Genomic DNA, 69,086 nt, shown 5'->3' with positions numbered 1-69,086 from the left:
TGAGTTTGAGTACAAGGATCCTGTTGATAGCTCTGCCTCATATTACCAGGGCATACGATATCTCTTTGAAGATGGGTAGCGATTGGTAAACGGCCTGCCGATCTACTTGTTGAACCTGTTGCGTTAAGTTTGCCAAATGCTGGTGAAGCTTTTCTTGCTGAAAATTGGCCCTGTGGACTAGAACGCCAAGTGCTTCATGGAATTTATTAGTTAAGTTGCTTCTCTGAACATGCAGGTGTTCCGTCTCTCTGGAACTGGTTCAGTTGGTGCAACCATCAGTCTGTACATAGAGCAATATGAAAAAGATTCTTCAAAGAGAGGACGGGATTCTCAAGCAGCACTGGCTCATCTAGTACAAGAAGTTCACCAGTCACTCTTCTCCTACAGTTATAACTTGAGTGACATATAGCCACTTATGCAGGCAGGGATTTTTGAACAAAGGGCAGATGAGTCTATGAGTCAATTTTGCTTGAGAATAACGTCAAGAACCATGATTCAAAGACAGGACGTGATTCTCAAGAAGCACTGGCTCATCTGGCACAAGAAGTTCACTAGTCACTCTGCTCCTACAATTATAACTTGAGTGACATATCGCCACTTATGTAGGCAGGGATTTTTGAACAAAGGGCAGATGATGGTTCTTCTGTTGTTCTTTGAAAAGCAGTGATGGTTCTTCTGTTGGCAGTTCTGGGCTTGGGTTCACCAGTTCTATGGCTTATGCAGTTGTGCATTAACATGTAGCTGTCATGATATATCTCAGGTAACTACATTCTTCCTTAGCTTGTCTATTATTATCACAAACAATATCAACAAGGTTCTCAAAGCGTGATTGATCATGACCCCACAGCACTATAGAGCAGTAATAACTGGCAGTGGCTGTTACAGCTTGGAAGCATATGACAAAGTCAAGCTGTGGCTCCACAGCTTCTACCGTTTGTCCTCATTGTGATTTTGATGCAAACAAAGATTTGCAGCAAATGACGGAGGAAATGCTTGAAGATTACTCTTCTACTTGTTTGCTGGCACCTGTGGTGGTACCAGAACAAGCTAGTGCATGAGGAAATCTCCTTGCAAGTTAGCAAGCTGAAGGAAGACATTTGGAGGAGTTGTATAGACTCTTTTGTGAGTATTAAATGTTCGAATGAGGGTGAAGGCAAGTTGCGCTTATGGATTAAAACTGGGCTGGTTTGTGTAGACAATTGTAGAGGTTCAGCAGATATGTTGATCATCGAAATCATTCTTATAAAGGTGGCAGGCTGTAACAGAGCTGCGGGACAATCTTATTTTGGGGATGGTTTTAAAGGTGTGAAAATTCTGCCAACTCCAAGAGGAGGAGTGTTGGAGGGAGAGGTAGAGGTTCTTGAGAAAATCCTTAATTATCACAAGGATTATGGTGGTAGATAACTATCTTTTCTTCTGTGGATGTCTTAATCCGGAGGCTCCGTCAGCATCTTGAAGGTAGGAAAGTGTGGGGTAATTGCAGCAGTCTGTTAGAAGGCACTGACCCAGAGTTAAGGTGGCAAAAGAGCACGCTACGGTTGATTTTGGTCTGTTCATCCCTGCCCATTACAAGCAGAGTGGTGATTTCTTTTGTGCAGATTTTCGTTTATATTTTCTTCTTGTTCTCTTGGAGGGCCGAGCCAGCCCTTTGTTGTTAACGACTGAAGATTGGCATTTGTATGGTGCTAACATTCCCTGGATAGGTAATTTTGTTTGATAAAGGTAGGGGGACAAACCCCGATGCATCATAAAACTCTGGAAGCAATGAAAATGAAGGGCTTTTGGACCTCATCCAAGTGATGGATAACCTCTTGTTAACGTATAAAGCTTTTGTAAACGACCCAGACATGTTTTGAGGGAGGTTATGACCATGCATCCATTGGCCAAAATGTAAAGGGATATTGTGCTAACCCATCCAAACTTTTGGTTCATGGAATTAAAGATCTGCTGCGAAACATAACGTTCTCACTTGATTTTGACGTTATTTTTTTTTTTTTAAATAGAAGTTTTGAAAATTGTATGTTGGCTTCTAAGATGGAGGGGAAGCATGAATGGAGAAATTCAACTTTTTATAAAAAGCTCCTTTGATTCAAAACGGAAAATTCATTCTCATTAAGTTTGTCATCACTCAAATACTTTGTAGCTGCTCCATGGTCACTCAAATACTTTGTAGTTGCTCCATAATCACTCAAATACCTGAGAGAGGCAAAGAACCTGAGGCAAAAGTAGGTCTGCATCTGCATGGAGGGCTCCATTAATCTCTCCATCTGAATATCCGTGTAAGTAGTGGCCCCTTGTTTTGCAGTTACCACTGTTCTAATTTTCTTTTTCCTTGTTGCTATCGGAGCACCCCTTTTTTTGTTCTAATTTTCTTTCCAACAGGTAACCCAAACCAAAGGGCCACTACACATATCTGAAAAAAAATTCTTCTTTTTAGTGCATTTGACTTCTTCATACATAAAGAAATGAGTTTGAAAAATCTGAAAATGGAGGGCCGACTTGGCAGTTCTCAACCCAAATCTAAATCATAGCTTAGAAATCCTAATTTTCCCAACCCTAACTTAATTTTATAATTCCTTTTTTACTATGTTTAGAAATAGGGGTTCAAGAATATCATTTGGATGTAACAATCAAAGGCATGTAAGGGGCTGTTTGGATGAACGCTGAAAACAGCATTTTGGAAGCAAAATATTTTGCCTCCAAAATTTTGTTTTCAGCATTTTTTTTTTAATGTCATCTTTCCCGGAACCACCCCGCCACATCTCACCCTTAAAAAATGACGTTTTTTTGTAGTAGTAATTAAATTGCCTAGTCTTGTACATGTACTTCACAACAGAAGGTGAGTTGTGTAGAAAGTCTATGATATCAGAATCGGTGTTTTCTTCGATTTGCATTAATGCATGAAAATTTTACTCTTTCTTCTCTGTCTTGACGAGCCTTTCTATAAGTATTATTGACATGTTAATTAGTACTTTAGTCCTCATAAAAATGTAACACAAATATGCATAGCATATCATGAAATTATTTTCTTTTTCAACAATTGTAAATTAACTACTATTCAACTGAAATCAGTTTTCACAAGCATATTCCAAAGCTTATTTTTTTGTCATCCAAACAAAAACGAAAACCTAGTTTTTTCTAGTAGTATCTAAACACACAAACCAAGTTTTCAAAAATCATTAAAAATTTGATTCTCACAAAGCCATGTTTCCATAAAACTCATGTTTGCAAGATGTCATCCAAATGCTACCTAAAACTTTCACCCCAAACCTGGCGAATTTACGTGGAAGTTGCATAGGTAAAAAGATTTTTAAAAAAAGTGGTTTTTCTATACACTGATTTTAGTCTTTGTTCCATATCTATTGGCTGCTTGAAAAGGCCAGAATCAGCCTCCAAAATCGGATGCTTTGCATGCCTACTGGAGAAGAAATTAAATTAAGCTTTTATATCAATCATGAATTTGCAATTGCTTAAGGGGAAAAGTAAATGATATAACAGTTGTAGGGAGGTAAATTCAGAAAAAACAAGGCTCATTATCATGGGCAGCCTGGACCAAGACCTGGGCCTCCATAAGCGAAAGCTAGGTTCAAGTTTCCACCGACATCACCAAGTTTTTCGATGCCATAGCAGTGTCGTTCGCTGGCAAAGGTGCCGAGGACTTGAGGAGTTCCAAGAAGGCGGTTGTGGTCTACAATTTTGATGTTGGAAAAATAACTTGACCTGGTGAGCCCTTCTCCAGGAAAGTGGCCACTACCCATCTGGGTCTTAGTATGAGGGCCTCTCCATCTTTTTCCATCGAAGACTTCTCCTCCCCATGAAACCGAGGATGCACCTTCTGAGAGTCCAGGGAAAAGGGTGCTTGGCCAATAACCTACTAGTTCATCATCTAACCGCAGCCACCAATGTCCATTAGCGCCATCCTGCGAAATATTTATATTTTTGTGACAATAGAAACAAAATAATTCTATGATAAGAATTCTTGCATCCTCCCAACGAGATTCAACTTTTAAGCATAAGAATATGAGATTCCTTTTACTCAAACATTTACAACTGGCAGGGAAAAAAAAAACATCAAGACAAAATCACAAATGATTTCGCTTTTACACAAACAATTGAGTTTAAATTGGACGAAACATGAAATTTGTGGCATCAAATTCCAATATAAATCCATATAATTTTGTGCTCCTTTATTTATTTGGAAAACAACTTCCAGTACACACGGATTTGAAAGAACAGATGTAGAAGTTGAGTGTGTGTGTGGAGGCACGTGAGTCATTCAAACCCAATAAGGTTTTCGGTCAAACGGGAGGAATACTCAAACTGAGTGTACCCAATATTTCTCCTCTAAAAACAAAGTGCAGCCGGCAGGCCCTACAGTACCCGTAGATTAATAAACACTACAAACTACTGGGATTAATAATATAACATCTTGGATTAAAAAAAAAAAGAAACATTTGTATTGAATTGCTGTATAAGAGCATGAGTGCTTGACAGAAATAATTAACATGACATTTAGAAGCATGATTACTATGTCATGCAGATGATGGACAACAAAAAAGGGAGACAAGTCATCCTCTTCTTACTGCAGCCTATGTTCCATATTTGCAATAAATAAAAAATGTCAATCAATCCTCGATCACTAACTCACAAAGTCAAAGTGAAGTATTGAAGTGGATTTATGTTCATATTTAAACTAGGGAGCCATACCATCCAAAACTTTGAACTGAAAAACAACATTAAAAGGAAAAGGGAAAGATCAATTGAATCCCTGAATATGTAAAATGATGCATTGTAAACTGGACCGCCATAAATTGAAGAAGGGAGAGCTTGTCCAATTTGTACTCTTTAGCTCATTTGCAGAAATCCTGGACATCGGAGATTAATGCAACCAGTCTTGTTATAGCCATCGGCCTAAGATTAGTTGGACAAAAAATAAGAGTTAGAAGCAGCAATAGACATTTTTGTAGGAGAAGAATACAGAAATGGGCCTTTTTCAAGGAAAAAAATAAGGTGGTGAGGAGCTAACTGTCCAATAGACAACTAGATGAGGCGCAGTGTCATTGAACAAGCGTGAGGACACCTGCGATGCATAGAAAAGCATATATACATAAGTAGATGAGAAGGGGATACATCTTCACAGATTATAACACAAGATTGATAGAGCCTTCAAGATATTAGAAAATGTATTTGTCCTAGAAAGCTACTACTTGCAGTTAATTGGTGAATGATTGGTAAGGGTAAGAGAATTTAGTCATCTACTAATCCAGAGCAAGGGGGGAACGGGTAAGGTGGTATGATAAAGCCTTGAAGTTGGACTTTGGTAATATATTTTTGTGAATGCTATGGAGGAGGAGGAGGAATTTTTTTTTTTTGAAGCAAGTATGGGGGAATAAATGGCTCAATGGGCATCATCAGAACTCTCGTTACTAAGAGGCTAATAGAAAAGCAGGAGGATGTTAATTTCTTTCTCCCTATTTATATTATGTTAATTTCTTTCTCCCTATTTCTATGTTTATGCACCATTGCACAACCTTTTGCCTAGTTTTTAATATAGATGGATGTGAAATGATTTAGTTTATCATAAAAATGATGTTGTTGAAAACATATGATCCAAAGGAAGCAATGAAGGAGGCAAGTTTCCTTTCTTGGGGAGGCCAAGAAATTTTTTCAACAATACTCTAGTCTGTTTTAAAATTTCTACGTGCAGAGGCTAAATGAAAATTTAGCAATTAGGGTGTGCCCACACATCAAATGTTGTTGATATTTTTCACATTTACAGAAAAATGAACTAAATTTGTGTACTTAAAGATATAACTACAAGAAGTTAAAGGGCCCATTATATATATATAAAGTAGTACCGCTCACTAAAACTCCATTCTAGAGCAAAATCATCTTAACATATGCATGTACCGCTCACAGAGACTCCAATGAAAAGCAAAAAGGTCTTAACATCTTAAAATAAAATGTCATATAAATACCTTTTTTGTATAATATAATCTTATAAATATGAAAACTTGAAAATGATTTCATAGAAGAGGCGCATATTATTTTAGTCACTTTTCACAACTGTCCTCCCGATTTTATGCTTAGTACAAGTTATGGGAGTTAACAGAGACTTCAAAAATGGATCATAGTTTTGAAGTGATTTTAAACGTGTATTGGGGTGGGGGTGTTGTTGCATGGTATCAGCCATTGGAAGTATGCACATTAATGTTTAGGAATAAAATCAGAAAAATACTACCTTTTTTTGTCAAGTAATTGTTAATGTGAATATTTTTATTGCTGAGAAGGGAGAAACTTGCCCTCAAAAGCATACTGCCCAATATGGAAATCTAACATATGACAGGTCATCTACCTGCCCCTCAACCTCATCGGTTATGATAAGCCCCTTAAAGGATGAAGAGAGAGATTCGGAAATAGTAGTTACCATAGTCTCACATGTCAAACTTAATAGGAATAGTTTGAACCTTTGGTTCTAAGAAAATCAGCTAATAGAGATTTAAGCAAAAAACAATAAAAGTCAATTAAACCGTATTTTCAAGAGATCAAGGTACCCCTTAAAGGAAGCAAACCACCGAGGGGTTTGGTCTTTTGAAAGTGAAACTTGGCATTTGGTTTGTTTCAATTAATTTTATATATACATATACATATGAAGTGAGAGAGAGGAGGAAAGGAAAAAAGAAAAACTGGTAGCTACCAAACCCTCATATGTGATCATTTAAACTGCTTACTTAATTGAAATCAAATGATGTAGATTAAGTTGAAAAAGAAAAACACATTGTTTTGTTTTTGTAAAAGTCCAAAATACCCCTTAAAGAAGGAAATAAATCAGTTGTTTTCTTCGAAACAGTTTGCCGACTTTTCTTAACCATACAACTTGATTTTCTTCCACTTATATGGATAATGTGGATTCCTCCGCCACGTTGGAGGAATCTTGCTTCTTAAACTTGCATCACACATGCATGCATATGTGTGTGTGGTGTGCGTGTGAAGGCTAGAAGATACCATCGATCCGGCGTCGACTGTGTTCAAATCTTCTAGATTTCCATTTGACACCCAAATTTGTGCAACGCTGAACTCCATCAATGTTTCAACATAAGGTTGCCAGATCTCTATGGTTACGTTGGTTCCATAGAGTAACATATCTGGACTCACGCCCGCAACAGCGTACTGACCAAAGCAGCACTGTTAGTATCAGAAGAACAAGAAAACGGTGTCTATATAGAAACAAATAGACATTCAAGAAATTTGTGCAAAAGCTTTTTCACAGAAAAAAAGAAAAAGTTGACCACAGTCTCATTTTAAGTATGCTGTGTGAAAGCTTTAAAGAAAAAATTGTTTATTTGCATCAAGCATGTGAAATGCTATTTCAGAAGTTACTCGAACTGCTACTAATCAACATAATAGAGGCTTTGATTTTCATTCATAAAGAAGTAAACAAGAGGAACAGTTTGATCAATTGGCAACCCTCACACACATGCATACCTACATACATACATATATAATAAATGTACAAAACAAAATATGAGTTGATATGTACCGTGTATATCCAAGAATTAAAATAAATGCCTTAATTCAAATGTGACTCAAGTTTTTTAATCAGGCATGATTCTGTTGAGGGTTGTCCTACTTATATCTTCCATCATCCAAAGGTGGCAATTAATTGCTCACCCAAAAGAGGAGGCAATGGCTCTTGTTGCATTTCACATTCTTAGGGGAAGCAGCGGGTGATAGGGCACAAAACGAGTTATGAGCACACCACAAGCACGCAGGGACAATTGTGTATAAGAATGTGCAATGACCAAAACACTTTTTCTTTTAAGTAAAAAAAAAAAAAGAATTATTTTAGAGGATAGAAAGGGGTTGTCAAAAAGTTAAAAGTCTAAAATAGACATTTTTTATAAGAAATTTTGAAAATACCCCAACCTTTTTTCGTGGTGTATACTTGTGTGTACGCACACAACTCTAACTCAAGAGGATGTACAACATTCCATATATCAAAGCATTGCATACATATTACCTTGTGGCCAAAGTCTTTATATGCCTGGCGAGGTGTCATGGTGGGAGGAGGGACCTTTGGGACGTTGCTGTGTCCTGTGTCTCTCAAAATGGGTATAGTCTCATCTAGGCAGCTTATGATACTTTGCCGAGGCGGACTGTGTTCATCCACATTACTGAACCAGCTCTCTTCTCCTCTTTCATGGCAGTGGAAAAGGATCTGGGTTTCATCTACAGTTAGCAAAATAACTTGTTACTTCTCTGTACGCATACTAGTAACCTCCTCCTGTCTCTCCACCAACCACAGACACAGCTTTTTATAAAACATTAAAAGAAAATGTAAAGCAGAATAGTTAGACTTCCCCCTTTCAAAGTCACCCCATGATAATGGTCCAAATTAAGGTAACTCATAACATTTGTTGACAGTCGACATTTGTTGGCAAGCTGCTAGGTTGAAAGAAATAACTCATAACAGTGACATTCTAGCTAGAATTCAAGGCATTAAGCTGTGGATCAATAGAGTCCAATGTGTTGGGCATTTTCAGTAGAAGTGCAACCTTAGAACGGAGTTGGAGAAAATGTTGAACCAAAACAGAAAACTTTTGGAAAACGAACCGCAAGTGCAAAATGGTTTGCTTATATTAAGATGCTACTCCAAAGTATCTTTAAGATTTGCTGGCCGAAAATGGGCCAATGTACCAATTATTAGACATCTAATTCATGTATGTTGAACTTTTGCCTAATTGAATTACATTATGTTGATTCCTGTCTAATATACTATGTTAAACATGGCATTTTTGTATTATGTAGCTAGTTACTGGATGTTAGCTGATGTGGTTGAATATTAGATCTTTTATATTACTGCTTACTTGTATACTTGTCACTTAGTTATTGTTCATATCTCTATGGGCCTAATATCCTATACAGACCATTCAGAGACTTTGATATTTAGTCCCTTGCATGAAGGGTAGCAAGTAAGACGAAAAATTGCTTGTCAAATGTCCATACTGACAGATTAATATTGCATTCTCTAATTAACTTACAGATTAATATTGCATTCTCTAATTAACTTATATACGCGCTTCTCTGTTACGTACCTGAATGGTGTGGTTTATGAGAGAAGGGTGACCAAAAGCGGGTTGGCTGTAGATATCTACACAATCTATCATTGCTCCATCTTCGCTCTAAAAGAAAATTAAATATGCTAAGAGATTAATTACATGCAACCAAGGAAAGAAATATGTCAATTAAAAGTTTCCCTAGACTACTACCCATGCATTTTACTAAAACACGCCGGCTGATCTTTTGACGGAGCCAGAAAACACAGGCAAAATTCACTTCTTTAACAAACTAAAGCACGTTTTTTATTATACCAAGAAAATATGAGCTGTTTTCCTTCTTTCCAGTTTCCAAAAACTTAAATTTGTTCCTTCTTTTCAAAAGATATATATCCTTTTTAGCTTCATGGGCCTAACCAATCTTTGACATAGCAATTAAACATGTATTTTCAAACTAAGTATTAAATCAAGATAGAATCTTGCCTTCCATATTATTATAATTAGTATTACGTAGTGTTATTTATCAATATTGGTTTGCATCGGCTAATTTATCGGATATCTTGAAAATGGATATTATAAGGGGCAAAATTTTCCCAAATATTATTAAAAGAAATAAAAATATTATTTTCACGCAAAATGATTTTGGCATACACGGCCCGGTACATGTCAATGTGTAGTTCGATGCACCACACTGTTACATGTTTTTGGTACAAGATGGGAACCAATTTTCATGACATTGATTTCAACTTGTTTTGGCCGACATTACTTTGGTTTCTGTTACAAGATGGAAATCAATATTGTCGTGAAAAAAAAAAAGTTTTCTTTTTCAGTGTGAACTAAGGGTAATTTAGTTATTAACATACTAACGCACAAACATTAGTACACCAATATTACACATATAACCAGGTTGCTATACTACTATCTACAGCTAAGAGTTCGATGAGTGTTTTTTCCTGAGGATGAAATGGGATTATGACAAAATTAAATTCATCTTAATTTTGTTAATGAAGAAACAAGTAAGCAACTAAGTCACAAAATTCTGCATAAACGGCCATAATTGCTTAAACAGCTTGATCAGTATATCCATATTATATCCCAACACCTGTTTTCCCTAACTCCTTGGGCCATTTTTCGTAAATTAAAATGTGCTTGTAATGGAATTCTCGGCCAAACTAGCCGACATTCAGCTGATCAGAATATTGCCCAAAAAGAATATTTTAAATAAATACTGATATACAAATTAATTAAAAAAGAATGATCTTAAAGACATTTCTAAAAATAGTTAAATAATTGACAAGTGTGCATCATCACCATCACCGCCTGCGCAAACCATCAATATGCATGCTTTTTTCATCATTCAGATTCCCATTATTATTGACACAGTTAGGTTATATATATATATATATATATCATTCATTCGGCCCTTTACTTTAATTTAATTAATGAAACCATTTGCGCGTCCAGCTCTTAAGAGCTTTCCTCCATTTGTTTACTAATGAAATGACTGAAATGGTCAATTGAACCTTCACCATCTTCGTTATTACCATCATTAAAGAGTAAAAACAAGAGAACGGAGGAAGAAGAAAAGAAAAATGAGATGTATTAAATTAAGTAAGACCTGCTCCTAGTTGACGAAGGCACAGTAATGTGATATCGTAAATTAAAATGCGCATGTAATGAAACGGACATTTGGAGTTCAAGTTAATTAACCACATGGTCCTATGGATATAAATAATTATTTAACAATGAAATTCTATAGAAAAATAGAACGGATACTCCCGTTGCCCATAAAATAGAGAGAGAGAGAGAGGGATTTTACTTTGATGGATGTAAGTGGAGGGTTGCTGGGGTATGTCGTCGGCCTCGTCGGTACTGCATCACGATGTTTTATCCTTCCTTCACATCTTGAGTGCTCGTGGCCGCCCGATACCAAAATAGTTAGCAGGACGAAGGAACTCAAACTTCTGCTATAACTCACCATTCTCTTGAACGTCTATAGTAAGCCTGTTACGCCTGAGACGAGATTAATTTAATATATATGAACGACGATTCATTCTTGCGCCCTTGATGCATTTGGCATATATACATATATATAAGTTAACTGCATGCGAAAGGAAGACGATAAACTAATAGACGGAAACAAAATCTTAAGGAACTAATTAATGAATTGAGAAGAGGTCCACGTACCAATCTAAACATGGAAATCCATACTTCCGGATCTGTCAAATTCTTATATAAAAAGATCCAAAAAAAATCTTATTATTTAAGGAATAAAGGTGAGGCAGATGTGCGCCTCTAATATAATAATGAACTTTCCTTAGTGTATATCATATCTGTTTATATTATATGTAAAGATTGAGGCTTCTCCCTCCTCGGTGAGGCGAGGGTTTCCCCTCCCTTCTCTCTCTTTATAAGAGTTTAATTAAATACTTATAATAGACCATTTTCTAATTTTTTTACTTATTTTCTATTTACCTGTTAAATAGTTGGTTATTTTATTAAATTAATTAAAAAAATGTTGCGTTGATTTATTAATCAATAAAATAAAAAAACTCATTGAATAAAGCTTGGTTTAAATATTGATTTGGAAGTTTTTTATTATTTTCACATACTTTTTTTATCAATACCTTTTTTTAAATACTTATCTAAAAGCTACCTTTCTTTTCATAATATGGTTGTCTTGGAGGATAACCATAATCTTTTTCTTCTATTCTTTAGCCAAAGTTGGGTTACTACTTTCTGCATGTGATTTCATATATTTTGGTACTGAAATTCTTATTAAGGAATTGACTTGTCATCTTGTGTCATCGTAATCTATTTCATCTTCTATGAGAATTTTAACTCTAACATTATTTTTTATGTCCAAATAAATTTTTTGGTTCGTATTTATTTGTTTTGATCTTTTTAAGTGATCTTCTAATTTTACAAATTGTAAATATTGTAAAGTTTTATTCTTAACTCCTTTGGATAAATAATTTTATTTTGATCTTCTAAATTTTCATATTTTCTTTTTATGAATAAATATTTATTACTTAATTTTGACCTAGTTGGTTAAGATGTTTTAACTATTAGCTTATCAATTTTCTCAATAAGTTTTTCATGCTCATAATTTGTCATATTTGATTTTCATGCCTTCAAGTCATTTATAAACTGTTATATTATTTTCACATACATTCTTTAATCCGTTCTCTTTTTTTAGATACTTATTTAAAACAACTAGTTTGTCAACTAAATAAAGTTTTTAATGAGGTTGCATGTTTTTGCAAATGATATGTTTGAGTAATTAGACAAATAGTTTTCTCAATACACAAGTTGATCATATGGTTTTCACACTTTTCCCATAAGTTTTTCATATGGTTTGTATACATTTTCCACAAGTTATTCATATGACTTTTATGCAATTTTTGTATTAACTATGCATATTGAACATTAATTTATCTATTTTAATTAACAATAAATTTTAATTGAGTAAACCATTATTTCTTGATGATCACCTATTGAGAATTTTTAAATCAAGGACCCATATTATTTCTTATTTTAAAAAAGACATTATTTAATGATTTTTTCTCATTTGATTGAGTTAATTGAAATAATTTTCTTTACAACCGTAAAAAAAGTGTTCAATAATGTCAAATCTTCATTCGCTTCACAGTGTTAGTTGTGTCACTAACTCTTTGGGTTACCCCTCTTAGCTTCATTGCAATAGGTATTTTTTTTTACATAAAATTGTATCATTTAATCAAATGAAATATCAGATAATTTATTTAATCAGACAATTTATTTTTTTCCTACTAGTTAGAGGTTTTTGTTTATAAATTTGTGAATTATGTGTTATATATTAAACACCTAAGATTTTTGGTCAAATTGTATGAATATACAAAATAATTTACTTGATTGATAATTTGATAAATAAAACTTTTTTATGAGTTTAGCAGTTTTTTCATGCTAAATATATTTATTTGAGATTAATTTCATATTTTAAAAAATGTCGATTTTGTTGAAATTTATTAATTGAAGTTTTCTTTATTGTTTCCAATTAATAAGTAAATTATTTAAGATATCTTGCTTAGTTGATGCCTTAACTATCATAGTTTACTTAATTATACAAAAAAAATTTATTAAACACAATACTAATTAAGATATCTTGCTTAGTTGATGTCTTAACTATAATAGTTTACTTAATTACACACAAAAAATTATTAAACACAATATTTATTAATTAATTAACTAATTAATTTTGTATGATATAGTTTTAAATATTTTAAGTTAAATAGTATATATGGTTAATTATAGAGTTATTATTATATAACTCCGGAGAAGTCATTATCTCTTAGTCTTTTGGCCCAAACATCCTATAATTGTCATATGCTGCAACTTCAAAACCTAGGGCCACCAACTCAAACTCTCATGGTTCAGAATTAGATATTAAGTTACAACATTTGGATATCAGCTCGCGTAGTTTAGATTTGGATATCAACTCATGGTTTAGATTCAGATATTAGGTTACAGTTCGGATTCAAATATACTTGTCATGATATTTAGTATTCGATCGGAATATTTATTGAAAACTGAATTTGAATCTGTATCTGATTGGATGTTACTTCTTAAATATGAATTTGATCCAATTTTCTTAATCGGTTGTTAAATTGCTTATCATATCCAATTTTATAAAAGAAATTTGGATAGATGTCTGATCTGGATCCAATCCATTGACATCCTTAGTTTGCATCATGGGTCCAATCTAGTGAAGCGAGTTGTGTATGCTTTATGGGCACAAAAGAATTTTGTGCACCAATATGGTTAATGATAAAAATATTCCTGATTAATTAAAAAAAAACTTTTTGTAACGACAAAAAAGGAAATAAAAAAAGTGAAAAAAACAAAAAAAAATATTTTTAAAAATAATTTTCAAAATATCCCAACTCCCTACTTTTTTTCTTTTCGAGTATATGTGTTGCAAGCATCCAGGGGTGAGCATGCAACTTACTTTGCCAATCTGACCTCTTAATTGGCTTCCGTTGACGCCTTAAAAATGACAAAGACCATGCAGAACACAGGTCAACTTATGGTATTGCTGACATGCATATAAAAACGAAGTATTACAAAATCTACGCTGGTCAAGTCCTTCCGAATATTTGTGGTGTTGAAAAGGAAGAAGATGAGAACTGGCCAATGCATGTTATAAACTTATAAATTAAAATTTTATATCATGTGTATCATTGAATTAGGGACATAAAATAATTGGATCATATTTGCGGCTTTTGCAGCTCGAACTCCAACAAAAAAAGATGATAGTACCTGTAGTGCAGCTAATTAAGGCAAAGGATGAACGTATTCGAACTTTACCTTGTTAGCAGGAGTGGAGTCAAAAATTTTTCATGAGGGAAGCTGCATTAAAAGTTTCTAAATTTTGACACTGGTCAAAATATTATTTTTCAAAAATTTTATATACAACAGTATATTTTTCTAAAATTTACATGTAAGTTTTTTTTAAAAAAAATTGAGATGCTGTCAGGGCCATGCGATCCCCCTTGGCTCTGCCCATGCTTGCTGGACTACATGACAGAAATAAATAAAATCTAAAGAAAAGACGATTATGTTCTAATGTCTACATTTTTGCACAGTTTACTGTAATTTGTTTCTGTCATAAAGCAAATCACGTTTATACGCCTGAATTATACTTGCTAATTGAATAAGCATGGGATATCACTGTACTCTCTTAACTAAGATGCACATTATGCATGACATGCTATATATACGAGATGTGCACGATGGACTAACTATATGCTGCGCTGTAATTAAATATTATGATACTACTTAGGATATTTTGTTTATTTTATAGAGGACGTCCAGCTGGGTGGCTGAGTGGACGGGGAGAGGGAAAAAGAAGGAGAGAAAATTAGAAATTTTTTTTAAAAAAAATAAGATTAAGGTTTGTGTGGGTGAAAGGAAAAAAAAAGGAGGGAAAATTAAAAATGCAAAAAAAAAAGATTAAAGTCGAACCGAGTCAAGTTTAATCGAGTCGAATTCGACATTAACATACTTGAGTTTATATTTAAGCTCCATTTTGACTCATATAAAAAACGAGTCTAGTTTACTCGAACGAGTTTGAGAGCTAGATTTGACTCAACTCGTTGTGGAGCACTAACGTTTTGCCCCCAAACTTAGGGGTAGGCGATTTTTCACGGACGTAGTTATCTTTCATCGACGTCTATGTTTTCACACTTGAGTGAATCCGTCTTTTTTTAGTAACGACAAGTGTCTTAATCTAGAAATGCTCTAGACCACGATCTACAATTGAATTTTATTTTACAAGACAAATGTAATTATGTCAATCCATCCTCACATGAAATACTTATATTATATATAAGATGAACAAAACAGCTTATAAGATGAACAAAACAGCTATAAAGTAAAACACGACCCATTAGAAAACGACACACATGAGAGGGTTTTATCACATTTGTTGACAAAAAAATTACTAAAATGTTGGAAAATTCATAAATGCTAGCTAATAAATAAGAAAATTAAATGTTGCTAAATACAATAATTATTTTTCATAATATGAGTTGTGTCTATCTACCACGACCAGTAATGGAGGAAAATTCTCCTACTGAGCGGATCTACTATTAACTCTATCCTTAACATCAATAATTATATCTCTCTGAACTATGTGCTCTCCTCTACTTACAACTCTATCATGAGCTTCAAGCTTATTGTATTCCTTCTCTTTCTCCTAATCTCCCTTTTCTTGCACCAATTATGATTTTACCTAATTTCTTTGGCAACTTTCCCCCATATGTTATAATCAATAGACAACTAGAATCTTATTTATAAGGAAATATGGCCATTGTACATGAAAAATAATTGCCAATCACACATCAGTATATGCACGACAAAAGCAGCCTGACAAACCTAAATCATGCAACAGATCAATCACCTTTACCTCATTCTTTATCCCCAACTTTAATTTTACTATTTTCCTGGACTTAAATCTCCTGAACTGTATCTGCTCTCTATCCTGAGTGTCAATCTTCTCATATTCCTGATCTTTCTCCTGAAAACTCCCCTTTTGCTACACCATTTGTGATTCTACCTACTTTTTTAGTCAACTTACTCCCATAAGTCATAATCAACAGAAGATTAGAATCCTATTTATAAGGAAAAATAAACCACTTAACATGGCAGTCATTGAGAATGCCCAAGCACAATAAACCACTTATTGGGCGGTGTCTATAACTTACTTCTAAGTTTGGCATCCCTCTTGCATCTGACCGAGCTTAAGTTCAACTGGGCTCCTGTACAGCCCTTAGCAGAACACATGATACTACAACAAAAATCAATATTAGCGATGGTAACAACCATTGCTAGTACCCAGTTTTCCGTCGCTCCTGAGAAATTGTGATGGCCAAAATTCCCATGCTAAAGATTCCAGAGCTGAAACTAGCAGCGATGAAGTTGGCCGTCACCATTTTCTGGTACTTGTTGCGATGGCACTTTCAGTCACTTTAGGTTTCGTTTTAGCGATTGAATTAATTAGTCATCTCTATTAAGTGCATAATTTCTAACAAATTGGGGCTTGTTGCTGACAAAACGCAGAAGCTAGAATAATAATCAAAATTACAAATTAGTGATGACTTATAAATTAGATTAATAATATGCATTTTTATTATTATAAATTTCTTGAATACCATGGCCGCATGCTGACCACCCATCGACAAAAATTATAAAATACAAGCTAGACCAGAACCATCACAGAATGTAGAAGTTTAAATTACCTTCATCAGACAAAAGATAATTGAAAATGCCCTGAGATCATCCTCATCAGAAATTACTTTTCATCATAAACAAACTTAAAATAACTATAAGCAAAAAGCTAGATAAAGCTGAGGCGAATTTTTTCAGAAAACAATGACTGTCTTTACTCTTTAATTTATCTACGCCCTGCCATTACTCAGTTTGGTTGGCATCTGATGTAGCATCTATGAAAAACTTTTTACCATTTAAATTGTCCAGAAATTATAATTTGTCTCTCATAAAAGTAATTTTAAAAATAAGGTGGCTTCAACGAAAAAAAATCAGATTTTTTTATATATGCCTATATCTTTTTCGACCGTAAACAACACAATACCTGGTAACTGCCATAACCAATGTTGGAAGAATTCTAATTGAGACACCACAATCAATGTTGGAAGAGCCATCTAATGGATCAAAAACAACACAATTCCTGCACTAGTTGCAACAGTTTGAGAATTAACTAGATTAGTATATTAATTAGATAGCTTCAATCCAAGCAGAAGTTTGCAATAGACAGAAACTTACTTTCCCTTTTTCGAGAGGGTCCCAATAAGGACTTTACAAGGGTGTGAAAATGGAAACAAGCTGGTATTAAACAACCAAAGACTCCAGCCTTGAAGACACTTGAAGTCGAAGAAACTATAGAAGGTCGCAAACAGCGCAAAACATTGGAGGAGGCATTATTCAATATCAACATTCTGATACATGAAAGTCAAAGAAACTATAGAAGCTCGCGAACAGCGCCAGAAATTGGAGGAGGCATTATTTAATATCAACATTCTGATACTTGAAAATCAAAGAAACTATAGAAGCTCGCGAACAGCGCAAGAAATTGGAGTGGGCATTATTCAATATCAACATTCTGATACCAATCTACGTGGCCAACCCATGCCTTTAGCAGAATTGACAACTGCTATTCAGAGGGAGAGACAGACATCTACCATATAAGAGGCTGAAGCGAATGGTCCACATGAACGTGCCATGCCAAACAGCTTCCCCATGCACACACACACACATGGAGAGAGAAAGAGAGAGAGAGAGAGAGAGAGAGAGCTAAGCCTCATAAGAGGCTCATTGAAGCATAAAGTAACATAGTGGCAAAGTTCATTTTATATATTTAACATAGCATAGCTGTAGAGTTGCTTGCCCAGCAGAAAAACTGTGCAAACACTCCATGTGACTGGGAGCTTCATGGTTCTTGATGTTATTCTCAAGCAAAGTTGACTCATAGACTCATCAGCCCTTTGTTCAAAAATCCCTGCCTGCATAAGTGGCTATATGTCACTCAAGTTATAACTGTAGGAGCAGAGTGACCGGTAAACTCCTGCCGGTAAACTCCTGCATCTTGGAAAGCTTCAACGTGACTTCCACCTAAAATTTCATCACACTAGTTAGCATACCAGTGATTTTCAAACATGTAAAACATGTTTGTAAGATGTTTGTTAACTTCTTGTACCAGATGTGCCAGTGCTTTTTGAGATTCCTGTTCTGTCTTTGAAGGATCTTTTTCATATAGATTTTTGTACAGACAGATGGTTGCACCAACTGAACCAGCTCCAGAGAGACGGAACACCTGCATGTTCAGAGAAGCAACTTAACTAATAAATTCCATGAAGCACTTGGCGTTCTAGTCCACAGGACCAATTTTCAGCAAGAAAAGCTTCACCAGAATTTTGGCAAACTTAACACAACAGGTTCAACAAGTAGATCGGCAGGCAGTTTACCAATCGCTACCCATCTTCAAAGAGATCGTATGCCCTGATAATTTGAAGGAGAGCTATCAACAGGATCCTTGTCCTCAAACTCATCCGCTTGAACAAAATTTGATACATCTAATTTTATATCCTTTATCATCCTTCAATAAAAAACCACCAAAATTCTAATTAACTCCCATACAAATATCTAGAAAAACGGATTTTGGTATTCCATATACTCTTTTTACTGATACTTTTTTTTTTACATTGCTTTTATAGAACTTATTCTCATGAATCCACATTTATCACAAAGAGCAATAGTGTCACCTTTATTTCATGGGCACTCTACTTTAAGATTTTCTTTCCAACCCTAGCAGCATCCATGTGAATAGTGAATGGAACCAAACTAGGTAAAAGAAACACATATGAACACGAGAAACATGCTTCATCATAGTTGAAGAAACCAAACAATGCTGACAAGTTAACCAAACAATGTGTTTCTAATCCAACAAACACGGGGTACTACTTATCAGTCATCGACAACATTGCATACAGAATGCAATCAGGAAATATGAAGCAGAAATGCAAATCTCAGCCAGCTCAAAGTATCCATCCACATCATCTCAGGGCTCATTCACCGACAGATAAAACTATTTCAGAAAAGATAAGTTGGTAAGCAGATCTTTACGAGGACAAAATTCCACGATCCTTTTCAGAGTCTCATCTCTTCCTATAGAAAAAAAATTTGAAGGAAACTGTTTGCTTTAATTGCCTTAATCTTGATTGGTGATAACACGCCCATATGAACAACATGTTCATGAAAGACCTTATGTGTTAAACCCTTGGTAAGTGGATCCGAAATCATAGAGTTTGTCCCAATATGCTCTAAAGACACCTGACCATTCTGTATCTCCTCTTTAACAGCCTAAAAACTTAATGTCGATGTGCTTCGACTTTGACAAACTGTGGCTGTTATAAGAGTACATGACTGCTGAATTATTGTCACACAACAACCTTAGTGGTCTTTCTATACCATACATAATGCGCAGTCTCGTGACAAAATTCTGTAATCACAAAACCTGATTGAATGCCATTATCTTGGCACCCAGCAAAGTCAGAATCTGAATACCCAATGATCTCCCACTGGTCTGACTTCCTGTATGTGAGCATAAAATCTTATGTTCTTTTTAAGTACCTCAAAACTCTTTTGATTGCTTTCCAATGACCCATACCAGGATCACTTAAGTATCTGCCTAACATTCCAATGATAAATGCAATATCCAAACGAGTACAAACCTGAACATACATAAGGCTTCCCACAACAGACAAATAGGGAATCATTTTCATTTCTTTAGATTCGATTTTACTTTTAGGGTACTGTTTGAGACTAAACTTGTCTCCTTTAGCAACTGGAGTCTTTCATGGTTTACAATCCTTCATGTCATATCGCTGAAGCACCTTATCAATGTAGGCCTTTTGTGATGATCCAAGAATACCCCGAGAACGATCTCGAAATATTTGGATCCCCAATACAAAGGATGCACAACCAAGATCCTTCATGTCAAACTTTGTTGACTAAAAATCTTAGTTTCATACAATATGCCAACATCATTACTTGCCAACAATATATCATCGACATATAAAACCAGAAAGATAAATTTGCCCCCACTGAACTTTTGGTATACACATTCATCAACCATATTAATTTCGAAACCAAATGAAACTATAACTTGATGAAGTTTATAATACCATTGACTGAAAAACTTGCTTTAGTCCATATATGGATTTCCTTAGTGACACCTCTACTTAATTTTCTTGAGGTTGTTGAGTTTGTTCTTCAGTATGGAGATCGACATCATTACCTTCTTCTGAATAGAGTGGACTCAGGTCCCTCTTCAAAAGCAATGTTCATAACCTGATTACCTCCCAAACTCAATATCCTCAAAGAAATGGGCGTTTCCCTTTCAAAGAAAGACTTACTGAATGGATTAAAAAAAACTTATAACCCCTTAATGTTTGTTCATTTTTCCTTTATACATTCAGTGCAGATATTAAAGTTTGCAAAATCAAGGGACTCAAGAATTCCTTTTGACATAAGCCTTTATATTCTCTTTTCAGAGATATGTCCTAAGCGCCAATGTCATAACATAACATAATTCTCTTTGGATAATTTTCTTTTAGTACCACTAAATGTAACATGCAATGTTTCATTATATGAAGCAACCATATCAAGCAAATAAAGCTTATCGCTACTAGACAAAGAACCAGTGGAATTCAAATTTGAATGCAGAAACTACTTAAATTTATTTCCTCCAAATGAACAATAATAACCAAATTTGTTCAGTAAGAAAATAACAACCAAATTCCGTCTAAAAGGCGGTATTACATAAGTTTCTATCAAATTCAAATAACAACCAGTCTTTAACAATAACTCAAAAAATCTGCTATGGCTTCAATCTTCGCCTTCATGTCATCGCCCTCATAGATGAATCTTTCAGCATCAATTGGCGTCCGACAATTTAGGCAGCCCTGCACAGAAACACTTATATGAGTAGTAGCAACCGAATCTACTCACAAGTGCTTTGGTACTGAAATTAAATTAACCTCAGAACAAACCAAAGTAAGAATCGTACCTTTCTTTTCACGCCATGCGTGATACTTAGTACAATCTTTCTTCATATGACCTTCATCCTTGCAAAAGAAGCAGCTTGATTTGCCTTCCTTATGCTTCTTCTGTTTCTTAATGGATGCGTGATCAACTGCAATTTCCTTAATAGCCTTCCTTTTCTTACTTTTAGGCGTAGTAGCCAAGTGAGCACTTTCTATTCTATCATGCTTCAATCTCTCCTCTTCTTCCACACAGTACGAAATGAGCTCATTAAGAGTCTATTTCTCCTTCTGACAGTTATAACTAACTTTAAACTGTCCAAACTGTGGTGGAAGAGAAAGAAGAACCATATGCACTATAAAGTCTTCGGGTAACCTCAGACCTAGCGCCTGTAATTTTAAAGCAAGATGAGACATTTCCATAATTGTGCTTGAGACATTTATACTTAAGCGTCACAAGTTTACTCAAAAGAGTGCTTGAGTACCGCTTATCCTCATTGGAACTTTGATCTGTTGGATGAGGTGGGCACGACTCTCTAAATGCAAGGTCAAGATCCATACAACTCAGAACAATCATGACAGTTTCTTTCCAGTCCTTAAAATTCGAACCATTTAACTCAGGAACAGTACTCAAATTTGCAGATATCATAGAAACAGAACTCACTGTAGAAAGAACAAACCAAAAATACCAAACATGCTCACAATCAATACATGTACAAAGATGAAATAATAAATATAAATGAATTTATATACAATGGCCTAAATCCCATCACAAGGTACCGGTGCAACATTAATATCCAATCTTTGGATTGAAATATTAACTGCAAGTGGCATTCTTGGTCAACAATGAATATAGATAATTAACTCTGTCAAACAACGAACCTATCTTTGGATTGACTCGCTATTCACATGGAAACCTGAAAAATTATCACATATTCATTGCCCTGTATACTTAAACCTGACCAAACAACAATCCTCCTTTGGGCTGAACATTGTTCGCATGAATCAAGTATACTATCATCTAATGTTTAAAACAAGCAAATTCGTACAACAGAGGTCACTTTGGCGACATAAAATACAAACTTACTCATTTCAAACAACAGATATGGCCAAAGATCAAATTCATAATCCAAATATTCATCTAAAGCACATACATAATTTTAATAACATGCAAAACATGAATTAAAATTTACATACAAATTTGCCCTATATTGATTCCAAACCAAAATGATTCAATAAAAGAGGCCCAAAAGTGTCCAAAATTTTATAAACCGATACCATAATTGTGCTTAAGTGTGTCAAGAACCACTGAATCGGCCTTAAAGTGGCCCGTATTGTTCTTAAACTACAACAAAAAACACCCACATGCCCCTAAATAGGACTGAACCGGTCTAAAATTGGACGAACCGGTTAATAAATAGACCATATCGGTTTTGAAAAACCCACTGAACCGGTCAAAATTGACTAAAATCAGTTCAAAAACTGTACGAACCGATCTGAAAAGTGTCCGAATCGGTTTCAAAATGAATGAAAAACAACTGAACCGGTCTGCAAATGGACCGAATCGGTTCCAAAACTGAATGAACCGGTCTCCAAAAGGTCTGAAACGGTCTGAATCGGATTTAAACTTAATGAGCCGGTCCCAAAATGATCCGAATCGGCCCCCAAAAGGTTCGAACCGGTTTGAATCGGACCAAATCGGTTCTGAATCGTATTGAACCGGTCTAAAACCGAACGAACCGGTTCGACTCTTTTTAAAACCGGTTTGACAATAATGAACTGTTTCCAAAAAAAAACTTAACGCGGGCTCGCGGGCGGGCGGGTCTGTCAAGACCCGACCCGGGACGACCCGCCCGCTCGACCGCGCGAGCGGTCGCGGGCGTCGTCTCCACCGCTCGCCTGCCGAACGGCAGGCGTGCGGTGGTGATCCTCCGGCAGGCCGCCCAACTGCGTGGGTGGCCGTCGGTGGGTGCCGCCTAGACGGCCGGCCGTCGCCGCTGCGATGGCCGGCCATCGTCCGCCCAAAACCGGCCGGTTTTCTACCTTATGCACATCTGCCCCTTTTGCTGGTCTTGGGCGGCTGAAACGGCAGCCAGAAAGCCGCCGGCAGCCACCCAACATCGTGGGTGGCTGCCGGCAGATGGCGCCAGGACGTGGACGTCCGGCCATCGCTTAAGGGCCGGTCGACGCCTACCTGATGGCCGGAAATCGTTGCTCTAGCCTGAATCCTTTTCTGCCCGTTCCCGTTCCTTCCCCTTTCGTGGCTGCGATGGACGCAAGGGAGCCACCGGCGGGCTGCCGACGGGACGAGCGAGGACGGCCGGCAGCCGGCCGTCGCCTTCTAGCGACGGACGCCCGCAGACCGATCGTCCTTTGCCATACCCCCTGCGTCTCAGGCGACTGCAGCGGAAGCCCAACGGCTTCCGTTGCTTGCCCACTCGAAGGTTTTTTCTTTTTTTTTTTTTTTTTTTTGAAAACCAAAAATTGCAGCCGAAGAAAAGGAACATCCAAATGGGAAGAACGCCAAAAGATCAACGATTCAACAACAAGCATAGGCTTTGATACCAAATGTTGGGATTTCTCCCCATAACGCATATACAAAACCAAACGTATATACCCTAAAACAGGATCATGCTCATGATAAATCATTGAAATAAGCGAAACCTTAAACTGAAGCGGAAGCGTACCTGAATCCATCTGATTTGGTGCACGGGAAGATCGCAGCAGGGTCTTATAGGGTACGTGCGGCGCGCTTGAGGTCTCTCTTAGATGGGGAAGAGGAAAACCCTAGAAACCAATGTTTCAGGCAACCATTGCACGACCCCAGGGACCACTACCATTTTATAATAAGAACAATTACGGATTCCACCCATCAAAGACTCCGTAATTCCGTATCGGTATCTATACATTTCAAATTTACCCCATACCATCTAAAATGATGTAATATCCCAAAATGCAATCACTTAAGCGGATATTTACGTTAAGACAGTCATAATGTTTGAAATTCCTAATTGACATATGTCGGCCCACCAAATGATCTTATAGGAAAATTCGAGCATGGAGGCATCAACATTTGCGTCTGACACAAAAAACCAAAAATAGCATGGTAACCGCACTTCTTATCCAAAAGGTCTCATTTATACTGAAGGCTTCATACTTTCTGCTAACATGGTACCCACACACACGCAGAGAGAGAGAGCTGCTTGTGCGTAAGCAGTATCTTGTCAATAAACAGGAGAGAGAAAAAATGAAGATGAGATCAAACTTGGTGAATCTCGTCATAAGGGAGAGAGAGAGAGAGCTGCTTGGGCGTAAGCACTATCTCGTCAATAAACAGGAGAGAGAAAAAATGAAGATGAGATCAAACTTGGTGAATCTCGTCAGAACAATCCAACATTGCAATCAATCCTTCAAACTTGCCTAACAAAGGAGACAACCCAAAGGATATCATGCCCCTATCTCTAGCATCCGTGCTACTGATCATCCTTCCTCTTCAAGGAGACTTTGCATGATGAAACACTAATGAAAACCTCTGTGTCATCAAATTCAGACGCCCTAATTTCTTCTCAATATTTAAATTCAAGGGACTTTGCACGATAACAGTTTTTTATTGATCAATTAATGCATAAAGGGTGGACTTACCATGGAGATGCAAGTAAATAAGTAGCAAATTGTCAATCACAGTATGTGTCGGTAGATCGATCCATCATCCAGCAAAAAAATGGTGAAAGCATCCTTGCATGGCTTGTAGGTAAGGAGATATGTTCGATCATTGAGAAAAAAAAATGGCAACAATATCGTCGCTAGCATAGAGAAATGGAGAGGATGAGGCTAACTTTCGAGCGTTACTGAGCATCTAAAAGGGGTCTGTGGATGAGCACGGTGATGAAAAAAAGTGATGCATAGAGTGAAAAGTAAGCCTGCAGAGGAAAAGGGGCATCAACTTAAATTGTGGGAAAGGAAAAGCCCGCCGATATTGGAGGGCCATTTGGTTTTGGAGGTCATTGTAGACCTGTGGCTTTGAAAGTGTCTCGACTAAAGTGACTTAGAACTTATTTGGGGTGTTGTGGTTGGTAAACTTGCTTGTATATTGCTTTTCTAAGTATAATGATTTTAAAATAGTTTGATTTGTGTGATACTCTTATAACTATTGATGTTTTCTGTAAGATTTTTTTGATAAAATTGTACAACAAGTTAGGCTAAAGAATGTTATGCACTTTATTTTTATTATAGACAATGCAGCGAAGTATAAAGGGGCAGATGAAATATTTGCAGCATTATTTGCAGCATGATAAAGGACATTCTATTGGAACCCATGTGCTTACTCTATGGTCTGATTTACAAGTCATTTAATTAATGGTTCTCTTATGAGAGATAATGGAAAATATTTTTCAGTTTGAAGTCGGTCACTGTCCTTATTGATAGCAATAGTGGCTGAACATCAGCAAGGACCAACATACTTTTTTCTAGTATTTGTGTGGATGCATCAGCATGACCCAAACCTCTATTAATTTGACCATCTAATGTCTTTATGGCATAGAAAAATGAATTGGTAGTCTTTTCAAATTTAAAGGCAAAACCAGGTGGATTTAGCCGACACCGACATGCAAGGGCGAAGCCAGTATTTTTTCAATGACGGACCAAACGGTTCGACAAACTTTTCAGGTAGGAAAAAGCTAAATTTGAATATAAAAAATACATTACACAACAAAAATTTTTCAATTTTTGTAATGTAATTTTTTTTAATTAATTGGGAGTGGGGCCAGGGCTTAGTTGGCCCCCCTCCCTCCACCCCTGCCGAGATCAGACAACTCAACTCAAATCATAGCAACACAAAATATTAGCAATTCTTTTTTACCTTTAAAGTAAATAAAGATATATTTTATGTCGAGATATATTTAATGTCGAATCATATTTATAAGATGTGATTTAAGTGGTCTGTTTTCCCCTCTTGCATATACTAAGGGATATATAGAATTGGTATATCTCATACTATCTTAAGTCAGGAGACCACTTAAATCTTGTCAACATTTTTATCAAATACTAATTCGACATAAAATATATCTTGGTTTTTTTGAAGGTTTTATCCATGTTGACTGCCCATGTTTTATATTAAAAAATTAAAAGTAAAAAAAGACACCAGGCAGTGAAATGTACATATACTCGGGCTGTTCGTGTGGACGATTCACTGCTCCGAGCACGTTTGACATAACTGAACCGGATTGGATCTTGAACTGAATCCAATCATGGGGCTTAGTCCAGTTAAAAATGAGATTGGTGCGCAGCAGCAGACGGTTTCGGTCTCGCGGAAGCAGTCTCTGTCCGACGCGTGGAATATAGCCAGGACGAGCGAGCGAGGGAAGAGTGCAGGCCTGGTCCGGACGTTAGTCTTTCCTTGTTCAACTTCTTTCTCTCCATGGAGATCGTTTGTCATCCATCCCCCAATCTCTCTACCGGGAGTTCGCCGAGATCAGGTGGAGGTTGGTCGGAGAGCGATCTTCTTGGGGCAGAGACTCTGCCCTAAAGGCTTGAGGCATTGGATGCTCTAAATCACTGTCTATGCGTGGTCGACCACGAAGGAGAAGGATGTCACCCTCGAACGGCAGGGCAATGCTTCCGCTTCAAGCGACGAGAAGAAGGAGTGGATGCATTTAGTCGGTATCGGCGGCAACGGGCCGTCCGCCATTGGATCCTTGCTTTGCGGTAGGCAAGAGACGATCTCTCTTTCTCTCTCTCTCGCTCTCTCTCTTTATTAACTGCTTCTATGTTGTTTGAACGCGAACTGAGAGTTTTATAGGGACTATGGCTCTTGGGTTCTTGATGTCTTCATCTCCTGCTCTCGTTTTTGTTTGATGAAATCAATAGAAGCGTGAGTGAGTTTCACTTTTTTTAGGGTTTCTAAACGTGTTTCCCTTTTCTGTCATGATCGTTGATTTTGGTGGCTATGGTGATACCTGAAAACTTGTTAAAGGGGAATGTTGGTTGGTAATTCCACAGTTTCAACGTCAGAGGCTTGGATTTGATATGGAGTAGCAACATGTCTACATTGAAGAAAGCAGGGGCGAGGTTTTGAATGATGACAATGAGGAGATTTTGCAGGCAGAGGCCTCTGGCACGTATACCTGTTGTTAGTGTTACCCGCCCTTTCCTCTTTTTCTGCTCGAGCTTCTTCTCTTGCTGACTTTTGCCGTGAATAAAAGTTTTTCCTCATACTAATGGTTGTTAGCAAATTCGTGTGTTGTTGCTATAATGGCCTACATTTGGATTTTGGAGGATTATTTTGAATCCATCTTTTGTTAGAGTGAGAACTGAGACGATGCACTTCATGGTGCTGGAATATGGAGATGTGCACAAGTACCTCTGATTCTCTTTTTCAACAAGGGAAGGATTGGTTTAACGAAGAACCTGTAGGCAATGTTATAAAAGGCGTAGCTTATCGTGTAATGGTCGGGCCGACCTATATGCCATAGCGTAACGTATCGCAAACGTAGCGTAGCGTATCGTAAAATTAATTTTTTAATTTTAAAAAATATTTAAAAATAGAAAAAATAGAGAAAAATCATTAAAAGTCTGAAAAAATGAACAAAAAAATAGAAATCAAGAAAAAGGTATTCAAATATTAAAAAAATCATCATACATAAGAAACATTCATGTATATCAACAACACATTCAAAAATAAGAAATTAGATATACAAAATAACATAATGAGCATCCATCACAATTTTGAACTTGAAAATTTTATAGAATCTTAGGACTTAGAGCCTTAAGACTTGGGGTTTTAGGACTTAGATTACATCACAGTTTAAAACATATAGTTATCATCTTTCATGATTCAATGATAATATCTCTCAAATCAATGAATCCTCCGTTATTTTTTATGAAAATGAGCAAAATCTCTCTTGGAGTCTTTAAATATAAGAAGAGAGAGAGAGAGAGGAGTGTTTAAACTTTCAAAAAAAAAAAAATGTGTTTTAACCCGTATCGTACGATACAGGGGTGTATCGCACGTATCGTGTGATACGGCCCCCGTACGCTTATCAAACATGTATCGTATAGGTTTCTTCGACCTATACGATACGTATCTTACGATACGCGTCCGTATCGTACGATACGGATAGCATTGCCTGTAGGCATGCTAATAGTTGCAAATTTTATTTACTATATTTTTAAGCACAGGTTACTCCATATTTGAGTTATTGGCACCAAACACTTGTCTACCTTTTCCCAGATTCTGCGTTATCTCGTTTTGTTATGTTTGACATTGGGTCTTGTCTTGTTTAACAAGAAGACACCAAACAAGTTCAAATGATTCAAGTACCACACTACCTCATAGAGTTATCGCATCTGGCAAAATCTTAATTTTGTACTTTTGTTTATCAATCACTACTTCTGCCTAGGAACATTATTCATGGCCTTTCCATGTGCGCGATGAAACTGAGCAACTTGGCAACCCAAGCAAGCACTAGCGGAGCCAGAAGTTTCTTTGGTGCGGGCATTCATTCAATATTTTTAATTTGTTTGGAGAACTTGTATGTATAACAATCAAATATATCAAATGACACAATAATAAACTAAATTTGTGCGGCTGTTGTGGGAACTGCCCACACAGCAACCATGTGGCTCTGCCAGTGCAAGGAAGCATTCAAAGACTAAGAAAATAACCTACAAGGAACATTTAATTTAATATTTCTATGATAATGTACCAAAAAAAAAATTATGTTCCTTGGAAGCCATATGTTTCTACTTTCATGTACTACATTAACATTGGAATTTATTAGTGGATGGATATTTATTGGCTCCATTGCGTTACCCTTTACTCACCAACCAAAAATCATGATTCTGATCAATGGCTTTTGAGAAATGGACTTTATCTGCTTGCCTCAATGTTTTTTTATTAGCCTGTTGGTTGGGTTCCTACTTTTGAACAGCCTCATTAGAGTATTATTGGTATGCAGATGTGCTAGTGAGGCTGAATTTATGATTCTTCTAGACTTGTTTGCTCTTTTTGATGCTTCCCTTGAATCGTCTATTTTGTCTATGTTTTTGTTGCAACATAACTCTGCAGTGTATGCAAATGGTTATGACATTCTTTCATGTAGAGTGTAAAGCTTTTGTACATTTTATTCACTGGCTATATTTTCCATTTGCATGTTCCAGTCATAGCAGGTGTGCTTGGTATGGGAACATAACATACCAAGAAAACCTTATTGCTGTCAACGGCACTCAGGGTAATTATGTACTACGGCAGTGGTGTCGCCACAGGTAGTGTTTGGACCCTACTTTTTCTTAATGTAACTGCAAGTTGTTTACTATGCCCAAGTACCTTTGTACTTTCTTGTCTCTGTCTATGTGCCTGTGCCTGCATGCACATTTGTGTCTACATGTGCCCACGTGTGTTTTTTCCCACCCTTGTATGTATACACGCTGTTAGAGAGAGAAAGAGAGAGAATTAGTTAGTTGGAAGGTTGATAGTTGATGCCCGTTACATATTACTGTGACATGATTCAGCTTCATACATGCAAAGGGTGCAACCAAATAGATGAATCTCGATGAAACATGGTATATTAACGGTTGGGAATATGGGACATATCTAATCACTGATCTGATTTTGGAGCCATTTATTTGGATTCAAAGAATTCTAGATCAATCTCCTAAGCAGATTTGGATTTATTAGAATTTCAGTGATATCCAATTGGGTTCAAATAAAGATCCGACCTGGTTACATATAAATGTTAGATCTTATGTCACATAGGTACGGGTATGTGTTCGGGTCTAGGTATGGGGAAGCAAGTATGGCAATTTTAGAAATCTTAGTACAAAAGTACAACCAAAAAAAGAGTGTGTGTACATATACATCACATCAATAAGATAATTTTTATTAGTTCCTTTTATAATTTCTACATATAATCTCATAAAACATAAATAAACTAACAAAAATATGGTTACAATGTAAGGAAAATTAAAAAAATATGGTTTGGCTCAGTTCTGACCCAGAACTGATCTAAACTTACCATTGCTTGCCATACCACTGCACCAGTATTGGCGTACCGCTGTACTGGTCTTGGTAAGTGGGCATAACCCATGTACCACTGTGGCATGGTTGATATCGTTTGCTAGTTACATCCAAATTTGTATTTTTAAGAATTTGAATCCAAATTTAATTACATAGAAGCTGATTGAGACTTTAAGTTGCCCTCAGCTAGTGCTAGATCCAACCTAAATCTAAACCGTCTACATCCCTAGAAAGTTTACTAATTAGTAATATACTACATATTTTATTTTTATTTTTTGTCTTGCAGTGTTCTAATTAACTTTGTTAATCTTTCTCTGGATCACCATGAAACACACCTATTGTGGGCCTATGAAGAGTATCTATGTCACATGGATGTGCCTACGGTACCTAATGTTGTAAAAAGCGTATCGTAAGCCGTATCGGTCGGGCTTTAAGATACGCCGTATCGTTAAAGATCGTATCGTATCGTAATTGTATCGTATTTTAAAAAAAAAATATAATAAATCAGGAAAAATTGAAAAAAAGTCGAAAAAATTCATAAAAAAATCAGTAAAAATAAAAAACAATAAGTTCTTCATAGGAAACATGTTTTAGATAATGATAGACTTATTATTGCTATAAAATTAAGAGTTCATCATTCATAGACATCAAAATTCATAACATTATAACAATATAATTCTACAAAGCATAAGCCAGAAAGTGAAAACATTCAACAACCATAGATTCACATTCAAAAGTCGTTCGATACATATAAAATGAAAGCACTCTTGACTTGACTCTCATTTTGTCATTTTTGATTCATAATCTTCATCTCCATCTTCTTTTTTATCTTCATTGTTAAGAATTTGAAGATCCTCACCAACATATTCACCACCAGCAGAATTTCCTTCATAAACAAATCGGTTCTATTACTTCAGCTTCAAGGTTGAAGCATTGAAGATCTTTATCATCAAATACTGTAGCTGGTTCTTCCTCAATCCATGACTCTAGATCATCAAAGTTTTTCAAACTGATAGGATCGAACTGAAATGTGTGCTTCCCTGTTGATATTTTTTGTAATTCTCTACGTTAAATAAGAGAAAACTTGTTAATATATAATTACATATAAATATATTGTACAAAAAATGTAAATATAAAGCTATATTATTATTACCTTTGTCTCAACCTCATATTATATCAAACAAAGACAAGGTCATTCAACCTTTTATGTTCGAACCTATTCCTTTTTTTGCTATGGATATGTTGGAATACACTCCAGTTCCTTTCGCATCCACTAGTACTGCATGTCTGGCTGAGGACTTTGATTGCAAAATGTGCTAGGTTTGGACAACCAATCCCAAACCTATTCCACCACAAATCTAAACGAACATATAACAAATCAATGTGAAAGTTCTAAAAGAATCAAATGTAACAAATGCAAACTAAATTAAAAATTTTTATGTATTTACCTGGACGAATGGTTGTCCTGGCTCGAACAGCGCCATCTTCTCCCATGTCCCGAAAACAAGGATCATATAGATCCAACTCATTGTGCACAGCATCTTGTTCTCTAGAATCTATCACTAACATTTTCATACAATTCAACAAACAATGCATGACTTCTCTGTCATTCTTAAATGTAGGAGAAAATCTAATTGCAGGATTTAGATAGTAAGCTGTTGCATGAAGAGGTTCATGAAGCTGTCCAGTCCACTTTTTATCTATAATCTTCCATATGGGCATATATAACTTTTTTTTTCCTTTCAAGTTGTCTCGAATTGCCTCTTTTGCTTTATCCATAGCCTCGTATAAGTACCCTATGGAAGGTTTATCCTTGTTGTCAGCTAACCTGAGAACTTTAACTAATGGAACACAGACCTTCAATAGCTTCAAACATGATTCCCAAAATTCGTTATTAAATATAATATCCACAACTAAAGAAGCATTTCTTTTATGAGCATGTGGATATGCAGCTCATTCTTCACTAGCGAACATCTGACTCAAAGGAGTTCTTTGTTTCACCACACTCTGCACAGTCAATACATTTGTGACAAATGTAGTTTGTACAGGTCGTATTAATTCATCTCTTTTTGTAAATTTGCTCATCAAACTCAATACATATGCATGATTATAGATAAATTTTGTTACCTTTTGGCATTGGTCAACAACTGATTTCATATCATGCATCTCATTAAGATCTTCAAACATTAGATTAACACAATGAGTGGCACATGGACTCCAATAAAATGTTCTATACTTTTGAAATAACATATCCCTTGCAGCTCTATAATTTGCAGCATTGTCTGTAATAAACTGTACAATGTTTTTAGGTCCAACTTCTTGTACGACATTATAAAAAACATTAAACAAAATCTCAGCAGTTTTAGGAACATCAGACAAATCAACAGATTTCAAGAACATTGTAACTTTAGGGCAATAAACAAGAAAATTTACAAGTGTTCTTGACCTTGTATCAGTCCATCCATCTGACATAATGGAGCAACATGTTTCCTTCCAACATAATTTCAACTTATCGCAATGTTCAAACACTTCTTTCACTGTATCCTGCAGAATTTTGCTCATCAACTGATGATATGATGACATTTTGAATCCGGGGCCAATAGAAGCAATTGCATCTGCCCTGACTTGGAACTGAAACATCCTTTGTGCATGAAGTAACATATCTTTAGATGTCATAGCAGCACGAATCTGCGGCTGACCACCTGAGCTAGTATATGAAGGGAAAAATCTCTTAATAGAATCTACACTAGACCTACCAGTAGGAACTCTACCACTAGGTGGTCGCATACCATGTCTGGCCCTAATATCTGGTGTGCCTCTTCTCTTCCTTCCCGTTATGTCAGATCGACCTCTTTCATACATGATTCCTTTCCCTCTACCTCTTGAGCTCTCCAAATCTGTTTTTAGATTGCTATCATCTTCATCATCATCAACATTTTCATAAGTTTCTTCCTCTTTTCTTCAACTTTCCAAGGCTCATTATAGCCTACATCTGCCTCTTCCATTTCTTTTTGTATCTTCTTTTGACGTAAAAAATTAAGCATATCTAAACATTGTTAACGCACAAATGGAGGCAAAGGTTTGTTTGGTTTTCCAACACATTGAGCCACGTCTTTGGAGGTCCCTCCCAAATGGTGTTTCATTCTAATAATCCCTCCTGAAAATGTATTCTCTCAAAAGTTGCATTTGAGTTTTAACCGGTTATTCTCCTTCACCCTTTCGCACCATTGCCATGTGGGATCCATATCTTCACAAAAAAAAGTAAAAAACGAAATCCCACGGTAAATTTAATGAAAAACAATCAAAATCTTTCAATCTACGGTAAAAATATGTGAATATATGGTAAAAATAAGAGATTTGATACCTTATAGAGAAGAAATCAAGAAAACCCCTTTCCTCCCAACGAAAATCAACCACCCACGCACAAATCAACCCTTTAAAAAAGAAGTCGAATAAGTAGGTCTTGGGCCCCCTTTTGCGAAATCATCATGTATCATACGATAAGGGGTGTATCGCCCCGTATCGTACGATACGGTCCCTGTATCGCACGATACGTGCGATACAAGAACGATACACCCCCTATTTACGATACAGGGGTGTATCGTACCGTAATTTTAAAACGATACGGTACATATCGTACGATACGGGCTCGTATCGTACGATATGTACAACACTGATGGTACAATTACGATGATTTTGGAAATTGTGGTTTTGCTAGTATGGTAAATTTTTAAATTCTCAAACATGGTAAAATGAAAAAATAAACGTTAATACTTCAGAAGTGTAATCCCATAAAAAAACCTACAAACAACACAAAAAAAAGATGCAAAACAAAAATATGTAATGAACAGAAAATTCAAAGAATAGATCAACAAGCAATCAGTTGTTACAAAAAAGTGAGAAAAACGATCACGATCAGGTGATCACTCTTCATTCAGAAATAATTTTCTTTTTTTTCTTTGTATTAATATGGTTTTATGCTTCTTTATCATTCATATATTTTTATACTTTTTAGCTTTTTATTTCTATTTTATGCACCTTTAAAGATATTACAAAAAGTTATTTTCCCCAATGTTCTCCTATTTGCTTTTTGCACATAAGGTTTTACTTTGATGGAATATGCAAGAGTTGTATACTATGGCGCCCAACTTGCACTAAGCAGTCCACTGCAGGAATGTAGGAAAACATTCTAATTGAATTGAATTCTTTAGCTTGTTTTTATTGCTGGATAATATGCATCTTATTATGCTTATTATTTTATCTTTTAATTTTTATGAAAAGGTATAACGGCTGCATGCTTGCAATTTTTTTTTAACTGAAGCGAGTGCAAATCTTACAGCCCTAGTTGGTGGTCTTGTACCTCAGGTACGCTTTTGCAAACTTACATGGGTTTTAGACCGTAACTGACGCGCTGTTAATGGCGTTGTGATGATGATTATTACCTTTTCTTTTGTTTACTGTTTGAGTTATCTCTCATTTTATAGGCATCACTTCAGTAGTCTATATATTTTTTTTGCAGACCAAGTGCATATCTATCTTTTAAAACATCTGTCAAAGTCATGGCATTCTTGAGAGCATTAAGTATCCGAAGGGGTGACTTGGCTGAGTTTTATTGAGGTGAGCCATTGCAATTTGTAGCTGTGAATGCACTGGAGCATGTGGTTTCTGGCGAGTCAATTAGAAAGGCAATTGGCTTTGAAAGAATGGAAGTAGATGGGCTGTTGTTTTGTACTTGATGTAAACAATTTTTTCTTGAAGGAGTTTTGTTTATGTTTCTGCCTTTATATGCATGTTAGTGTATCTATTTGGGAATTAGTTCATATTGGTGATAACCATCTTTAATGTGCTAATAGCAAAAACATTCATGAAACAAATTGGTCTTTTGAGACAAATCATATGGTGCCTGAAGAATAAGATCACTTAAGGATGTTTGTGAATGCAAAGTTCACGATGGCCGAAGGCGGTTCCTGGATGAGGACAAATACAATTAGACATACATGAGTTTTGTAGTCAAGTCAGTCAACTCTCTGTCTTGTGGAATTTGTAGAAGAGAAATTTTGTGAACGTCAAGAAAGTTCCAATGAATGTCCTCACTTTTTCAAGTGAACTTTTGTACTGTTTTGTACAGTTCTTTCTCTTTCATCGGGGACTTGGTTATGTGAAACTATTTTTTGCTGAGTTAGTCATTTAGGTCTTGAAGAACCCAAAATTGAGTATTTGCAACCACTTTGTTGGTCATTAGCAAATCTAGACGATATTGTTACCATGATTTTCTGTGTGCAGCTCAAGTCAGTTTCTTGTTATACAAGGAATTGGATGTAATATAGATTTTACCATGACTTTACCTTAAGTTAGTTTCTTGTTATATAAGCCATTGGATATGGTCTTGATTTTAAATACATAATTCTGGATTGTGTAGTGGGGTAGTGTCTTCTTGAACAATGACTTATTTCCATTTGAAATTACCCTTTCTTGATAGATCATGCTACTTGACATTTGGTTGTGAGCTTATGAATTTGCTAATGGAGATGAACCTTGGTTTCATTAGATAATTATTTGTGATAAAAGTTCATTCTATTTTTTTCTGTTGCAGTTTTTCAGGAGGTAACGTCTTTTCACAGTAGGGAAAGAATTCGTTAGTTCATTCATTGTTCAAGCATACCTTCGTCGGCCGCTAATGTTCAGGAGGCATCCCTGCTCTGGTTCAATTTTCAGGATTTGTTCTCTCTCAATCTCTCTCTCTCTCATTCATATTGGTTAAATATACTTACAATTTTCTTTTTCTTTCTAGGCATGACGGCAGCTCCATGGTTTCATGATATCAACATGATTTGATTGCCATGACAACCCTCACCTCATTGAAGTATAACTATTATATTGTCAAATTTTTCTTGCACATTGGTCACATATATCAATGTCGGAAATATAGGCATGTTTTTTAGGTTTTTAATCAAAATTTTCTAGGAAAATTTACAGAAAAATCTTGGAAATTTTTAAAAATAAAAAATGCAAAAATATAGAAAATGATAAAATAAATGATAAACTAATAAAAAAGTAAAAAGTTCATAAAAAAAATCGTGAAAATGTCATGAAAATATGGTGAATGTAGGATGTGCGTTTTCACCGAGATTTCCTAATACATGAGATTTGCAAAAAATAGAAGCAAGTAATCCTTGTTGATTGCATGGAATTCTAATTTTTAGGTTTATTGAGAAAGTGTGATCAAGAATTATTTCTTTTTTTTGCTTGTGTTGTTTGTTACACCGAGAGTTATTTTCCTTGCAAATGTCCTTTTCCAAAAGTGTTCCCATAAATACATTCGTTGACATTTGAATGGGCCTGGAATAGTAGTTAAACCCATGACACCGATTATCTTAAAATTTATTAACTTTTATAATGAAAATTATGAAGCATTTATTACCTCTTAAGTATGAGAATGGTGGAAAAGCATATCTTTCTTAAATTTAAATAATATATTTTGGGAGTATCTATTTCATACAGGTTCAACAATTCTACCATTTTAACCATCTAGTAAATTCCACAGTTTAATTCAACGTACTGATCAATCGAATATGGGCCGATTTTATCCAGCATTAGTTAAATTCTAGAAAAAGAGAGGCGCCAAGTGAAATGGGCGCGCAAGAGGCATTCGCTATAGATGACGTATACCGGTGAACTGTATGTAACTATAGCGGTGACAACAATCGCCGCGATAGGTGACTATAGCGGTGACAACAATCACCACCGTGATAGCGCATATGGCGGTGAGCCGCGATATAGCGGTGATAATAATCACTGCTGTAGGTTACATATAGCGGTGATCAAAATCATCTCTATAGGTAACATATAGCGGTGACAAATATCACCTTGATAGGTGACATATAGCGGTGAGACAAACCACCGCTATATAGCCTTCCCGCTCCGCCTAGTGTGGGCTTCCTAGATGGACGGCTCACTATTGTCTTAAAATAAAAAAAGCGACAAGCCTGACCGTGTCTTGTAGCTTTCTTCTTCGTCCCCCACTTTTTTTTACTCTACATTATTTGTCTTTCTCTTAATTTTGTGAACTCATTACGAGCAATGAGTTCTATAGCTGGCCTGCTTTGTTATGAGCTCCCATGTCTTCTTTTTGCTCAAGTGCCTTTGTCTCATCTTTTACTTTAATTTTTCATTTCTCGACATTTTTGGCTCATTCTTCAAAGGAGTTGCGTCGACTTTCTTCGAGATGACACGATCTGTAATATAATACGTATGGCATTTAGGTTCCAGTCCGATTGATCTCCTTAATCTTGTAGGCGTTTCTTCTAGTTTTTCAAGTGGTGATGTTTGCTGATCGTTTGAGTTTCTCATTGTTAAATATATTAATTGATTGTTCTCCGTCATGGATCAGCTTTTTGATTTTGTCTCTAGTTAAACTAATTATAGATGTGGAAAGTATAGGCTCAAGCACTCTATGATTCATAGCTTCAGGTGACATCGAGTGGGATCAGCAAATTTCCAACCCTTTAGAAGTTTTGTGGTTAATCAATATGAAAATTTTATCTGGCAGTGTGGGTAATTGCTCATACATGCCCACATGTTGCTAGGGCTGAACATAAGCTAAGTTGAGCCCGAGCTTGGACTGCTCGAGGTTGAGCTCTGCTCGAACTCGCGTCGTGCTCCTTACAGCAAGCTCGACTCGACTACACAAAATCAAGCTTGAATTTGACTCGTTTAACCCATTTAACTCACTTCGGTGTTAACTTGTTTAACGTTGGCTCGTATAAACATTAACTCATTTAACTCGTGTATGTGTTAACTTGTTTAACTCATGTAACTTAGGAAATCGATTTTGGCAACATTATATAGGGTACCAATTTGCAAGTCAAGTCGAGTATAAACGAATTGAATTCGTGAAACTCTAACTCAACTCGTTTATGGTTTCTAGTATTTTTGTATGCTCAAACTCGGCTCATTTATAAATAAGTCGAGCATGAGCCGAATTTTTTCGGGCGAGTTCGAGTCGAGCCTCAGTTGGCTCAGCTCATTGTGCAGCCCAACATGTGGCTCGACGTCCTTGTTGGGTCTGGTTCAAATGTTCCTCAAAATTGGCTGAGTTGGGGAATCGGATCCGCCTATTCAAAGCAGGTAGCGTATTTTTGCCAACCCATTTTGATAAACTCTCTCTCTCTCTCTCTCTCGGCTTGTTTTTTCTTCCCCCAGTCTCTTCCTCCTTGCATTTTTGGGACCCATTTCCGGAGGAGACGGAGGGGTTCTACCCGTTCTTCTTCATCGTGAACCAACGCGGCATCTCCTCCACGTGTTGCGGGAAACTTAGGCTCTCAAACCGCCGATGCTGCATATTCTCCCTCTTTTCCTACCATGTTTGCCGTGTTCTTAGTCATATGTAGTTCTTAGTCATATGTAGTTCAATGGTTTTATTTTGAAGAGGGATGCGATTAGTTTGAAAGGGAAAACCGAATGAATCATGGTTGGAGAAAAAAAAAATTATTTCCATGGTTAGAAGTTAGGATAAAAACATGTTTCTTTTGCTTTCAAGAAGGGTCGTCATAGTTAGTTTCGGTCAATAATTATTAAGGAAATGTCTGTCTATTATGACTGGCCACACGGGCTGCCTAAGGGTGGTTAGGTCTGTTCATGAACAAGTTGAGTAAGGCTCGAGTGTCTTGAAAGAAACTCGAACTTGGCTTGATTCGATTCGATTAAGCTCAAGCTCAAGATTGGCTTGAGAGAAGCCAAGCATTTCATTAAAAAAATATGTATTAGAGAAAGAGGCACGTGCACAACCATTTGAGCAATCTACTTTTTTTTTATAATTTCCTGAGACATATTTTTATCGAGCTTAACCAAGTTTAACCAAGCTGAGCCCACTTAACTCGAGCTCAACCCGTTCAAGTTGTCTTGTTAACTCAACTTGTTTAATAAAAGAGTTGAGTTCTCGACTCGTTGAACAGTCCTAAAGGCAGCCTTCTTGGAAGGAGCAAGTCCTCTTTATACTCCTTCACTGGCCAACTTGTTGTCGAACTTGTACTAAGGGAAGCCTTGGAAGGCATCATTGGTGGAAATAGAATCACATTGAGGAGAGTTAGTTTCCCTTAGGGCCGCTGCTAGCCCTCTTATGTCTCTCTCTCTCTCTCTCTTACACACACACACACTCTTTCTCAAAATCCCTCGCTCGAGCTCAAGGGTTCTCAACATCAGAGCAAGTGAAGGCTGTGGTGTATCACAACTGCTCAAGCAAGGGTTCAGAACTCTCAGAAACCTCACGTGAGCGAGGGTTCTGAGCTTTTAGAAACCCTTGATCTGTCAATCTGATTTTTATCCTTCTCTTCGCTGTAGAACATTAGAGGTCTCTACATCTCTCCACCCATCTGGCCTCCGCGAGTCTGCTGTCATTCTGTAGCATGAAGAAGCCACACCTCTGCAGAAAACGAGCTCGATGAGTCGAGCTCAAGTTCCATCACTGTCAATCAAGCTGAGTTTCGGTTAATTGATCGGCAAAACAAGAGTCGAGACGAATTCGAGCTGGCAAAGCTGCGCTCAACACGCCTTGTCTTCAATCCTACATGAAAATGCTCTATATCGGAATATGTAAATTCTTCAAAGGCACGACGTAGTTCAACTGCAACAACTGGAGTTAACAATAGGTTCCCAGAAAGATAGACAAGAAATCTGATTTTGAATTCTTGGAATGTGCTGCTTGTTGATCTAGGCTGTGCCTTTTGTGTATCTCTGAGTTATCTTGGTAATATTTAGTAATGGAACTCTAGGTTCAAGCTGATACATCGGTTATAACACCGTTTGATTTACATTTTCTGCAAGATAAGTTTTAAAGTATTCTTTAAATGGAAGTGCCACTATAAAATGGCCCCACCTATCAGTGTATGCACTCACCAGAAAGCAAGGGAAAGAGAACGTCATGTTTTCCTATAAATATGGTTATATTTTGTAAATATTATCACCATAATTCGGTTGACCAGCTATATAACACGGTTACTTTTATTTGGGTGAGGTACCGGTGTCGACATAGGTATGGGTATGGCTACGCCTTTGGATAAGGCTTGAACACGGTCAAAACTATCTCTGGTGTGGTTACCGTACCCATGGCTCTATTAATCTTTTTATGAATTCCGTCAAAGTTGACAAAGTCCATTTTTTCCACTAATTAAGTTTTTTTTTAAACAATCGTGTATATACGATAAAAATGATCTGACAGAAACTAAAGGGCTGTTTATGTTCTCTTGCTCTAACTCCCAACTATTCAGCATGATTTTCCAGTAAGGTTTTATAACGACCGGCAATTGTTTTGGGGATTTTTCCTTGAACTTAGTTTTCTTTTAATAAAAATTTATGTATAGTTTTGTCTGTTTAATAAAATGTATTCTTTTGAAGTGTTCCACACCCACATCCGTATCAAATCCCATGCCAACTCTTATACCCTTACCTATGTGACATAGTTCATATAGTTGGTCAGTAAAGATAGGAAAAAGTTAGTGCCTTTAGTTCCTTTTTTATTTTTTCAATTTCTGGAAGATCTAACTTCCAACTCTATCGTAGCTTCAACTTAGTGTACATGTCCATTTTATGGTTACATGTCCATTTCTAACTCTATTGGAACTTCAACTTAGTGTACATGTCCATTTTATGGTTATATATCCATTTTGTTGCTTGCATGTCCATTTTATGGTTTTCTTTATCAGACTAAGCATTTATAATAGGGGTTCGCACAAAAATGACAGGAAAAAATGCCGTTTCCCAATCCAATTTACAGAAAAGGGAATGCAATTCCAGTACACCTTAAGCAACCAACGGGTTCAGTCACAAGATGATTTGTGTTGGACTTTAGAAACAAAAAAAAAAGTCGATTTCCATAATTTTAGAACAAATATAATAAATACTAAGCTGCTGAGCTCTTTTTGGTTGCGTCCAATGTTCATTGCTTTCTTTATGTTCATAAAATTTATGAGGGGCATAAGTTCCCCCATTTTTGGATCTCATTGTGACCATCACTCTTGAGTTTCTGCTACAGTAATGCAATAACCTATCTACTGGAAATACCACCACAAGATATCATTATCGCATTAAGTACCCTATAAATTGACTTCTTGACCAGTGAATAAAAGGCATATCTTAACAGCTATTTGCTACTAGTGGCTTTATCCGCATGTTTCCCCAAAAAATGTATTACCTATTTGTCTGAAACGTTGCTGTTCTTATACAACTCAAATGATGGCACGCTGTGAAGATACTTCAATTTTATTTTGAGTCAGTGCACATATCGAAAGCCAGGAATATTGTATCATTTGCCACTGATAGAGATGTTGGAGTTAAGGTTAGCCATATGGACTAAGATTTCGTTGATTAGGTTGTAGCGATATGCTTAATAACAAATCAATTGACAGTTGAATTCAAAGGTGTGCCAACTAGTCTTTCTACATCATCTGAAAGCCTTTTCTGGTACATCCAACAATTCAATGCCGTGTGACAAGGAAGGCTATCATGAAGATTAATGAAGGCAAAATCTGTTTGTAGTTAGTGCTAATAATGAAAGCCTTTTCTTCGCTACTTTAAACGCAGAAGAGAACTCTTATTAGATCTCTCTCTCTCTCTCTCTCTCTCTCTCGCTGCCTGCCTCCCTCCCTGAACCCGGAAGAAAACTCTTACTACCCAGAAGAAACACTTACTAGAGTTTCTTTACTCAAATTTGATTATCAACATAAGTGTTTGAAGGAACCTATTGCCCGAGTTTTTGCAAAAGATACAGAGAGGCACTTGACCACCACACTATACAATAGAAAATTGTAAACCCCCTTCCATCTCTGAGTTAATCAAGGGAATGGGTCTTCTCAAAAGACCAATTACAGCCTATGACGGATTAGAATTCAAGAAAGACAAAACTCTCTCATATACATTCATGCCAAAGCCCCTCCACCTGCATTGTCCTTGAGGACAATGAAATGGTACCTAATGGGGCCGTTCAGCAGTAGAAAAATTTTGTGAATGACTCGTAAATAGGCCACAATAATTGCTAAAGGATCATCATATATTAGAACTATCTTTTTATGAAGTTGCTTCAATTTTAAGAGACACTCCAAACAACACAAAGATAGTTCTATAAAATCTAAGCCTTTGCAAAATTTTTGAAAACCAATAGTAAATTTTTATATCAACAGTAATCACTGAAGAAAATGACACATCCATTCTTAGCATTCCGACAAACAGACGGGGACATCTTATATGTCTACGAGATAACTAAGAGAAAATAGCTTCTGTCGCTAATTCGGTCTACTGAGCAACGGCCTCAAGAAGCGAGAATACCATAGACAAACACATCTACAGTCTCCCCCTTCTTAACACCATACTTCCTCAGCAGCCCCTCCTTAACAAACCCAGCCTTTTCCAGGACACTCTGTGATCCCACATTCCAATCGATGATGACAGCGTCGATCCTTTGAATCTCTGGGAACTCGCAGAAGATCGCAGAGACGACCATCTTCAGTGCTTCCGTAGCGATGCCTTTGCCCCAGTGCTTATAGGCTAATGCATACCCCATCTCTCCCCGGTAACGCTCGATGTCAGATCCCTGCTCGAAAGTCATTTGGCCGATGGGCCGGCCGCTAAGGCAGATGGCCCGAGCCCATGGGTGAGCGATCAGGGAGCACTTGAGGAACGACACAGCGTCCTCTCTGCTTTGAAAGGCATCCCACCAGCACCGTTGAGCTACGCGATCGTCGGCGACCCATGCCATGACGTCCGAGAGGTCTGTAAGCTCAAACGGCCGGAGTGTAATGCAGCCTTCCCGATTTAATGGCAGATATTTTTCCATAATGATCCTAACCTTTGGAGAATTCTCAGAAAAGCACTTTTCCAGGTTTATTCATTTTCATCTTGTAAAACTGCAGGATAGTTTCAAGGTAACTCTTCACCGACATTATATTTTACCCAGTTATCCTCTCTCAAGAAATGTTCGTTTAATGCATATTTAAAAACAGGTTTCATGTTCTTGCTATAAAAACCATGATCTGGTCACCTCGAGCATTGGAAACAATATCTAAAGTTGCACCTTGTTTCTTGAAATGATAAGAGCATGTTCTTAGAATATGTGCACCAAGAACACATTGTCCTTAATTCTCTCAAAGTGTCCCTTTATAAATATGTTGGGTTTTTTCTTTTTGGTTGAAGATGTCAATAAATCGTATATTTGAATCGATATCCAATTAAGCCATTTAAAAGAAGTCGAACATGGAACAAAAATAGATCGGATTTAACTTTTAAGAAATTGTATCTAATCATATTTGGATTTACGTAAATATTTAATTGGAGTCAGAATTGGGATTAGATTTAATTTTAATTGAATATCTTATATCCAATGTCCTCACATTTTGAAAGCAGGTATGCGAAATGAACTTATTTTTGGGTCAATAAGGGTTGATGTTATGATGATTCGAAATCAAAACCAGCCACCTACTGACCTCTCTGCCCCTACCAACCCTACCAAGGGAAGGATTTTTACGTAAGGTAAAAGGCAAGGATTTTTACATATGGTAACGAACTATTTGGGAAACGGCTCCTTAATAGCGCTGCCCCATGTTTTTACCATGATACATAAAAGTGAAAATGTCCTGGTCTGTTTTATGAGCTCTCACATGGTGCTGTCCTCCAAGGCCAACAAGTTGCCTGGCATATTTAAAGGTACATTTTAATTCGAAAGTACTTTCAACTTCGAAAGTCTTTTTACTCCACGCCATTATAAATCTCTCGCAACATTCCTAGTTTGCATTGAAGAAATTATTGCATCATTTAGTCTTGCATTTTTGGGAAATAAAATTCAATGGTCGATGAAAAATGCTTGGTGCAAAAGTACTTGTGCACCCATACCCAGTGGCGTATCCACATGTGGGCTGGTGTGGGCAACTGCCCACATCAGCTCTTTAAAATTCCTTTATTTTCACGTTGAGAAATTTAATATTTTCTTTTCGTGTGTTACCCATGTAGGATTCCTTTAGTTCATGACATCATAAGTGCCAGTAAGTTAATTTCTACATGAGGAACCTTTGTTGAAGCTGAGAATGCATGCTTGAGTGGAAATCACACCAAACATCAGTGTGTTTAATTTTTTCTATTTTGATTTAAAGTTAACCTACACATAACCCATGAAGATTCAAATTTACTATAAAGTAGAGTCCCTTAGCTTTACGCCTCATTCTTCAAGGTTCAAATGTCATTTCAAAGATAAGCGGCCAAACTATATATGTCTTGTTAGGACATATGCACATGTGTGTAATTACCCAAAATTTTTCAAAAGTTTACATTTAGCATTTTTCGAGCATATATAACGAATTTTACAACAAATTTAAAGGATTGTTGGCCACAAAAAACTTTAATTCCCATTAATTTTGTTCAACTTCTCCTCTGATTTGATTGCCGACTCTATTTGGGACACATTTGGATACTTTGGTCCCAATCCCAACCTTAATTAAGACTTATTTTATAATTCAGATCGAATTTGGATTATGGTCCAAATTCAACGGAAACACTTTCACAAATCATGATATTTCTTTTTCAACACCAAATTTTTATTTTTTTCTACTATAGTGTTTTGATCTTTAAAGTATTTGCAGCATTGCAAAGTTCTCCCGCTCTAGCTTATGATGAATACGAGCTATAGTCATCATCCATCAAATTTAGATTCTAAAACAAAACTTGAAATCCTTGTTTTTATAAAACATGACAAATTGATTTGCAAATATGTTTTCCAATCATATTTTCTCAAATAAGTTGAAAACTTTGTTTCTAAATTATTTTTTTACACTTGAACACTAATGACAATGCTGAAAGAGCTCAAATGATTTTAAAATATCTCTTTTTGAAACAACTTATTTTCTAAAATTTCTACATTTCAAGTTTATCTTCATAAGATCACTATCTTTCGGGGTTCATACTTTTCACAGTTTCCTCTTGCAATCTGCTGTCCACCTTGGTGTGAGGAAAGTTTGAATCCCACAACTCTTCAGGCAATTTCAATAATTAATGATGAGTTTTGCAGACAAATCTACAGAAACACTTAACGTACTCAAAGTTAATTTTTTTTGTTAATCATCACCTTGAAAGCTTCTTTTTCTAGGGACATACACGGTTCAAATTCAGGTCCAATATAGCTTTTACTCATTTCTATGTTCCACCCTGCACGATTATAAGACTGCCATTGAATCTCTCGCTCTAGCGCGCGCTGTATTGAAGAAAATGACAGAGGTGGCAGGCACCAGAGCGCTCGATATCTCCCTCCGCACCTTCGAAAACGAGGACGCCGACGACGTCATGGTGTGGAAGGGAGACCCTCGTGTGGCGGAGTTCTGCCGGTGAGACGCTTACAACTCCTGCGACGAGGCGGTGGCCTTCACACAGAACATCCTCAAATAAAAAAAAAAAAACAAAAAACCCCAAATCAAGAAAACGGAATACTAAGCTGTAATAGTGAAAAGAAAAAAATGAAAAGACTTACCTGGCTGCTGCTTGTTTCCGCCGTGCACTGCCAGACGTCGTCGCTCTACTGTGGAACAATGCTGGTGGACGTTGACCTGAAGAGCCCAACCTTTCATAACATAAAGACGATGGTTTTTTTTATAGTTTGGATTGGTGTCACCTAAACCCGATCTGACCCCTACCCAACACTCTCGTTGAACTCGGTTCCGCATACCAAAGTACCGGAGCGGGTATGTGGGGTAATCCTACGTAGGGTAATGCTACGTACCTGTGTCACATAGAAAAGTATCATTGCTAGTGACTTTGTTCATCGATTAGGAAGATTTTTATAGTTGTGAGCTCCTCCCTTAGGATGTATAGTTTTGTACGTGTGTGTTGGTGTGTAGGTACATGTGTTTGCATTCTTGTGCACGTGTTTGTGGGAGTGTGCCACTGGTATTTTCAAATACCAGAAATAATTTTCTTTTTTTTCTTTGTATTAATATGGTTTTATGTTTCTTTATCATTTATATATTTTTATACTTTTTAGCTTTTTATTTATATTTTGTGCACCTTTAAAGATATTACAAAAAGTTATTTTCCCCAATGTTCTCCTATTTGCTTTTTGCACATAAGGTTTTACTTTCATGGAATATGCAAGAATTGTATACTATGACACCCAACTTGCACTAAGCAGTCCACTGCAGGAATGTAGGAAAACATTTTAATTGAATTGAATTCTTTTCCTTGTTTTTATTGCTGGATAATATGCATCTTATTATGCTTATTATTATTATCTTTTAATTTTTATGAAAAAATATAACGGCTGCTATGCTTACATTTTTTTTTTAATCTGAAGCGGGTGCAAATCTTATAGCCCTAGTTGGTGGTCTTGTACCACAGGTACGCTTTGCAAACTTACATGGGTTTTAGACCGTAACTGAAACGCTGTTAATGGTGTATGTGATGATGATTATTACCTTTTCTTTTGTTTACTGTTTGAGTTATCTCTCATTTTATAGACATCACTTCAGTAGTCTATATATATTTTTTGCAAAACAAGTGCATATCTATCTTTTAAAACATCTGCCAAAGTCATGGCATTCTTGAGAGCATTAAGTACCCGAAGGGGTGACTTGGCTGAGTTTTATTGAGGTGAGCCATTGCAACTTGTAGCTATGAATGCACTGGAGCATGTGGTTTCTGGCGAGTCGATTAGAAAGGGAAATTGGCTTTGGAAGAATGGAAGTAGATGGGCTGTTGTTTTGTACTTGATTAAACATTTTTTTCTTGAAGGAGTTATGTTTGTGTTTCTGCCTTTATATGCATGTTAGTGTATCTATTTGGCCACCTTTGATGTGTTAATAGCAAAAACATTCATGAAACAAATTGGTCTTTGGAGACAAATCATATGGTGCCTGAAGAATAAGATCACTTAAAGATGTTTGAGAATGCAAAATTCACGATGGCCGAAGGCAGTTCCTGGATGAGGACAAATACAATTAGACATGAGTTTTGTAGTCAAGTCAGTCAACTCTGTCTTGTGGAATTTGTAGAAGAGAAATTTTGGGAACGCCAAGAAAGTTCCAACGAATGTCCTCACTTTTTCAAGTGAACTTTTGTACTGTTTTGTACAGTTCTTTCTCTTTCATTGGGGACTTGGTTATGTGAAACTATTTTTTGCTGAGTTAGTCATTTAGGTCTTGAAGAACCCAAAATTGAGTATTTGCAACCACTTTGTCGGTCATTAGCAAATCTAGACGATATTGTTACCATGATTTTCTGTCTGCAGCTCAAGTTAGTTTCTTGTTATACAAGGAATTGGATATAATATAGATTTTACCATGACTTTATGTGTTCACCTTAAGTTAGTTTCTTGTTATATAAGCCATTGGACATGGTCTAGATTTTAAATATATAATTCTGGATTGTGTAGTGGGGTAGTGTCTTCTTGAACAATGACTTATTTCCATCTAAAAATATTTAAAATTACTCCTCTTTTTTGACAGATATGCTACTTGACATTTGGTTGTGAGCTTATGAATTTGTAATGGAGATGAACCTCGGTTTCTTTAGATAATTATTTGTGATAAAAGTTTATTCTATTTTTTGTTGTTGCAGTTTTCAGGAGGTAACATCTTTTCACAGTAGGGAAAGGATTTGTGAGTTCATTGTTCAAGCAAACCTTCATCGGCCGCTAATGTTGAGGCTCAATTTTCTGGATTTCTTCTCTCTCAATCTCTCTCTCTCTCATTCATATTGGTTAAATATACTTACAATTTTCTTTCTTCTTTCTAGGCATGACGGCAGCTGCATGGTTTCATGATATCAACATGATTGACAACCCTCACCTCATTGAAATATAACTAGTATTTTTTAGGTTTTTAATTGAAATTTTCTAGGAAAATTTAAAACAATCTTGGAAATTTTTAAAAATAAAAAATGAAAAAATATATAAAAGGATAAAATAAATGATAAACTAATAAAAAAGAAAAAAGTTCATAAAAAAAGCGTGAAAATGTCATGAAAATATGGTGAATGTAGTATGTGTCTTTTTACCGATATTTCCTAATATACATGAGATTTGCGAAAAATTGAAGCAAGTGATCCTTGCTGATTGCATGGAATTCTAATTTTTAGGTTTATTGAGAAAGTGTGATCAAGAAGAAAATTATTTCTTTTTCTTGTGTTGTTTGTTTACACCGACCTAAAAGAAAATCTGTTATTTTCCTTGCAAATGTCCTGTCTCCAAAAGTGTCTTTTTTCTCATAAATACATCCGTTGACATTTGAATGGGCCTCGAATAGCATAAACATTATTTAAACTCATGACTCCGATTATCTTAAAATTTAATAACTTTTGTAACGGAAATTATGAAGCATTTATTACCTCATAAGTATTGCAAATGATGAAAAAGCATATCGTTCTTTAATTTAAATAACATATTTTGAGAGTACCTATTTCATTAAATGGTTACAAGTTCAATAATTCCACGAAATTCTACCATTTTAACCATCTAGTAAATTCTACAATTTAATTCAACATACAATGATCAATCGAACATCATCGGCTGATTTCTTCCTGCTTTAGTTAAATTTTAGAAAAAGAGGGAGGCCTGAGCGAGCGACAAGTGAGATGGGCGCACAAGAGGCATTTGCCTCAAATGACCTGATAATGGCCGCAGGTGGTTATGTTCTATTGTCAGATATCCCGGTGACGAAAACCACTGGTATAGATAGTTATAGCGGTCAAAATACCACCGCTATAACAATATATACCGGTGAAAATATTCACTTTTATAGATCTATAGCGGTGCGAGACGCGCTAACGGCGATGTTCATCACCGGAGGTAATAGCGGTTTTAACTGTCACCGGTTTAGATTCGTCACGGGTATAAATCTATATACCACCAGTATAGATATGTAGTTGTTGTAATCATCATTGGCTCAAGTTTCATACTGATCTCATCCCAAAGCCCAACAAATAAATTTTATGCCCACAAAACACATTTATAAGCCTTGATAAAAAATTCAAGCTTTTTGAAATAGCAAGAACACAGACCTTCAATAGCTTCAAACATGATTCCCAAAATTCGTTATTAAATATAATATCTACAACTAAAGAAGCATTTCTTTTATGAGCATGTGGATATACAGCCTATTTTTCACTAGCGAACATCTGACTCAAAGGAGTTCTTTGTTTCTCCACACTCTACACAGTCAATACATTTGTGGCAAATGTAGTTTGTGCAGGTCGTATTAATTCATCTATTTTTGTAAATTTGCTCATCAAACTCAATACATATGCATGATTATAGATAAATTTTGTTACCTTTTGGCATTGGTTAACAACTGATTTCATATCATGCATCTCATTAAGATCTTCAAACATTAGATTAACACAATGAGTGGCACATGGACTCCAATAAAATGTTCTATACTTTTGAAATAACATATCCCTTGCAGCTCTATAATTTGCAGCATTGTCTGTAATAAACTGTACAATGTTTTTAGGTCCAACTTCTTGTACGACATTATAAAAAACATTAAACAAAATCTCAGCAGTTTTAGGAACATCAGACAAATCAACAGATTTCAAGAACATTGTAACTTTAGGGCAATAAACGAGAAAATCTACAAGTGTTCTTGACCTTGTATCAGTCCATCCATCTGACATAATGGAGCAACATGTTTCCTTCCAACATAATTTCAACTTATCGCAATGTTCAGACACTTCTTTCACTGTATCCTGCAGAATTTTGCTCCTCAACTGATGATATGATGACATTTTGAATCCGGGGCCTATAGAAGCAATTGCATCTGCCCTGACTTGGAACTGAAACATCCTTTGTGCATGAAGTAACATATCTTTAGATGTCATAGCAGCACGAATGTGCGGCTGACCACCTGAGCCAGTATATGAAGGGAAAAATCTCTTAATAGAATCAACACTAGACCTACCAGTAGGAACTCTACCACTAGGTGGTCGCATACTATGTCTAGCCCTAATATCTGGTGTGCCTCTTCTCTTCCTTCCCGTTATGTCAGATCGACCTCTTTCATACATGATTCCTTTCCCTCTACCTCTTGAGCTCTCCAAATCTGTTTTTAGATTGCTATCATCTTCATCATCATCAACATTTTCATAAGTTTCTTTCTCTTTTCTTCAACTTTCCAAGGCTCATTATAGCCTACATCTGCCTCTTCCATTTCTTTTTGTATCTTCTTTTGACGTAAAAAATTAAGCATATCTAAACATTGTTAACGCACAAATGGAGGCAAAGGTTTGTTTGGTTTTCCAACACATTGAGCCACATCTTTGGAGGTCCCTCCCAAATGGTGTTTCATTCTAATAATCCCTCCTGAAAATGTATTCTCACAAAAGTTGCATTTGAGTTTTAACCGGTTATTCTCCTTCACCCTTTCGCACCATTGCCATGTGGGATCCATATCTTCACAAAAAAAAGTAAAAAACGAAATCCCATGGTAAATTTAATGAAAAACAATCAAAATCTTTCAATCTACGGTAAAAATATGTGAATATATGGTAAAAATAAGAGATTTGATACCTTATAGAGAAGAAATCAAGAAAACCCCTTTCCTCCCAACGAAAATCAACCACCCACGCACAAATCGACCCTTTAATGTTTGATTTCACGGTGAAAATCAACCTTTTGATGGTGAAAATGGATGATCGCCCAATTTTAACGGCAGTGTCCGAGCGTGAGAAATGAAGAACTGAGGGTTTTTTTTAAAAAAGAAGTCGAATAAGTAGGTCTTGGGCCCCCTTTCGCGAAATCATCATGTATCATACGATAAGGGGCGTATCGCCCCGTATCGTACGATATGGTCCCTGTATCGTACGATACGTGCGATACAGGAACGATACACCCCCTATTTACGATACAGGGGTGTCTCGTACTGTAATTTTAAAGCGATGCGATACATATCGTACGATACGGGCTCGTATCATACGATATGTACAACACTGATGGTACAATTACGATGATTTTGAAAATTGTTGTTTTGCTAGTATGGTAAATTTTTAAATTCTCAAAAATGGTAAAATGAAAAAATAAATGTTAATACTTCAGAAGTGTAATCCCATAAAAAAACCTACAAACAGAACAAAAAAAAGATGCAAAACAAAAATATGTAATGAACAGAAAATTCAAAGAATAGATCAACAAGCAATCAGTTGTTACAAAAAAGTGAGAAAAACGATCACGATCAGGTGATCACTCTTCATTCAGAAATAATTTTCTTTTTTTTCTTTGTATTAATATGGTTTTATGCTTCTTTATCATTCATATATTTTTATACTTTTTAGCTTTTTATTTCTATTTTATGCACCTTTAAAGATATTACAAAAAGTTATTTTCCCCAATGTTCTCCTATTTGCTTTTTGCACATAAGGTTTTACTTTGATGGAATATGCAAGAGTTGTATACTATGGCGCCCAACTTGCACTAAGCAGTCCACTGCAGGAATGTAGGAAAACATTCTAATTGGATTGAATTCTTTAGCTTGTTTTTATTGCTGGATAATATGCATCTTATTATGCTTATTATTGTTATCTTTTAATTTTTATGAAAAGGTATAACGGCTGCATGCTTGCATTTTTTTTTTAACTGAAGCGGGTGCAAATCTTACAGCCCTAGTTGGTGGTCTTGTACCTCAGGTACGCTTTTGCAAACTTACATGGGTTTTAGACCATAACTGATGCGCTGTTAATGGCGTTGTGATGATGATTATTACCTTTTCTTTTGTTTACTGTTTGAGTTATCTCTCATTTTATAGGCATCACTTCAGTAGTCTATATATTTTTTTTGCAAACCAAGTGCATATCTATCTTTTAAAACATCTGCCAAAGTCATGGCATTCTTGAGAGCATTAAGTATCCGAAGGGGTGACTTGGCTGAGTTTTATTGAGGTGAGCCATTGCAATTTGTAGCTGTGAATGCACTGGAGCATGTGGTTTCTGGCGAGTCAATTAGAAAGGCAATTGGCTTTGAAAGAATGGAAGTAGATGGGCTGTTGTTTTGTACTTGATGTAAACAATTTTTTCTTGAAGGAGTTTTGTTTATGTTTCTGCCTTTATATGCATGTTAGTGTATCTATTTGGGAATTAGTTCATATTGGTGATAACCATCTTTAATGTGCTAATAGCAAAAACATTCATGAAACAAATTTGTCTTTTGAGACAAATCATATGGTGCCTGAAGAATAAGATCACTTAAGGATGTTTGTGAATGCAAAGTTCACGATGGCCGAAGGCGGTTCCTGGATGAGGACAAATACAATTACACATACATGAGTTTTGTAGTCAAGTCAGTCAACTCTCTGTCTTGTGGAATTTGTAGAAGAGAAATTTTGTGAACGTCAAGAAAGTTCCAATGAATGTCCTCACTTTTTCAAGTGAACTTTTGTACTGTTTTGTACAGTTCTTTCTCTTTCATTGGGGACTTGGTTATGTGAATCTATTTTTTGCTGAGTTAGTCATTTAGGTCTTGAAGAACCCAAAATTGAGTATTTGCAACCACTTTGTTGGTCATTAGCAAATCTAGACGATATTGTTACCATGATTTTCTGTGTGCAGCTCAAGTCAGTTTCTTGTTATACAAGGAATTGGATGTAATATAGATTTTACCATGACTTTACTTTAAGTTAGTTTCTTGTTATATAAGCCATTGGATATGGTCTTGATTTTAAATACATAATTCTGGATTGTGTAGTGGGGTAGTGTCTTCTTGAACAATGACTTATTTCCATTTAAAATTACCCTTTCTTGATAGATCATGCTACTTGACATTTGGTTGTGAGCTTATGAATTTGCTAATGGAGATGAACCTTGGTTTCATTAGATAATTATTTGTGATAAAAGTTCATTCTATTTTTTTCTGTTGCAGTTTTTCAGGAGGTAACGTCTTTTCATAGTAGGGAAAGAATTCGTTAGTTCATTCATTGTTCAAGCATACCTTCGTCGGCCGCTAATGTTCAGGAGGCATGCCTGCTCTGGCTCAATTTTCAGGATTTGTTCTCTCTCAATCTCTCTCTCTCTCATTCATATTGGTTAAATATACTTACAATTTTCTTTTTCTTTCTAGGCATGGCGGCAGCTCCATGGTTTCATGATATCAACATGATTTGAGTGCCATGACAACCCTCACCTCATTGAAGTATAACTAGTATATTGTCAAATTTTTCTTGCACTGGTAAGGGATTGAGATGGCCCGGAGGCTTAATTCCCTCATACTTTTCACGTTGGCAAATTTGACACTGTTTAACATAATTCCTCACGTCTGCCTTCATTCCGGTCCACCAAAATTGAGCCTTCACTCGGTAGAGTGTTTTGACTACTCCTTCATGGCCTGCTGATGGAGTGGAATGAAAATGTTGTAGTAATTCTTGCTTTAGGGCCGATTTAGGTGGAACCACCGTGCGGTTCTTTCTCATAAGTAATTTGCCCTTGATGGTATAATGGGGAATGGTCCCCGGTTTTTGAGTGATGAAGGCTTTGATGAGCCTCAACCCTTCGTCCTCTAGTTGCTCATTAGCTATTTGGTCCCATAAATTGGTCCCTATGATTGAAAGTGTCAAGAATTGTTCACCCAACCTTGATAGTGCCTCTGCCGTGGTATTGTCTAGCCCTTTCTTATACTCGATTTCAAAATCGTATCCGAGGAGTTTGGCCAACCACCTTTGTTGTGTTGGTGTTGAAACTCGTTGTTTGAGCATGTATTTAAGGCTGTTCTGATCTGTCTTCACGATGAATCTTCGGCCTATGAGGTAAGGCCTCCATTTCTCAACTGACAACACTATGGCAAGAAGTTCTTTCTCGTATGTCGATAACGGTTTGGCCCGATTGGTGAGAGCCTTTGACATATATGCTATAGGGTGATTTTCTTGGCTGAGGACAACTCCTATGCCAACGTCACAAGCATCCGTTTCAATAGTGAAAGGCTTGCTAAAATCGGGCAAGGTGAGAACAGGTGCTGTCATGAGTGCCGATTTCAATTTCTCAAATGCCTCTCTTGCTTTGTCTGACCAAGCGAATGCTCCTTTCTTAGCCATTTGGGTTAATGGGGCGGCTATGAGCCCGTAGCCTTGAATGAATCTTCTATAATAGCCGGTTAACCCAAGAAATCCACGAAGGCTTTTCAAGTCTTTAGGCAAAGGCCAGTTGTTCATTGCCTCTAATTTTTCAGGGTCTGCTTTTACCCCTTCTTTGGATACTATGTGCCCAAGATATCCGATTGAGGGTTGGCCAAAGCTGCATTTTGACCTCTTAGCATAAAGACGATGTTCCCTCAAAATTTGTAAGGCCACGGCCAAGTGGGCAGCATGTTGCTCTACTGACTGGCTATATACGAGGATGTCATCAAAGAATACCAAGATGAAGTTTCTAAGATACCTCCTGAAAACATCATTCATGCACCTTTGGAATGTGGCGGGTGCATTGGTTAAGCCAAAAGGCATCACCAAGAACTCATAGTGTCCATCATGAGTTCTAAAAGCTGTTTTTGGAATGTCTTCATCGTGCATTCTAATCTGGTGGTAGCCTGCCCGTAGGTCTATTTTGGAAAACACAAAGGCACCGGTTAACTCATCTAGAAGTTCGTCGATTACCGGTATTGGATGCCGGTCCTTCACGGTTGCCTCATTTAGTGCTCTATAGTCCACGCAGAAGCGCCATGTGTTATCTTTCTTTTTAACTAGTAAGACTGGCGAGGAGAAAGGACTGCAGCTAGGGTGTATGATACCACCCTCTATCATTTCCTTAACCAATCTTTCAATTTCTGCTTTTTGGTGATGACCATAGCGATAAGGCCGAACGTTGACAGGTTCGGCGCCCTGATTCATGATGATTCTATGGTCATAAGCTCGACGTGGAGGAAGTTCCTTTGGTTCCTCAAAGAGATCTGAAAACTGTTCAAGCACGTGTTGAACCTCGGCTGGTATATTTTCTTCTTGCTCATCTTTGGCTGGTATGTCCGTGGCCATAGTAACAACCCAAAACGCTGGTTGTTGGGCGACTAGAGCTTTAAGTGCTGCCTTTGGTTCAACGTTGGTATTTACTGCCTTTAGGGTGACGTTTTGGTCACCTCCCTCCTTAGCAAAAGACATACTCATGTCTTTGAAATTCCAAGAGATGTCCTCTAGAGTCTCTAGCCATTGTACCCCCAATACCACATCGACACCACCGATGGGGAGTACTAAAAGATCGACCGTGAATGGTACCTTTTGCATGCATAGTAGGACCCCTTTGCATTTTTGTGTGCATACGAGTTTGGACCCATCCCCTACCAGGACTGAGATTGGCTGTTGTTCTTCTAGTGGGCACCCAACTGCTTGAGCTGCTTCTTCACTAACAAAATTGTGTGTAGCACCCGAGTCTAGGAGTACTACTACTTTATGCTTTCCAATCTTACCAACAACTCTCATGGCATTCGGTCTTTTTGGGTCTGTCAAGGCATGACATGTCCCTTCAATAGTCTCAGATGCACTTGTATCAGTTTTGGCCTCATTCGGACTACGTGGATTTGTGTCTTGGCTAGACTCTTCTTCTTTTTCATCGCTTTCATCAATGACTTTAAAAACTTGAAGATTTTTGCACTTGTGAGTACGACTCCATGGTTTCTTACAATTGAAACATTGGTTGTTTTTTATCATTTGTTCCCTCTCTTGCCTAGTTATGTAAGTGGTAGGCACTCGATTACGGTAGAGGGGTTTTTGTTCTTCTCTTTTGTAGGGCATAGGCTTTCTTGGTGGTAGCCCTTTGTACTTGGTTGGCTCGTTGCCCTTGTAGGGTTTTCGTAAGGCATTCTTGCGCCTATTTCTCTCTTCTACTGCTCGAGCCTCTGCGAAACATTCAACCAAATCGGTGTATTTTCTTCGCTGTACGTCTATCTTGACTTCTTCTTTGAGGCCACCAATGTAGGCACCGATTAGTGACTTGGTGGTCCAATCAACCATGGAGGAAAGACTTTCAAATTTGCTTTGGTATTCTCGGACTGAGGACGTTTGTACCAAATCCTTAAGTTCTATGTCAAAATCCGTGTAGGCTGATTCACCAAATCGTGTTTGCAAACCCTCACTGAAATTTTTCCAAGTGATGTTGCGCTGATGGCGTTTGAACCAACGATAGCACTTCAAAGCTTCTCCATCGAAGTTGAGGATAGCTGTTGTAACCCATTCATTCTCCGGGGCGCTATGGCAATCAAAATACTCTTCAACCTTGAAGAGCCAATCTTTGGCATCAATCCTTGTAAAACATGGGAAGTCAATCTTAACGGTTGGGGTTCTTCTTCTTGGCTGGGTATGGTTGCGTCTGCCTCTAAAGGGTTCTCCGTCAACAAACACCATATCCTCATCTTCCTCACTTTCATCTTTGCCCTGGTTCTTACTAAAATGCTGGTTTTGGGCCGCTTGTTGCTGGCTGCTAGAGCCGAACCTAAAATGGAAATCGGGCCCTTGTTGGTGTCCCTTGCTTCCTGGGCCTTCGGGTTGCCTGGTGCCATTATGGCTGAAGTGATCGAACTGGTTAAAACTGTTGGAAAAAGGTGGGACAAATTGGTTGTTCATTGGCGCCTTGCCTTTGTCCTGATTCAGGGTGGGGCCTTGTGTGGTTCGGTCCAATTGTTCCATTCTTTTCGTCAACGTGTTTTGGCCAGCAATTAAGGAAGTCATCATTTGCTTCATCTGGTCCCATTCATCAAGTTTACTAAGGGACTTCTTGTACTCGTGTAGTTCATGACGCATTTGGTTCATGCTGGACTCAAGGGAATTCACTCGGCCTTGGTGTAAGGCTTCCATATCAAGTAAGTTGGATTCGATTTGTTCTTCTCGGCTGGAAGTTTCAACTTCTTGCTCGGGAGATTCATGGACAGTGGGTTTGGCCTTCTTCCCCATTGAAACTTCTGCTCTTAGTCCTGTCGCACGGCTGATCCAACAATCAACCATCTGCTGCTACCGCTAACGACTGAAGAGGAAACCTCTTGTTAGTGGGCTGGTTGCTAGAAATTCTTCAGAAATCCAGTGCTGCTTGTAAATTCAATAACTTTACTTCCAGAACTCTAAAAATCGTGCAACTTGGTTGAAAAATACTAGACACGCTAGGGAATCCAATGGCACCAAGTTCAGTTTCTAATTCCTCCCCAATCTAAGTCGATCTGCCTAGAAAGTCACGCCTGGACCTCGTTTGTCAAGCTTGTTGCTCGTTCTTCAGCCGCGCAGGAAACTTCCAGCGACAGGGGTCCACTCAAAAAATCATAACTTTTCAACCGTAACTCCTAAAAATCTGAAATTTTAACTGGAGATACCTGAAAAGCAGGCACTTCCAACAAGCCTAAACTAGACCAATTCTGACGTCGGAGGTGACAACTCTGGCCACCGGAATCCAGCGTAGTTGCTGGTCTTTCAGAAACTGTAATGTGCTTGCTTGAATGTGTAATTTGGCCTTTGCTGCGCCAATTTAACTCCGCTTCTCACGAAATTTGGACAGAATGTCTCCGAAATATTTACAAACAGGTTGGTAGGAAGCCCGCTCACAGATCACCAAAACTTTGCCTGATATCCTTGTTTGATTGGTCTGGACTGTTTTCACTTTTCTTCAGACAGCTGCTACTCAAACACTACCAGCTATGAAATCCGAGTGTAAACTTCCAAAACAACACTTAAATCTGATATAATCTTGTGCCAAACTGGAAAATCCTCTGCTATACTCTGAAAACCAAACTGAAATCTACCACTGGCTGCCGCAAGTGTGCTCTGATACCAACTGGTGAGAATCTAGACCCAGCTAGCGATTTCAACGCCTGAGAATAGATCCCAAGTCCAGGATCCACTCGCAGGAGCCTAAAGTCCACACTTAAGCAAATTATATTTACAAAACTTTTCCCGCCGGACAGCAACCCCAGCTTAATAGTACCCTGGGTATAAGATACAAGTATGTTTTCCCTATCCCAAGTCTTCAATCCTATTACAAAACTGAGGGGATTAAGGCCAGTACAAACGCGAGTGATACAGATTTAACTCTCACAACTCACTCATCATTCGTTCACAAACCATGCATACAATCCCTAAGAACGGCCAAACCATGCCCTTTCCCGTTGGTGGTCTAGCTACTCGCAGTCGTGTCCTTGGCAAGGTGCCTTGGAGGGACTACCGACAGTAGCAAATGGCTAGAGCCTGGCTTAGAAAGCAAATGCACCCAATAACCCCGTTCCATAGGACGTTTAGAAGTTACCTAGCCGATGAGAGATCGACTTAAACAGCAATAGGATCCGAGAGAAAACCAGTGGCTTAGCCACTCTCAGATATCTCAGCAAGGAGGTGGAGTGGAGGCTAGACCCGCCTGGTCTAGGATGCCTGGTCTTCTAGTAAGAGCTGGCAGAGAGAGATTGAGGATCTCGGCAACAGAAGTGGATGGTGTGTGGCTGCTGCAGGGCTCGGTCGGCCGAGAGAGGCAGCAAAGTGATGGAGGAGCGCCCGGATGGAGGCAGGGGCCCAGCCCACCTGGCCGAGGTCACCTTGGCGCCTAGGAAGATGTTTGGGAGATGGTTGCAGCGAGGGAGGCTGCAAGATGACTTACTTGCTGTAGTAGAGATGCTAATTTGATCATGTGCAAACCTTGGAGGTGAACCTAGCTAATGGACTCCAAGGGGTCAAACCGAGCCCGGAATAAGGAATGAGCTCGGAGTGGGATTAGGTAGGCTCAATTTGGGTTAGGTTGTATAGAGCCGGGAGATGGAGATTAATTGCTAAGGGTTTGGTTATGGCTTAGAGATAGACTAAGGGTCAGGCGTATGATGGTGGAGGGTTAATCCTACGAGAAAGTGAAATTAAGGCTAGGTGAGATGACTCCTAATGATGAGAGGTGGCTCTTAATGAGTATGGTCGGTTATGAGGATGGGTTACACCAAGGGAGGAAACTAAGAGACTTGGATGGAAAGAAGCTTAATTCACGTGAGGGCTGGATAAGGTCATTGAGTGGAGAGTTAATGTGAGGCTAATGATGAGAGGCAAGGTGGCGTGAGGAGTGGAGCACTTAAGATGGTGCCGGTTTTGGTTTGGGGAGAGCCAAAGGGTCATACAAGAGGGTATAGGTGTTATGCATGAGGGGGAGATGGGGTTATAACTCAAAGTGGGGTAATGATGAGGATTCAAGAGTTAGACAAGTGGCGAGTTAAGAGGGTAAGACTCTTGGGCTGGTGAGGCTTTAGGGACGGTTTCAAGAGGAGGTGAAGAGGCTATGAGGTTTGAGAAGGGTTTCCTAGCTAAGGAAATTGAATACGTACCTTAACTCCTCAATGATGACTGTTGATGGTGTGGGTGGAGGGGACGGTTGAAGTTGAGAGGTGATAGGGAGAAGTGTAACTCCCAGCGTTAAGGCGAGAAGCCCCAAAGGGAGCTGCTGCGTTTAACGCTCACTGCTGGTTTCCATTTCTTTTAGGGCTTAGGAGGTGGAATGACTACAATTCCCTCGCCAATTAAATTCTAACTTAATAACCAATAACACTGACCATGGGCAAGTTGGGAAAAATAGAAGTTATTGAGTGCCTCTCGGTTTTGGACTGAAAAATTGCAGCGTTCAAGATTCCGGCGAGCAGGGACAGAATTTCTACTGAAAGCTGGTTCTCCGCGATGGTTGGACGGATTTGCATGCAATTTGGTGGGGATGTTGCTAAGGCCAGGGTGATGCTACTGGAATAAGCGAGAGAGTGAAACCCGCCCTGGTTTGCTTCAGAATTTGCCTGCAACGTCCCCCTGATGGCTGTTTGATTCCGCCAAGTCGTGAATACGAATTTGCTCACTTTTGGGGAATTTCTATCTCCTTCTTCGACAGCAATCCCTCGACTGAGTGGGGTTTGGATTGCTGCTTCCGTGGACGAGTTTCCAAGGGAATTAACCGATCAATTTCGCTGAAATTCTATTGGCTGTCTACCAACAGAATTTCGACGAGCTCTCTCGGTTTCTTACCATGAAAATCAGTCTCCTAAGAGCTAGTGTCGATCCTCCTTTCTGGCACTCTTTCTCTCTATTTTTAGCAGAGATCAAGTGGCCTACTAGGGACGATTTCAACTAGTCCTCTGCTCTGCTCAAGTAGGGAAGGAGCTGGGAGATTATCGGCACCTACCTCTTCTCTTGCAGCTGGAGTCATGCGCTTGGGTACTAGGCGACTAGAGCCACGAGTCGCTCTCCTCCAAGCCTTCCCGATTATCTTCTCCTGCCTCTAACTCCTTCCGGGGATGAAGAAGTTGCACCGTAAGAAGATGGCGATTCAGTCGGGGAATTATGCGTAGGATGAAGAAACTCCAAGAGGAATTCCGGTAGCCTCGAGGAATGTCTCCAAGCTTGTTTTGCTTCAACCAGAGGCACGGGTTGGAGCCTTTGGATTCCGATCACCAGCGGTAAGATGATGAAGGGAAGAGAGAGGCAAGAGCCAATTCACACGAAAAACTCAACTTCTAATTCTTGATTGCATAATGAAAAAAGACTTACAAAAGAGTTTAAGTACTTGAAATAAAACCAGTTCTTAACATGAGAACCGAGACACTTGCTGAAATGAAATGACTCAACTATAAAGCAAAAGCATAAAAGGAGACCGAGACGAGACGTCTCGAATGTTTAGTGAGTTTGGCCTCTCCCTCATGGGTTAAGCCATATAACTTGCCTAAGTCAGGGTTCGAACTCGCTATAACCGGATCTAGGTCTAGTTCCCGTGCCTGTTCCGCCTTGAAGTCTTCAGCCCGCTGCCCGCGCTCCGCTGATGATGCTCCACCCACACCGCCCGCTGCATCAACTTCAAGTTCTATGTTAGCCTCCCTTAGCTCATCTATGCTTTTCATCATGTTGGCCGATGGTGCTTGACTCTCTTGGCCTTGCTTGGCCGTGCTGGCCCTAGTTCTCGGCCTCCTGGTGGGAAGGTCTGCATCAGTCATGTTAATATTTTTTGTCTGTTTTGGTAGCTGAAGGCTAACAACTGGTATCAGACCAAGGATGGCAACCAAGGAGGCGATTGCAACAGTGGAGTCCCTAAGGAATCAAGCAGATGTCGATCAACAATTTATTTCAGCCGAGGGGAGAAATAGTGAAACGGGCCAGAGGGTGAGCAAATCGGATCAGGCGATCTTGGCGCTGAGGATGGAGCAGTAGGCCATGCACACATAACAACAGATGATGATGAACTTGCTATGGGAGCTCCTCTCGCATAGGGAAGGCATCAAATCCTTCCACCTGTTAACAAAATTTGTAAGGACGACAAAACTGTTGGAGAGAAAATCGACAATGAAGAAAATCATGAGATGGATAAAGATAAGAATGTGAAGCTAGTGACTAAAGATTGCGATCAGATGAAAAAGGCAGAAAAATCGGAAGATAAGGAAAGCCAACGATCTTGGAATCAAAAAAAGATTTTGCCTAATCTAGGCAACAACGATCCAGCTTGCGATTAGATGTAGTTTCTTTCTCTATAAAAGGGACTAAATTATGTCATTGTAATTGTCTCTTTTCTATCAATAAAAAGTTAGAGTGCCTTCTGATCGTGGATGTAGGCTTCAGCTAAGCCGAACCACATTAATTCTTGCCTCTTTCCTTTTCTTGTTCATTCTCCCTTGCACTTTCTTTATGGTATCAGAGCAAAGTTTCTCTATGGCGTCATCTTCCACACATGCTTTCCCTTACCCTTGCACAATCAATGTGTTAAATTTCGTTTCTCTCAAGCTTTGAGCTGAGAATTTCCTTGTGAGGAAGACACAAATCTTGGCACTGGTTGAAAGTCAAGATCTTCAAGGGTTTTTGACTGGCAAGGTTGCTGCTCTAACAGAACTTATTGATTATTTTTCTAGTTTTTCTTCTCAGAAACTGGTGCCTAATCCCCAATTTACTTCCTGGAGGAAGACTGATCGTCTAATCAAGGGGTGGATACCTAACACGCTGTCTGAAAGTGCTATTGGCCTACTTGTTGGCTTTGAGACATCAAAGGATATCTGGAGGGCTCTTATGAATGCCTTCTCTCGCAAATCGCATGAAAGAGAATTTTGTCTTACACATTTGGTTACTTCGCTTAAGAAGAATGACGATTATGTTGAAGATTATATAGGCAAATTCAAACAAATATGCAATGATCTTTCAGCTATTGGAAAACCTGTTGATGAGGGGGCACTAGTTTACTGGCTACATCAAGAACTTGGAGAAGGATATAAAGTTTTTATTGCCTCCATGATTTGCCCACCTACACTGCCATATGAAGAAGTCGTCTCTCTTTTTCAAAGCTTTGATTCACGGTTAAAAAGTCCCATTCCTCCCATCATGGCAATGACACACCAACAATCAAGACATGGCTGCAGGCATGGACACGGCTAGAGGACGTGGAAACTATCAAAGTTCTGATCCGCAAAGTGAAAATTCCTCTTCCAAAGGCGATGAGAAGAGAAACAAAATCCTATTGTTTGTCAAATCTGTGGTAAGAAATATCATTCAGCCATCAAGTGTACAATTCAACCTTGCCTATCAAGCTAAGGATGCCCAACAAGCTGTCGCCACTGTCATTATTGATGATGTGAATGACTCTGAATGGTTAGCTGACACCGCAGCATCAGCTCACATGACTGGGAACCTCGATAAGATTTCTAAAATCTCTCCTTATCATGGATGTGATCACCTTATTGTTGGAGATGACAAGTCTCTTTCCATAACTCATATTGGTAAAAGTGAAATTGATATAGACGGATCATCAATTTCTCTTCATCATTTTTTATATGTTTCCAAATTAAAAAAAAAGACTTACTCTCTGTTAGTCAACTAACTAGTGAGTTTCCATATGTTTTTGAATTTTTCTCTTCATGTTGTCTTACAAAGGATAGAAGAACAGGGAAAATAGTGGCACAGGACAGTAAGCATGATGGAGTTTACACTATTGGCAAGAGAAGACATTCTCATACAACATGTTTTTCATTGAGATTTCAGCGTGTTTTAGAAAAATGATGGCATTTCAGCTTAGGACATCCTCATAATGGTGTCGTGAGACATTTGAAGTAGAAAAATTTGATTACTGTTTGCTCTTCAGTTTCTAAAACTTTGATTTGTCATAGTTGTTAACTTGGCAAATCATGTAGGTTGCCGTTTCTTGAACGAAAAAATAAATCAGTTGATCCCTTTGAAAAAAATCACTCAAATTTCTGGGTACCGATGCCTATTGTTTCTCATTTTGGTTATTATTGATGAGCATTCTAGATTCACTTGGCTATACCCCTTGAAGTCAAAATATGATTTTGTTATCTGTTTCCAACATTTCCAGAAATTTGTCAAGGCACAATTTAATAAAAGGACAAAAGTTTTTAAATCAGATGAAGGAGGAGAATACACAAGTACAAAAATTCAGAGTATATCTAAAATCTCTTGGAACTAAACAATAGTTTTCTTGCCCATACACTAAATAACAAAACAGTATGGCAGAAAGAAAACATCGAAACGTCACGGAATTAGGTTTAACCATGATCTTGCATGCCAATGTTCCTAAGCATTTATGGTTTGAGGCTTTTAGCAGTGCTGTTTTTCTCATTAATAGGCTACCATCGTCTTCTGTTAAGATGGATTCTCCTTAAAGCTTTTTGGACAACATCCTAAATATGATTTTCTTCAGTGTTTTTGGATGCCAATGTTTCTCTTACTTGAGAGATTATGTAAGAGATAAATTGGAGCTTCGATCATTGTCGTGTGTTTTTCTTGGGTGTAGTGACAATCACAAAGGATGTCATTGTTTGTATCTGGCCACCGAAAAAATGTTTATCTCTCGACTTGTTTGTTTTGATGAACATTTTTTTCCTTATAAAAATCGTGCTCCATTATATAATGAAGACTCTCTAACTTTATATTTAATTTCTTTCGATGAGGAACAAGAGGACATAGAGTGACCAGTTTCTAAAGATGATAACCTCATTTGAACAAAATGATGTTCATGAGGAAGAAAGATTGAGATTGGCACCCATTCTCAGTTTCAAGGGGTTTTAATTGACAATATAGAAGCACACACAAATGGAGACAACAATGTGCCTATCAATGAACAGCCGGTTCACAATCAGCTGGACAACTCAGATCAAGGCGAACATGAGATACTTGACACAGCCACGACTAAAAACTTGGAACAAGGTGAGCGTGAGTTCACTACTACTCTTCCTTCCACTATGACTAGGTCAATGGTCACTAGATCGATGGTGGGAACCTTTAAACCAAACCCCAAGTATGCCAACTTACATTTTTTGTACCAAAATATCGTGAAAGAACCTTCAAGTGTTAATGAAGCTCTTAGGAAACTAGGCTGGAATAAGGCTATGGACGAAGAAACTAAAGCCTTAGATGAAAATAAAACCTGATGATCTTGTACCCTATGACCCTAAGATGAATTTAGTAGGATTAGATGGGTGTTTAAAACCAAACTCAAATAAGATGGGATGCTAGAAAAACTAAAAGTCAGACTTGTTGCTCGAGGTTTCACTCAAAAAAAGGGAATAGATTTCCATGAAACCTTTTCTCCAGTGGTTCTTCGACCTACAACTGCTGAGATGGTTCTCTCCATTGCCACTATTAGATGGTGGAAAATAAGACAACTATATATTAAGAACGCCTTCTTACATGGTGCTATTCATGAAGATGTATACATGAGACAACCTTCCGGGTATGAAGATAAAATGAAATCAGGATATGTTTGTAAATTGCAGCAAGCTATTTACGGCTTGAAACAAGCATCGCGTGCGTGCTATGCTAGATTAAGTAGTTTTCTTCTTGATTATAGATTTTCTACAAGCATGACTGATCCGTCTATGTTTACACTGCATAAAAAATCAAAAATCTCTTGTGCTCCTTGTGTATGTGGATGATATGATCTTAACAGGAAATTGTTCCATATTTTTGCAAAGTTTTGTTGATGCTTTTGCAAGGAGTTTCTTGTTAAAGACCTCAGCAGGTTGAACTATTTTTTAGAAGTTAAAGTGACTTGGACAGAAAAAGGAATTCTCTTATGTCAAACCAAGTATGCTAAAGATATCCTTGAAAGGGCAAAGATTGAGGACTGCAAGCCAAGGACCTTGCCAAAGAGTTCAGAGATACCTCAGTATAAAGATGTTGAAGTGAAATCTGACAATCCTACTCTTTACAAGCATATCGTTGGTTCCTTGCAATACTTGACTATAACGCGGCCAGATATCTCTTTTGTTGTCAATTATGTTAGTCAGTTTATGCATGAGGCATTTCAGATTCACTATCAAATGGTCAAAAGGATTCTAAGGTATATTAAAGGATCAATACACATGAGACTAAACATATTGATGCAAATTACTCTTGATTTATAGATTTTTTCGAATTCAGATTGGGCAGGATGCTTCCAAACTAGGCAATCAACCATACGATTTTGTGTTTTTCTTGGTGCTATTGTGTATCTTGGAGTGCCAATCAGCAAAATAGTGTAGCCAGATCTAGTACCGAGGCAGAATATATATAAAGCTGGCTTGTGCAAAAAATGATATCCATGGGGTTTTAAATGCAGTGTTCTGCTGGATAGCCAAGGCCCACTCCCTTTCCATTGTGACAACTGCCTTGGATCTAAACGATGTTAGGTTCGGCTAAGTGATACACCTAAAAACATGCGAAAAGCGAACAACGAATTTAGTTAAATAATAGATTTGCCTATGAGTACATGCTTCAATGTTTAAAACTTTGAGGACAAAAAAGAAAAGAAGAAGGAACATAAGAGCCTGAGGTTACTACTGTTGAAGCTGCTTTCTTGTGTAGAACGTCAAAAAATTTCAGCCTATATGTGGTGGTGGATGGGCATGATCAGTATATTTCTAGTTCACACACAACCACACATGCAGTTATGCACATTGCTCTAATTATCTTCTCCAATGCTTCTTTCAAAGACTTCAAATGAGAAGTGAGTTTTCGGATACTAGGTTTTTTGCATGCTTTTTGCTTCTTCATGAACTTAAAATATTGTTTTTTTGCAGGGAGTTGAGCGTTATTGATCATCTTGAGGAGGTCTTATCATTTATTAGTTTATGATTGACCAGCTATCCTAAAGTCAACCGATTCCCTCCTGGGATTGTGCCTTTTTCTTTGTCAGGTAAATATTCTATCCAAAAAAGATAGATATTTGATATGGCCATTTACATGTATATATGTGTGGTTGTGTTTGTGGGTTGATCAATGTGCAAAATTGCAAAATTCTTAAAAGCAATAATTCTTGGTTAAAAATAGTTTCATGTTATCCTCATGCAGAAGAAAGGTTTAAATAATTTTCTTGAAGTTTAAATTTCATTTCATTTATAAAATGATGAAAAAGGACACACATGAGAATTTTCTCAGAACAAGCTAACACATTGTGAGGGTCGAGCTTATATCTTGTATTTCAAACTTGATAGTTGATATTTGAAGAAACTTGGAGATGCTTATAGTTTCATAATGTGTTTTTTGTCATTGTCTTCTTCTCTATGCAAAATTTTGTCATGAACCAGGCTGTGGGGAAGTCTCAGTTTCAAAAACCGAGTTGTGGGGATGTCTCAGTTTCAAGAACTGAGTTGTGGGAAGCGACTCGGTTTCAAGAACTAGGTTGTTTTGGATAGGGTGGTATCAATCCAAGAACTGGGTTATTGGGAGCATCTCAGTTTTAAGAACTAACTTGTGGGGTCATCTCGGTTTCAATAACCGGGTTGTGGGCATGCCATGATTATTCTTTAATGACTCTAAATTAACTATATAAAAAGAGGAGGTCTGTATGCATTTATATTCTTTAATGCTTTAATATTGCTTTGTGTTAGACCATATGAGCCAAATATTGTTTATTGCCAGCTTCTGCAAATACAATGCGAGGCGGTATGCATTTATTTATTTTTTCCCATTTTTAAATTAATTTAAACTATTTTAAATTATTTTTTGACATTGAAAGAAATTCAAAAACGACAATCCAATGGTTATTGAATACTGATGCAATGCACTCAGTACATGACATGTACGTTATAGAAGAAACTTCTATAAGCAGTTTACATGATTCCATGCTGAATCATAACTCGATTCTTGATACTTCTCGTACTTCTGTAACCTATAGTTCTTTTACTTCAAATTAATAATTGTAAGGCTTCTTTTAGGTTGGAGACGTAGCTCTGACCCCATGCTATTTTGCATGTGCTAGAACATTGAAAAACATTAACATATTGAACATTAGCTCTTCTTATATTATATAACTTTCAACTTTAATTGTTTATTAGGTTTGATATTTCAAACTTTTTGTTATTGTTTATTATCAAGTTATTGAATGTTTTAACGTTTTAATATTATCATGCATTTTAATTGTTCTTTAGTTATAATTTGATATTCGTATTTTTTATTGAAAGTCCTTCGTTTTATTATTATGTTTCACAACTCATAATGCAATTATTGGTCTTTTTTTTTAGACTATTTAATGCATCTAGTCCTGCTTATTCCTGCCTAGTTGTGGGCTCAATCCATTCCCTAGGCTACAAATAGAACTTTTGATGACATAGCCTAAAGAAGAGAGAGTTATTTGTTCCATCTAATTTATAATATTCTTAGCACCAGACAACAGGCACTGGGGTTTAACATATTAGAGGGATACTGATTTTAAAATGAAATGACGATGGTTCGTAAGAGAAATTTTTATAGTCCACAACGGATGACAAGAGTAGCCGCCGCTCAAGATGAAATATAGAATGGCATCTTTTTGGGTATTTTAAACAGTGATGATCCAAACTTTATCGGAATGTGTTCTAGCTTCACTTTTCTATCATTTTTTTATTTGGTGCATTTGTTAGAAATAATTTGTTCATATTCTTACACAGAATTGAGAAAAATTGTTTTGCTTTGCAGGTAAGGGCAGCCTTTGTTTGCATGCATTTTTTCTACAATCTTAGAATTTTTATATTCTTTGGTTTTTATATATATATATTTTTTCAAACTTTATTTTAATTTTTAATTGAAAATGCAAATATGATTGTTAAACCATTCTGTTTCCAATTTGATTCACTGAATCATTGGGCTTCCCATTTGAGTTAGCTAACATTGGTGTGCGCAGTGACCCACGCCAGCCTCCCTCCGCTACTTTATGAGATGCTTAGTGAGTTTTGACTGCTAAATTAAGCCAATATATCATAATAAAAGAAAGAGGGAATGCCAAGAACTCCTAAAAGTATGTATACATGGTGTTAGGTTGAAACCTTAAAAACGAGTTGTGGATGCGTAAATCCACCATTCCCCCTGCATAATTTCCATTATCCTAATTCTATGCCTCCTAGGCCTCTTCAAGGAAACGTAAAGGGCTCAAATTTGTCGTTTCCCTGATCCAATCTAATCGGAGTCTTGCATTTGATTGATATTTTTGTACATAGAGTGGCCTTCACTGAGCAATTGAGTAGCAATTCTAGGTTTTGTTTGTAAACTCTCTATTATGTTAAGTAATGGCAAAAGAATTATGAATTATGAATTATGACCAAATAATGAGTAAAACTTAATTGATCTTTTCCTCTTGCTGATCTTTTTGGAGAACCCATAAAAAATAAAAGAGAAGGCGGAAGGAAAGAGAATGAGATCTCAACTTTAATAGAAGAGGCAGCGAACATGAGGGACAGAGGAAAAGAAAAAAAGAGTTGTTACCCATTTGCGGTGTGAGAGGCTCAAAGTCTCGGCCTCATGTTCACTTTTTGTAGCGAATATTATACATAGTTTGGCAAGACGAAGAGTCTTCTTTTACGAAATAGGGTTCTTTACCTCCTTGCCATAGAAATGCAGCAGATTTGACCCATAGCATTTTGTGCTTTCAGGCAATAAAGGCAGTGGCAGTGGCTTCAACCTGAGTCATCTGGGATGAAGAAAGCATTCCAAGTCATCGCTCTTGAGTAATTTACATATCATATAATTCAGACCATGAAGGCAGATCTTTGAATGCAAT

At 37.3% G+C, this 69,086-nt stretch overlaps 1 protein-coding gene and 1 long non-coding RNA gene across 3 annotated transcripts; one reads left to right on the top strand and one right to left on the bottom strand.

The window, feature by feature from the left end:
• Positions 1-26,486: 26,486 nt before the first annotated feature.
• Positions 26,487-36,014, top strand: LOC116258024 (uncharacterized). 2 transcript variants are annotated; one of them, XR_007573922.1, is made up of 6 exons: positions 26,487-26,857; positions 27,152-27,281; positions 29,312-29,416; positions 34,449-34,532; positions 34,687-34,784; positions 35,761-36,014. It is a non-coding gene; the product is annotated as an uncharacterized LOC116258024 (long non-coding RNA). The 2 variants fall into 2 exon arrangements; XR_007573921.1 differs by having other exon boundaries at positions 27,126-27,281.
• A 6,454-nt stretch (positions 36,015-42,468) lies between these two features.
• LOC116257641 (uncharacterized) lies at positions 42,469-42,993 on the bottom strand. The gene has a single exon (XM_031634586.1). The coding sequence runs from the start codon at positions 42,991-42,993 to the stop codon at positions 42,469-42,471; it is 525 nt and encodes a 174-aa protein (XP_031490446.1).
• Between the last annotated feature and the right edge of the window lie 26,093 nt (positions 42,994-69,086).

This window comes from Nymphaea colorata, chromosome 7 (genome assembly GCF_008831285.2).
Source record: "Nymphaea colorata isolate Beijing-Zhang1983 chromosome 7, ASM883128v2, whole genome shotgun sequence".
Taxonomy (NCBI): Eukaryota; Viridiplantae; Streptophyta; class Magnoliopsida; order Nymphaeales; family Nymphaeaceae; genus Nymphaea; species Nymphaea colorata.
This window is presented reverse-complemented; position numbering and strand designations above follow the sequence as displayed.

What these genes read in the sequence shown, in the direction of transcription:
- LOC116257641 (XM_031634586.1), bottom strand. Translation starts at nt 42,993, where the DNA reads ATGGAAAAATATCTGCCATTAAATCGGGAAGGCTGCATTACACTCCGG.